Source organism: Cupressus sempervirens, chromosome 7 (assembly GCF_028749045.1).
Source record: "Cupressus sempervirens isolate cs-2001-9-10 chromosome 7, ASM2874904v1, whole genome shotgun sequence".
NCBI lineage: Eukaryota > Viridiplantae > Streptophyta > Pinopsida > Cupressales > Cupressaceae > Cupressus > Cupressus sempervirens.
Window position 1 is genome coordinate 71693103 of NC_143124.1, and position 61444 is coordinate 71754546.

Below are 61444 nucleotides of genomic sequence, written 5' to 3' on the forward strand. Positions count from 1 at the left end.
CTCAAATGCCTCCACATGTCAGATTGTTGTCTAAAAGGACCTTTTAACTGTTTCATTGTCAGATCATGATTAAGAGAACATTGTGCCTTTTAATTATTTCATACAGTCACATCATAAAAATGTTAAGAGCTTAACCACGTAAAGACCATGTGATCACCTTGGTCGCGCGGTCACACCTTAAAAATTTCAAAGGTCTTTTAAAAGTGCAAAAACACATTTCAAAATAAGGAGGGTTTCTAATGGAAAGAAAGATATAGGTGATGAAACTAGGGTATTTCTAGTGTAAGTTTGCACATGAAAAATTTAAACCCTAATTGCACATAATGAATAAACTAGATTTTCATAGCAATATTTTCAAGATTCAAATAATGTGAAAAATACAGGCCAACAAAATCTGTTGCGACCAAATCTTTACACAACCCCTCAATCTAGCCTTCACAAACTTGATCTTACTAGGACCCTTGATATCTTCATACTCAAAATATTATTCTAATTCATTGATCCACTCAATCAATTCCTTTGGGTTAAGATTTACTAAAAATGTGGGGCTCCAATCTTAGGTATTTTTCCAATTTTGGAAATGGCCTTGAAATGCCTTTCTTCCTCTTGGTTCAGAACTTGAACTTCTCCTTCTTGATTGACATTTCCTTTTTTTAAAAATTTTATCCTCACTTTCATCTTTTATGAAAAGAGTCATCCCTCTATGGATCTTTTCTTGCAAAACTCACACTTATCTCTAGAGGGCTCTAACCTCATCTGGTACACCTTTGACTCTTCCACCATGTTCCCTTCATGAAGATGTCTTTTTGCTTATCATTGAAACCCTAAACCATAGTCCTATTGCAAACTATTTCAAAATCAATGATCTATCTACACACTAAGAAACTCCTTCTCTAATACCACTTTATGAAGGGTACTCCCCTTAATACCACAAAAAAATGACAAAATTTGAGAAACAACAATAATTTGTAAGATAAGAAAATAGGATTCTTATTATCTCCAAAAGTGTGGAACTACTAATTTTAGAAATACAATATGCAAAGCCACACAAAAACTTTCCTTATAATGACCTTCAAGACAGAGATACAAACCACTATCCAAAATTTCCCTATACATCCCTACGAGCCTTCCTTATATAGACAATTTTCCACCACACAAGAATGTTGTAGACATTTTACCCTAGGTCGACCAACTCTAAAGTTATATTATTTTTCACATTTTATTACATAGAATCATCTCAAGACAATTACAAATTATATTTTTATGTAGCCCAAATTCTAGAGGCCACAACTATTTAATCGTAGACACAATTAGCTATTATAACCACTTTTTAGAAATGATAGTTCCCGTTTTACACTACCAAACTTGTGCAAGCTCTATTTAGTTGAGGTTTCACCCCTTTTTGGATCCTCAAATGCCTTAAAAATTGAGTTCAAAGTTTTTATACCAAAAAACTATACCAAATCCTTAATAACTTGACCAATACATACAATATGACAATTAAACTCATCTAGTAGGCTGATATATCTAGGATGAATCTCCACCTATAAAATTTGAACATTTTGAGCTTATCTGACCAAATTAAAAAAAAATAGTAAGCTTCCACAAATAGAAACTTTTCACTAAAAAACCCTTATTAAAAAGAAATAAAAGAAAAATGTTTTGGGTAATGTAGTATTGCCTTTACACCTAGGATTCTCTTACTCCATTCTTTGTTAGAGAATAGGTATTTACATAACCATCATGTACATTGTGCTTATAAAAGTGCCACAACCTAATCAACAACATATGACATGCACCCATGGGTATGATATCACATAGAAACTCATCATGGTCTCCCGATCTTGAACTTTACTAGGAACTATTCATTTACCATAACCTTGTGGTAATCCTACACCCAGGGAATCCAATATGGATGTAGATGTTTCTACCTCTTGAACTCTATCTTTATAAGTTTCTCCTCTAAAACCAAATTTTTATTTCTTCCACTATTGATAATCACATCACAACACTTGTCCTCACACTTGCATCTGGTGTGAAACAAGGTCCACCTTTGCTCAGGTCTATTCTCACCACTTAGCAATACTCTTATATTAACTAAAAGTTCTCCTCTTTCAACTTCTTTAGAATGTGATGACTTGGCATCTTCATCCACATGTGCAACTATGGTCTGGTCTTCAATTCTCCTATATGTCCTTCCTTGGTGTTGAGGACATCCATAAGCCCTTTGGTCTTCTTCTCCATAGTGAAAACGTGTTCCATGAAAGCCTTCTCTTCCATGTCCTTGTCCTTGTCATCTTTCTCTTTGATCCCTATTAATGAAAACCATGGAGATGATTGAAATTATTTTCCCTAATTTTGATTACTACTAACCGCATCCTTTATTTTCCAATCTCCATTTTGGCCTCCATAAGACCCTCTACTAGATCTTCCACCACAACATCTTCCACTTTCCCTTATCGAAAACTTCTTGTTCAACATTTCCTCTACTCTTCAGACAAACTGGTATGCCTCTTCAATATTGTTCAGGCTGATGAAAATCCACTCCTAAATACTTTTCCTTAGCCCATTAAGCTAACATATAACTTTTTCTTTTTCAGTCTTCTCATGGCCTCTTTTGATGAGGAGTCTACAGAAATCTACCAAATACTCTTGAAAAAATCTTGTTGCTTGCTTCAAACTTTGCATTTTCTTTAGTAGATCAAGATCATAATTGACATGAATGAATTATCATTTTAATTTATCTACCAGCCAATCCCATATTTTGATTTTCTCCTTTCCTTTTTTATTTTTCTCTAATTGAATCTCCTATCACTGAATCTTCATATGACCCTTCAATCTAGCCTTCACAAACCTAACTATATTAGGATCTTTGATATGTTCATACTTAAAATATTTTTTTTAATTCATTGATCTAGTCAATCAAATCCTTTGGCTTAAGATTTCTCGAAAATGTAGGCTCTTCAATCTTGGGTCTCTTCCTAATCTCAAAAATTGCCTTGAAAAGCCTTTCCTCCTCAAGGTTCTTAGCTTCATCTTCTCCTTCCTAATTAAAAATTAATTCTTCTTTGAATTCTTCCTCACTTTCATCTCTTACCACAATATTCATCCCTTGATGAATCTCTCTTCTTGTAATGCTTGCACTTATCTTTGGAGGGCTCTAAAACCTTGAAGTGTCATACCTCCAACTCTTTTTCCATGTTCCTTTTGTTGAGGCATTTTCATCCTACTAAAATACTAAACCACAGTCCTAGTGCAAATTGCCTCACAACTGATGATCTACCTACACACTCAGGAAAATTTTCCTTGACACCTCTTGATGAAGGGTGGTCCATTAATTGTAAAAACACATAACAGAAATAGAGAAACAACAACAATTTTCAATAATAGAAAATGGGCTTCTTAATATCTCCAAGCATAAGAAATTATAGATTTTAGAAACACAATATGAAAAGCCATGTGTGTTTTCCTTACAATATTTTGTACAACAAAGCCATGAATAATCACCCAGAACTTCCCTAAACAACCTTACATTTCTTTCGTATATACATAATTTTCCACCACTTGAGAAGATTCTAGATCACTTTACCCCTAGCCCTTGAGGTTGACCAACCCTAAATTATTTAATTTTTCACATTTTATTACATCAGAGTCAGCTCAAAGTATTTTCAAATTATAATTTTATGTAGTCTAACTTCTAGAGGTCATAACTTATTAATTGTAGCTCATATTGAATAGTATAACCATTGTTCAAAAATGATAACTCCTAATCTATAATGCCATGACTGTGTAAGCACCATCAATTAGGGTTTGACCTCATTTTGGAGCCTCTAAGGGCTTTGAAATTAAGCTTGGATATTTTGTACCAAAAATCCTCAATAACTTCACCAATACAGATGGTATGGCAATGAAACTCAACTAGTAGACTGATATATCTAAGGTGAACCTCCACTTGTGAAATCAGAACCTTGTGAGCTCATCTGACTAGCTTACTAAAAATAGTAAGTTTCCACAAATAGTAACTTTGTGCTCAAACAACCCTTACTGAAAAATTCAAACAAAAATATTCTTGGGTGACATAAGATTACCCTTACACCCAGGATGTTGTTGCATCAAATTCCTTAATGGTACCTAAATTTTTGCCTTGGGATGGTGCCTCCTCTAGTGAATACTCTATCTCTACATGGCACCGCGAGCTTACTAGGTAACTATTTAGAGATATTATGGTGCCTTAGTGGAAGAAAGTTTGGAATAATTTTTTATGGTCTGAAAATTTAATTTCATGTGTTTGGTGGTTCACAATCGAAGTCTTACCTGGCACAATCTTTTTAAGGAAAGATCTCAAGGTCCTCCATTTTGTATTTTATGCGGCAATAGTGAGGAGTCTATTGCCTATTGTTTTTCAAAGTTCTTTTTTTGATAAGGGATAACACCTTCAGTTGAATTCTTGGGGGTGCCCCTCCTACCATGCTCTTCTTTGTCTAAATTTTGGGATCATATGCAATGTTCCTTTTGTAATGCTCCTCTTCTTCAAGTTACTTGGGCTATTAGTCCTTCTTTAATATTTGACATATATTTTTGGAGAGGAACAAGAGAGTATTTAAGGATGTTTTGATTTGGGTTATGCATCTATGGTGTTTAGAAGATTACCCTTCTCTTCATGAGATAGTTTTGGCTAAGTGTGAGCTGAATGGAAGTACTGGTCTTGAAAATGTTATATGTAATCATCCTAATTTTTCTCTTCCTAGAGGGGTCCCAATGTGTATAGGTCAGAGGTATTTTAGTAAGCCCATAAAATCTTTGCACAATGTTATTTGTGAGGGGTGGTGGATTCCTCCTTTGCATTGTGTTTTCAAATTCAACACTAATGGTTCTTGGGGGAATCACCTTGCAAGCATTGGGGATTTTTGCATAGTAGTTTTGGTGAAGTCAAATATTTTTTCTCTGTGTTTAAGAGATTTGATACTAATAATTATATGGAGACTTTGGTAATCTTTCTTTCTATGAAGCAATATTGTGTGTGTGGTTGACACAAGATAATGTTTTGGGACTAATTGTCATGAGGTGGCTGTGAATTTGCTCACTATGTAGAAGCTTGATGACATGGTTTGATACTCAATTATACTTAGATTTTCCAGTTATGTACGTCTTTTGAATATGTTCATTTTATTAATATTCCCTAAGAGTGGAATTGGTGTTGTTGATTGCTTCACTAAACGATCTTTAGAATTTTGATGAACTTTTTCATTGGCATAGGGTTCTCTAGAGAGTTTTGTTAAGCTGGGTAAGTGCACTGAGTTGTGGTTTTTTTTTTTTTCATTTTTCAATAGTGCGTACACACTATGGCTTGGGTAACCCAAGCCATAGTGCATATCAGATTTAAAAAAAGAAAAATGTTATAAATGGGTTGCATACCCACAACCCATTTATTTTAACTTTGTTTTAAAACCTTCCTCAATAGCAGTGCATACGCAAATTGGAGAAAATCAAGCTTTTCACCACCCGCCTTGCCAATATGCCTCCTCACCAGTGAAATTCGAGATCACGAGCATGTTGTATGTGATCTAAATTTCATTTTGCATTGTTTGATATGTTTTTAATATTGTTTTGTAGGGTTTTTACAATTTTCCTTTAGATTTGTTTATTTATTTAGATTTCAATTGATTTTTTTATGAGGAAATGTCAATAATCAATTGACAAATCCCCAAGAAGCTCAAAACCATCAAGAAAATCAAAACCAAAACCCTCCCGAAGAAGAACAACAAATTTTGCTACTTGAACCAATTGCAAGACCTCCGCTTGGCACACAAGAAAATATAATAAATGAAATAGAAAGAGGCAAAATTGAATTAGAAGGGCTCACTAGTCAGTTGAAAGAATCTGGACAAACCAATCCAATGAGGGCTGAATTGGCATCATCCCTCAAATCCATTAAGACCCAAATAGCCTCAGCTAGTGGTCAGTTAGATGTTTGGCGGGTTAAGAGGGATGAACAAAAAAGATTTTATGCAAATAAATTGTCATATCAAGATGTTAAAAAAAATGATATACCAAAAGGTACAATATGTGTTTTATTTAGAAAACTTGGTGAGAAAAATACTATTAGAGAGGGTACTAAATGGTTCCTCATCCATTGGTGCATACACAATGATATTAGAAATAATTTTTGGGATAGATGGTGGTTTTTAATGCCCCTCCTTGAAAAAATCACGAGGTCCCCATTTATTTTTTAAATAAATTGTATTGTGATTTTGTCCTTGGGGAGATTCCCAATTATTTTGATATATTAGACTCCTAGGGTAGAGGTGGGGGGTCATCATTTAAGAGGTCGGGAGCATGTCATGACCCTAATGTAGTTAGGGCACCTGTGGTCAAGCCACAGGGTGAGCATGTGACTATTCCTTCAATTGTGAAGGAAATGTAGAGGCTAGCACTCTAGGGACCATTAATGCTCTAACGTAGACCGTCATCCATTCCACAAGCCCATTAGTTGAGGGGGAGCCTTCTGTGTGTCACGGTCACATGTGCACATCATGCAGATCCTTATGCACATTTGGCACTCATGCTGGAGATGCTATAGATGATGGGCTCGTCATTGATCAATTCTAAATGACACATTTGGCATTGACACATAGGTAAAATAAAATTATAATTTACTAATTTGATCACATTTCATATGTATATTGAATGATTAATTAATTAGCATCTATTGACATTGTTCAAAATTTAGGGTTAGAGTGTTGGCGGGCCTAGTGGCGATCCTCTAGCCCCATTTTTTGTCCCGTCCACAAGTCCAAAGGTATGTATATATTTAATCATTTAAATTAATACATATATTTATTAAGTAATCATATTAAGGATTGAGAAAAAAAATTATGCATGTGCATCAGTTCTCTACAGGACCGTCAAAATTTACTACAGACTCAGAGCATAGACATCATACAAGCTACAAAAAGGTACATTTATTTCATGTTAATTTGATTCCATTGATTATATTTTTTTCATGTTTCATGTTAAATGTAACGTGTATTGTATGACATGTAGCTCATGACATCGAACACTCCTCATCTCTGACAGTCCATCGATCATGGAGTCGCCGCAACTATGGCTAGCTCACAGCCATTGACTGAGGTATGAAACAATTTTCTTGGTTTTAGTTTTTGTTTATAATAGTTAGGATCACAATTTATAATGTTATTTATAAGTGATTATATTGATTGAATTTTTGTAGGGTCTTGTTATGCTTGATCGTCCACGAGCCTTTGAGGTGGACTTACAAAGCGACTATTTGATGGCAGTAAGAAAATAATTAATTTTGTGTGTACATATATTTGATTTCAATGTATAATAATTATTGATTCATATCTAATTTGTTTGTATTAGCGAAAGTTAGAGAAGAGCCTCAACAAGAGGACGAGTGAGTGTGTTAGGAGGACCCCATCATCGCCACTGTCTCCCTCCACACGAAGATAAAAGACCTTAAGAGATTTGTTTCCTTGCCCTCATGGGAAGGAAAATATATAGTTGATAGACATGTATATATATAGGCATCGGTAGATATATTCGATATACATTTGATGTATATATGACATTTTATATTGATGTATAACATTTATTTGATGCATGACATTATTCGACTTATGACATTATTGGTTAATATATGATATGTTTGTTCATGTATGACATTATTGGTTATCATAATATATTATGTGTTTGTTAATGTACATGACATTATTGGTTATCATTTTATATTATATGTTTGTTCATGTATGACATTAAATTAGATATGTTCGTGTATGACATTAAATTAGATATGTTCATGTATGATATTAAATTAGATATGTTCATGTATGACATTAAATTCAATACCTAATTAGTTCAAAACTTTGATAGAATATTGATTAACAATAAACTTTGTCACCATTTAAGCATAAGTTAATCATTTCCAATATGTCATCGTCATATGATTTATGATCTTGTTCATGTTTAAAGTTTTCCTTCTCTATCATTTGTTTATCAAGTTTAATTCAATACCTAATCAGTTTGAATTTTTGATACAATATTGATCAACAATAAACTTTATCAATCAAGATCAATCTCACAAATTTTAAGAGGCACTGCTTGATAGTTTGACTTGTTTCAGAGGCAGTCACAAAAGGATCAAATGCCTCAGAAAGAAATCCATTACTATAATATACCTAACACTTCCCTTAACAAAAATAATATTTGCTACCAGTTTATTCCAAATCCAAGCAATCAAATTCAAAATACACTAAGCATTCGATAAAACAATTGATAATATAATGTAGACCCCAATAAGCACAGTAACAATGCAAGATCTATAATGGTATTACCTACAAATCAACATTGCACCAATCCTACCCTTTATAGTATTAACCCAATGCACAAAGTGATATAACTATGCTCCTACCCTCTATTTCACCCATATATTTTATGTCTTAAGTTTTTTGTGAGGATTAGTGGTATGGAAGATACCTTGGGAGGGATCACTAGATCAAAAGAGTTGTGTTATCTTGTGTTATCTAAGGTCAAATTCTTCAACTGCACCAACTTTGTATTCATACAAACAATAATCAACCATGCAGGTGTCCTAGATTAATGTGTAGATTAGATTCATTTTAGTACAATGCAATGGACATAAATGATTCTTTCTATGTAAAAAAATTGTAAATTTAATTATTCAGGTTAATCTTAAATATTATCAAATTAATATATTGTATTACCAACATATAACAAATTATTGCACAAACATGCATTGAATCAACTCTAAAATTGCTATGAGAGAGAAGAGTGTTAATCAAAAATTTAAATATTTAAAAAAATTAGAATTGGACTATGTAAGATTTCCCTTGCATGTCATAGAAAGGACTCAAGATGGGGGATGATGCAGAGTATGCACAAGGAAGCACCAAACAAATCAACCTACTACCCAAATTCTCCTAGCTCCACAACGACTAAACAAGGGTTATGACTCACTTCCAAATGAATATAGCATAGATAATAAAACTTTCCAATAGGTTACAAACTTCACTCACCCAAGGGAGACAAGAATCTAACTTCCCCTTATTGGATCAGCAATGACCTTCTTCCCACAAGGTTAAAAAGTGGGTTTTGATGTTCCAAAACCTCCCAACACCAAAAGTGGTTTGGGGAAACTTCAATACAACCAAAATAAGGTAAAACACTGATTGGAACCCCTGTTAACAACCTACAATGCAAATTGTTGTAATAGACCTAGTAAGCTATTAGGTCTCTTATCACTGTTTTCCACCAATAACACAAAACTATTTCAAAGGACTTGGCAAGCCAAAGAAAGTTTTAGATACGCTTTTTGAAGTATTAAAGGACTCCAAAGTTACAAGACCTTACTCCCTTCCAACATGTCTTAATCGCAACCATGCACTTAGGCCTAATTAGCAAGTTTAGGCGTGGTCTTCAAGGCAATGATCAAGACATGGGTTCATGGGATCAATCTTCCAACTCCAAAGTGTTCTCCTAATCCAAATGAAGGTGTTTCACTATTTCACCAAGTCCTTAACTTATTTTCTTCATATTTCTCCATCAAATTGCACAAACAAGGTCTAATACATGGGTAATATTAGACCTAGGGCTTGCCTTCATAAACCTCTGCTAGAACCTCTTGTCTCCAGGCCTTTGAAATATGATAATACACTGCCCTAGCGTGCTCCATTCAAAATTGGAAGAATTTCCAATGGTGGAGTTTCAAACTAGGGCCATTTCTTTGGCCAAACCCTTGTTTTGATGGTTTCTAAGATAGTGACCAAAAAAATTCTATAACTTGAACTCCTGGATTGATGGAACCCTAAAACCAACTCCAAAACTCTACAAATAAAAAGTACTATCTAACCAATGCAAAAAAATTCTTCCTCCAGTCCTTTCAGGCCATATTGTATGGAAAAACCAGTTACAATAACTCAAAAACAACATATTTTATTAATTCAAAAGGCAAGTACAATGTTATATCTCATCCATTAGATGCTTAGAGCCTTTATAAGCCTTTACTTTGTAGGTAGAACCACCCCATGGTAGTTTTAGCCATTAGGAGTGGTTTTTGAAAAAAGTTGTCAATTTGTTGCAAAAAGTTGCTAATGCAACTTTTGCACTTTTTGACATATGAACTAATTTCAATCCTAAACTGATTCCAATCATTCCTAAGTGTTATTCTAAGGCTAAAAACCTCTAAACCAACCTAGAAAACACAAGACAAACCAAAATTCCACCTTTTGGACCAATTAATGCCTAGGTTCATATTAACACCTTGGGGTCTTGTATCCATTATAGTGGTGGATGGCCTTAAGGAGATTTTTCATCAATCCTAAGGCCTTATTACATTGAATAAAACAAGTCATTTGATTAGGTGCTTTGCACCAAGGGAATGCAGACTTGTGATCAAGAATTAATGGGTGGAAGTATGGGATGATTTTATGAAAACGGTTTATCAATAATGCAAAGTCATAGCCAATGTATGAATACATATGAAGGTAGTGGTCATAAAAGGATTGGATAGGGATCAAAGGAGAAGAAAAATATAGAAAAAAGTGTGTTGCATGTTTATGTGAAATTGTGTTAAGATATCATATAAAAATGGACCCGAAATAAATAGAAACTGGAATGAATATGCAACTTCCGTCATTACATTTTTCCTTGAGTTAATCCTAAATGAACATTTATTTTAAAATAAGAGGGCACCCATGCAAATGCACCCAACTAGATAGCTTCATGTGTTCCTCCTTCTTGAAATGAAAAATGTAAATTAAAAATTGATATGCCATGAGTGTCTTATCTCATACAAGTAAAGATAAATCAATTGCATATGATCTTATAATCTTAAAAAATGAGAGGGATGGGAAGGAGATCATGGTTATAAAGTTTTCCTCATACATAAAATTGTAAGACTATGTTCTACATAGTACAAAAATAATAGATGGTATGACATATATCAATTTATGTCATATGATATGATGAACATAGGTTTGCATATGATGATAAGTTCTTATGTAGGAACCTATCGTTATTTACAATTTTAATCTAGAGGAATGTTATTAAAATAACAAGCTCCCTTTAATTGTTTACATACACTAGGTGTAATGAATTAGAAGAAAGAGAACAATTTCATGTGAAATGCATATGTAGTCATAGACCAATATATAAACACATAAATCTATAGAAAATATCAAGTGTCATGAATGTATTGTGTGAAAAATAAGTTATCACAAACATGATAAAAATAAAAATAAACATCTAAACTAGGGATAAGCTTCAAGGTACTTTTTTTTCCCTACCATATGAAAAGGAGAAAAATGAGGTGGCTCTAATATAGATTATAATATACAAGGAGAATGAGAAGCAAAGGTGCAACTAATATAGCACAATCAAATGGGTGAATAAGAAAGTAGTGTCATAGTATAAATGACATAAGAAATGGAGTTAATAATAATATAAAGCACAAGAAAGAAGTGAAATGAACAAAAAGATACATATCAAAGTCACTTATCTAAATATGAACCATCAAATTTGTATTTTCATAATCCACATGGTAACAATGAACATGGAAACATGAAGTTCAAAAAGAAAAAGTATATCAAAAGGTTTCTCTTTTTAATGTCATGTGCAATGTCAAAATATGGTATATGATAGTTAGCAAGATTTATATCTTTATGTGCATGCATATATTATATATTATCTACGTCATCAAATGACAGAGTTTGTGTATTTTGATTATGGTCAATGATTTATCTTCTCTTTATCTATAGTTTCTTGTATTATATTGCCATGTTTGGCTTATTGGTAACATTATGACAACTTCACATATTTTGGCAATTACATTGACTTTCTTGCATTTACTATGCAACTTATGACTTAATGACCTCATATAACCTTCCTAGGACCCAAATACACCCCATGGACTATTGCATTACATGAAATGACTTCCTTATCCCATATTTTAACCTTTTAGCCATTTAGGCCTCTTTATGGCAATTTATTACATTATTTGTACTTTTTAACATTCCAAGTACATTTCAATGGCTCAAAGGCCATGATACAACATTAAATGCTTTTATGGATCCTTATTAGGTATTCATTCCTCCTCTGTATGCATATGTCACCTCCTTGGGTCTTGGTAGGGACCTTCTGTCCTTCATCCTCATGGATGCCCCTACATCAACACCTAATTCATGAACCCATTCTTTTGGTCCTCCTTTGAAAACCAAGCCTTTTAGGGCCCTATTAGGTCTGTGTACTTTGGTGGATCCTTGGAGTGCTGGAGTGGATCAAGTTTTGGTATTGGGATATGTTATTAGGAGTATTAAACTCTCATGATCCAAAATTAATAATAGCAATAGATACTTTGTACTAGCCAACACTACAAGTTTCAGCATCACCCGAGACGGCGTCGCAAAATAAAAATGGAGTAAGATCTCTAAAAAGTGAGAGAGGCTACTATAGGTCTCTACAACACAGTCCTATAGGAACTAGAATTGCATGCATACCTTGCACGAGCTTCGAGATATGCCCCATCAAAGATCACAACCCTATGGTATTTAGTGACCCTTAGGGATGTTCTGGTTGGGCATGCCTAAGAACACTTAAGCACTGAACATGACATGACAAGGTTGGGGATAGGGTTTACCCAGCCACTCGGAGCTAATGGAGCAGAAAATTCGATCCCATGACGAAAGGTGAGAGAGATTTGGCAGTTGGCAACTTTGTACTGGCCAACACTACAAGTTTAAGCATCACCCAAGATGACATCGTAAAATTAAAATGGAGTGTGATCTCCAAAAAGAGAGAGAATTTATTGTAGGTCTCCACAACATGGTCCTATAGGAACTTGAATTGCATCCATACCTTGCACGAGCTCCGAGATATGCCCCATCAAAGATCACAATCCTATGGCATTTAGTGACCCTGAGGGACATTCCATTTCAGTGTGCCTGAGAATGTTTGAGTGCTGAAGGGGATAGGACGAGGTTGGGGAGAGGGTTTACCCAACCACCTAGAGCTAATAGAGTAGACAGTTCAATCCCACAACAAAAGGTGAGAGAGAGATTTGGCAGTTGGAAACTTTGTACTGGTCAACATTACAAGTTTTAGCATCACCCGAGATGGCATCATAAAATTAAAATAGAGTGTGATCTCCAAAAAGTGAGATAGATTATTGTAGGTCTCTACAACACAGTCCTATAGGAACTAAAATCACATCCATATGTCACATGAGCTCTGAGATATGCCTCGTCAAAGATCACAGCCCTATGGCATTTAGTGACCCTTAGGGACATTCCAGTTTGGTGTGCCCGAGAACATTTGAGCATTGAAGGGGATAGGACGAGGTTGGGGATAGGGTTTACTTGGCCACCTAGAGCTAATGGAGTAGACAGTTTGATCTCACGATGAAAGGTGAGAGAGATTTGGCAGTTGGCAACTTTGTATTGGCCAATACTATAAGTTTCAACATCACCTGAGATGGCATCGTAAAATTAAAATGGATACCCTTTTGGATTTTATACACCATACTAAAGCCTTGGGATCTCAAGAGAAGCATGCAACAACTGATTTTTTTAAGGCTCACTTAGGAATGTAAGCAATTAGGCATCCATTAACAAAGGAAGTACCCTACCCCTTGAGAAAAAATTAAATCCAAAAATTGGACCATGAGGGGGATCATGTAAGATGATCACATACCAATTTTCAAGCCTTGAAACCTTCTTTATAGCGAGTTATGGAAGATGTTGCTACGAATTTCTAGCATGCACATGGATCTTGCATGCCTAGGGCATCAAGTTTTTCTCTCTAGCCTCATTCTTTTGACCTAAAACCAAAAGGACCATAAAAAACATTATCATAACTTGAATTTCACCAAGGGTCATTAATTTCCCATGGTGGAATCTCAAGATATGAGGGAAAATAGATGAAACCCTAGGTAATGGCACAAAATGGGGACAACAGTTAGTAAAATGGGAGTATATTGAAATTTAGAGCAAACTAAAACCTCATTCCAAGTGAAACAGAAAGAAGATTCACAAAGCTATCCAACCATACTAGATATCCATACTTATATGTGATCAACTTGACCAATGAGTAGCAAACATTGAATAAAACTTAGAATTTTTGCCTTTTTCTTTGTTGTCTCAATTTTGTATGGCCACAGATTGGTAGTAGTGAAATTTTGGTATGGTTGGATAGAGGATTGAGTTATTGTTCCATTTCATTTGGTTTGAAGTCTTTATCTTATCTACAACAAAAGTTACATTAGTTTTTGTAGAGGTTGGTTAGATTTACCCTAAATTTGAGGGTTTCTTCAAGATGGCCTCCTAACTTGCAATTCCACTGTGGGATTTCAATGCCACTTTGAGGAATGAAATTTAGGAGAGGGTACTTCAATATGGCAAAGATTTAGAACTGTAGGTGTAGGTTACCTATTTTTAGAAGCAAGCCCTTAACTAAACATTGTATTATGTCTAGTCTAGATTTGAAGAAGAAATAAGGTTTAGGCTCCCAAAATGATTGATTTAACCTAGGTGAAGGGTGTAGGAGGATTAATTTGATGTGAAGAAGAGTTCCAAGGGGTGGAGTCAGGTTTGTGAACCCATTTACTCATACTTCCTTTGTAACCCAGCCTAATCTAGCCAATTAGGTCTGTGACTCAAAGTGGGTGTTAGTTGGTGCTAGAACAGAGTTAGAGTTTGATCTTTTGGAATCTCTAAGAGGTGGTTAAAGGGTGTCTAAAGAGGTGAAAATATAGTGTGGCCCTTTGCAAATTTTGGGATTTTGACCGAGAAAGCTAGGATTATCCCCATGAGAAAGCTAGGATTAGCCCTATCATACCAAAAAACCCTTTAACTTTGCAAGAAATCATAATTTTTTTATTCAATTTGCTATAGGAGTCCCTACCATGGATTCTCTACTCGTACAATGGATTTCTAAAACATTTAATGTAAATTTTGAATTTTTGAAATTGCTAAGTGATGAAACTTTACGAAATTATTTAAATGGACTTATTAACCTATTAAAAAGACTAGTTTATCCTAAGGACCCTAGGACCTAAATTATCCTTATTTAAGGTATTTCTACCTATTTCCCTAGATACTAAATTCCCTATAGGTCTTAAGGACTCAAGGTTTATAGAAACACCAATGAGTCTCAATCCTTTACAAATGGGTTGATATAAACTTGAAACTAGTCCTAACATTCTAAAACATTATAACCTCCATCATGAGGCTCTTAGGAAGGTAGTGCTATGAAGGATCACTGCAATGTCTTGTGAAATGCCTTGTATTGTCTTTGTAGAAACTATTTTAAAAGGTGACAGGTATCTTAAGCAATCTGAGAAGTTTCCAATACCTATGCATGTTCTTCATATATTTTTGAAGTGAAGCCCGACTCCCAAAGTCTACTAATCAGTGCGTGCACGTGATCTCCATGCATTCTACATTTTTAGGACAAATAAGTCAAATGCATACTCAAGTTTAGTTTAAAACCAATAATGTTATTTTGGAGTTTACATACCAAAGGTTTGTCATTTGAACTCCTTGCACCTGTATCTGATGATATCCCTATTCAGTCCTGATCTATTATTGTTTTAACTTCCTTAGCTAAATAGCTTAAACTTTATCCAATGCACTTGACATGATAATTGCACTTGGACTTATTCACATCACAATTTGACTAGCTGTGGAAATCATCTCCTACTTATCAATTGATGAGCTTAAGGGGCTTTCTAATGAATGGTTCATAAGGCACAACACTTGGTGAAGGTTTTGCAAATGGGGTTGCAAGCTTTGGGTTTAACTGTGGAGGAAACTCCGCAGTTAAGCGCGCTCAGGCTGGAGTAGTACTGGGATGGGTGACCTCCCGGGAAGTCCCGGTGCTTCACCCCTGTGAGCATCACCTAGATCCAATGAGTGCTAAGTGTTCCATTTATTCTCATGAGAGATGGATTCATGTTGAATCACTACTCATGAAACATGGGTCATCGAGTTTGACTCAAAAATCACACAGTTAAATCCTGATATTCACATCACAATTTGACTAGCTATGGAAATCATATCCTACTTATCAATTGATGAGCTTAAGGGGCTTTCTAATGAATGGTTCAACTGTGGAGGAAACTTCGCAGTTAAGCGTGCTCAGGCTGGAGTAGTACTGGGATGGGTGACCTCCCGGGAAGTCCCGGTGCTTCACCCCTGTGAGCATCACCTAGATCCAATGAGTGCTAAGTGTTCCATTTATTCTCATGAGAGATGGATTCATGTTGAATCACTACTCATGAAACATGGGTCATCGAGTTTGACTCAAAAATCACACAGTTAAATCCTGATATTCACATCACAATTTGACTAGCTGTGGAAATCATCTCCTACTTATCAATTGATGAGCTTAAGGGGCTTTCTAATGAATGCTTCATAAGGCACAACACTTGGTGAAGGTTTTGCAAATGGAGTTGCAAGCTTTGGGTTTAACTGTGGAGGAAACTCCGTAGTTAAGCGCGCTCAGGCTGGAGTAGTACTGGGATGGGTGACCTCCCGGGAAGTCCCGGTGCTGCACCCCTGTGAGCATCACCTAGATCCAATGAGTGCTAAGTGTTCCATTTATTCTCATGAGAGATGGATTCATGTTGAATCACTACTCATGAAACATGGGTCATCGAGTTTGACTCAAAAATCACACAGTTAAATCCTGATATTCACATCACAATTTGACTAGCTGTGGAAATCATCTCCTACTTATCAATTGATGAGCTTAAGGGGCTTTCTAATGAATGGTTCATAAGGCACAACACTTGGTGAAGGTTTTGCAAATGGAGTTGCAAGCTTTGGGTTTAACTGTGGAGGAAACTCCGCAGTTAAGCGCGCTCAGGCTGGAGTAGTACTGGGATGGGTGACCTCCCGGGAAGTCCCGGTGCTGCACCCCTGTGAGCATCACCTAGATCCAATGAGTGCTAAGTGTTCCATTTATTCTCATGAGAGATGGATTCATGTTGAATCACTACTCATGAAACATGGGTCATCGAGTTTGACTCAAAAATCACACAGTTAAATCCTAATATTCACATCACAATTTGACTAGCTGTGGAAATCATCTCCTACTTATCAATTGATGAGCTTAAGGGGCTTTCTAATGAATGGTTCATAAGGCACAACACTTGGTGAAGGTTTTGCAAATGGGGTTGCAAGCTTTGGGTTTAACTGTGGAGGAAACTCCGTAGTTAAGCGCGCTCAGGCTGGAGTAGTACTAGGATGGGTGACCTCCCGGGAAGTCCTGGTGCTTCACCCCTGTGAGCATCACCTAGATCCAATGAGTGCTAAGTGTTCCATTTATTCTCATGAGAGATGGATTCATATTGAATCACTACTCATGAAACATGGGTCATCGAGTTTGACTCAAAAATCACACAGTTAAATCCTGATATTCACATCACAATTTGACTAGCTGTGGAAATCATCTCCTACTTATCAATTGATGAGCTTAAGGGGCTTTCTAATGAATGGTTCATAAGGCACAACACTTGGTGAAGGTTTTGCAAATGGGGTTGCAAGCTTTGGGTTTAACTGTGGAGGAAACTCCGCAGTTAAGCGCGCTCAGGCTGGAGTAGTACTGGGATGGGTGACCTCCTGGGAAGTCCCGGTGCTTCACCCCTGTGAGCATCACCTAGATCCAATGAGTGCTAAGTGTTCCATTTATTCTCATGAGAGATGGATTCATGTTGAATCACTACTCATGAAACATGGGTCATCGAGTTTGACTCAAAAATCACACAGTTAAATCCTAATATTCACATCACAATTTGACTAGCTCTGGAAATCATCTCCTACTTATCAATTGATGAGCTTAAGGGGCTTTCTAATGAATGGTTCATAAGGCACAACACTTGGTGAAGGTTTTGCAAATGGGGTTGCAAGCTTTGGGTTTAACTGTGGAGGAAACTCCGCAGTTAAGTGTGCTCAGGCTGGAGTAGTACTGGGATGGGTGACCTCCCGGGAAGTCCCGGTGCTTCACCCCTGTGAGCATCACCTAGATCCAATGAGTGCTAAGTGTTCCATTTATTCTCATGAGAGATGGATTCATGTTGAATCACTACTCATGAAACATGGGTCATCGAGTTTGACTCAAAAATCACACAGTTAAATCCTGATATTCACATTACAATTTGACTAGCTGTGGAAATCATCTCCTACTTATCAATTGATGAGCTTAAGGGGCTTTCTAATGAATGGTTCATAAGGCACAACACTTGGTGAAGGTTTTGCAAATGGGGTTGCAAGCTTTGGGTTTAACTGTGGAGGAAACTCCGCAGTTAAGCGCGCTCAGGCTGGAGTAGTACTGGGATGGGTGACCTCCTGGGAAGTCTCAGTGCTTCACCCCTGTGAGCATTACCTAGATCCAATGAGTGCTAAGTGTTCCATTTATTCTCATGAGAGATGGATTCATGTTGAATCACTACTCATGAAACATGGGTCATCGAGTTTGACTCAAAAATCACATAGTTAAATCCTGATATTCACATCACAATGATAATTACATTTCTAGACACCCTTTTCAAAGTACTAAAACATATCAAAATCTTTCATATGGTCATATTTTGTGCAGGGAACTCAAGGTCATCATGGGGCATTCCACAAGGATCCTGCACTACACCACCTTCCTAAAGGATTAATGAGTAAGACAATAAGGTTTTAGGATGTTAGGCATAATTTCATGACATTATAAGCCCATTTGTAAAGGCTTGAGGCTCATTTGGTAATTCTATAAACCATGAGTTCCCAAGGCCTATAGGGCATTAAGTAATTAGGTAATAGGTGGAAACACCTTAGATGAGGTTAATAAGGGTCCTAGAATAGTTTAGAGGTCGTAGGTAGTCAATTTCAATAAAAAATGCAAATGCAATAAAAAGTTGCTATGCAACTTTCAAAAGTTGCTAAGCAATTTTTGCTTAAAAGTTGCATATTGCTAATGAAGGAGTTTGAACCAATTATAATTTTTCCCTAGGTAGTTGATCAATAAAACATGCTTATAAATGTATGATCCAACCTTCCTAGCAGAATAGGTTGGTTGATGTACAAATTTTTGCTGATTTCAATAAAATTTACTGGTTTTTTGGCTCAAAACTGTTGCATTTTCATTTTCCCATATGCTGTATGGATTGGGAAGGGTGGTTGAATGGTCTAAGGAGTAACTTGGTTGAGTTTCCTATCCAATGCACTTTGTTTGAACTTGATTGGTGATCTTTATCAAAAGTTACAACATTTTCTTTCAAAACTGCCTAGAGACCCTAGGTTTAACAAAGTTTTGTACAAATGGATGTATAGATCATGACTGTATAGTTAAAATGGCACAAAAACCAATGAAAACGGAAGCCCCAGGAGTGCACTTTCATATCCAAAAAGTAGGAGTTGAAAAACCAAAGGGATTTAATTTTGCTTGCAAGCCCTAGGCCAAATATTTGTATGTATTTGGTCTAAAATTGAAGGAATTTGATTGTTGGAGTTGTATGTGAAGGAAAGTAACCAAATAAAAGGTGAATTGGTAGTGTCCTAATTACACCTTGGAGTTATAAAGACCTATCTCTTGTCTATGCACCCATTTCATTAGTCTTCCTTTGAAAACCAAGCCTAAAGTGGCCCATTTAGGTATGTGTACTTAGGCAGATTAGTGGAGTGCTGGAATAAATTGGAATTTGATCTTTTGGGATATTGTTGGGGTTGTCAAAAAATTCTTATTTCCACCCTTATAACATGTATTGGATGTGTGGTTATATCAAATGTAGCAATTTCTCACCTTTAGCCCTTGTAGCCCTATTTGTGAATAGGTTGGTGGAACTTGCATGAAAGTTGAAAAAGTGAGTTTAGGGATTGGATTCTTGTTCTTGAGGTTGATATAGCTGTGTTCCAGTTATTAAAGGGTGTTTGAAACACTTTGGAGTCATATTTTCATACTTGGTGATTTGAGAGCATTGTCCTTAGACCAAGCCTTCCACTGTTGCACTCTGCATCAATTTTGGATCAACACCCTTGTTTCTGACTGATGCCCTATTTTTGAGCATGAAAATGGCTAATTTAACAAAGAAACTCCCACTATAATGGACTCCTAGACCTTGTAACTTTCAAAAGTCATAATTCATGGCATAAAATCCCCAATTCCATAAGCAATCTATCTCAGACCTACTGGAACCCCAAAATCCCAAATTACCTTCTTTCAAACCCTCAAATCTAGGGTATCACTAATATCACCCTTCCCCAAACTTCTAGATCAAATTGCTTGATCATAAACCTTTACATTGGTCATATAAGATTCAATCCAAATCACAAAATACTACTTTCACTTGGCTAGAACTCCCGCTGTTGTACCTAACCACCATTTCCATGTTGATTTCTTCACTATTTTAGACTGTGATCACATTCCCATCCATTTCTCTGCATATAAAATGTTAGATTTATATAATACAAGGCTAATCATTTCCATTTCATGGTCTCAGGGCCCTTTATCCCATGAAATGGATCTTCTACATTAAAGAGATCAGTATAACTATTAGGTAAAAGTATTGAAAACTGTGACTATTATGTGGATGTGCAAAACAATGAATTTGATTAAGTTTTAAAATATTCAAAAGGAATTGGAAATTTCTGCTAGGTCTTACTCAATCTATTTGAAATGCTTCTCAACTTAGAATATTTGAAAAGACCCCCAAGAAGTAATGCACTTACTAGTGAACACACTAGGCTCTCTTCCACTAGACCTTCCTCCACCATTGGATCTTTTGTGCCTAAATGTCCCTCTATTAGCAGACTCACTCTCAGCATTTGAACCATTAGATTCCTCCTAATTTTTATTAAAAGATAAAAGCATGTTAGTCATAATATCATTATTGGTAACAATGTTCCAAATGCAAATAATTATTTGTTTGAGCTTTTAGCAATGATCAAGCAGCTTATTGAACATGGCTTGATGAGTCTTGGAAACTTCTCCCATTGTATCCTTGCCTTCGCCAGTTTGAAGTTTTTGGTTACATGCACACAATCATAACTTTACATCACAAAGCTTTCACATTCTAACAATTTTCATGTTCTTTCATTACATTTTGATCTAAACAACAAATTCTAAACTTTCACTTATTCAAATGACTAATCTGAAAATGGGTCCTATTAAAGAATCTAATATAAATTTAAATAATGTATCTAGAATCTAAACAAATCAAAACATAAAATCTATGATTTAAACTTATCTCATCACTTACACATCATAACAATATGGTCCACCTTAGTCATGTGGACAATCTTGGGGAAGAGGTTGCAACATTGTATTTGGATCCAAATGATCACTATTTCTCTCTCTCTCCCTCTCTCCCTATTCAATCTAATGAGTCAACTGGATCTGCTCTACATTTTAATGTCTCAAGTATTGCCTCGTGGTCTGACTCATGAACTTTTCAAAGAATCTTATTATGTGATTTTCCACCATATTTTATCAAGTGGACATTTGATGCAACAACAAGGTTGAAATAATGAAGAATCTTCCTCTCTGTTTAACAATCCTCGAATAACCACAAGTTAGGGTTCTTCATAGAATATCGTCTAAGCCATGTGCCAATTACAACCATCACACCGACATGGTACTCTAAACCTTCACCATCTATAACCGAGTGATCCAATTTTTGTTTGGCTTGGACACAATGACACAAATAATAATCTATCCGTTCTTCATTGTCTTCAGGTGCAATAATAGTAAAAACATGGCTTGTAGTGACAAATGTACAAAATGTGGTCATTAATTCAAAAAATACTTAGGTAAAAGTTATAAAGTTACATATTGAAATTACACAGATATATAAATATATATATATTACTAGGTTGCACTAGATCTGACAAGCAATCAAAGTTAATAGATGAATCCATATCTACCATTTCCAGTGCTTGTGGGGCATAATAGGTGTAAATTGGGTCCAAAACTCGTATATCCCATTTGTCCACCCATTCAGTTGACTCATAGTCATCCCAATTTTCCTTTGCACATGATCGACAATAGTATGCCATTTTTCGTGTGTGGATACTCCATGAACTTGCATCCAAGCTTCTAAAAGAGTGTAACTCACTATATCCTATTAGTGTGCAATAAATTATGATATGGTGCAATGTTAGTATTATCTGTTAACCAAAAAAATCTACGAACCGTAGACTCACCTTCCTTACCTAGACCCATTGTAGCATTACACCACTGAATGATGGATTTTGCATCTATCAATATTGCTCCATCTTTGTACTTTAGTTCTTCATGAGCCAAGGCTTTTTTGATGCATGCACCTGCACCATCGTGCTCTCCCTTTCCATGACTAGCCTCTGTGAAATTCTACATATATTGAATTCTACACAACCTGTGCATCCTGTTCAACCAATAGAACATCTGTGCATTCTTGAATTGGGATGCCCAATTGTCTGACCAAATAATGTGATGACAATATGTTATCCCCTGTTATCCAAATCTCCATAAAATAGTTGAAAACAACCATGTATGAACTCTGTAGAATGTGATTGATCATCGCTAATGTAAAAATGGTACTCCCTCAAAATCTTCCTATCATCCTCTATACTTGTAGTTGAATGCATGAATGTTATGTGAACAAATATGGAAACCTGTTGAGAAGTATAATACTTTTCTTGCACCTCATTTTGTGGTTATAGTGTGTAGTTCTCTGTGAAATCTACAACTAAAACAATGGTATCTAGTGGAAACGTATCCTTGCACAACTTGAATTGCAAATCCAGCCATCGAGCTCTATGGGTATGCCTTGCATACTTGTAAATAATCTTTTCATGAAAAATCTTCATGAAATTATATACTAGAATCTTTTCAATGACTAAATCACATCTTTTACCATGTATCCCATCTTTTAGAGAATATGTCACTATCTTAAATTTTCTATAATCTACTATTTCATTTCCACTTGCATGTGTACTATCCATATGTTGACAAGTTGATAAAAGTTGCAAAGAACCACAAAATAAGCACGTACCATCCAAGCATGATGTCTTGTAAAATTTTTGGCCATCCCATATTTCACATAAAATGTTGGATATTCATTCCCTTGAAGATCTTGGTGGCTCATTCATGTCACAATCTTGCAAAACAAAGTGAGAATGCAAAAACACGCATATATGCCTAAAAACATCAAAATGGTTAAAAAATTCAATATGTATCCTACAACAACAAGTTGTGCATGTGTGATTTATCTTCAAATAAAAAGGTTTACCTATCTCAAAAAATCATTGACTTATTCGAATTTGAGGATACATACCAATAAATTTTGAAAAAAATTGTTAGTGAGTTGAGTCCAAAAAATGTTTCGCATGTGGGTCGCAATTTTGGCTACCAATCCTCCTTCTTACAACATCTCTTTAATTAGGGGAAACACATGTGTTATTTTTCTAATAATCTTTGATCAATGATTTCAAAGCTTCACTAATTTCCTTATCCTTTCGTGGTAGTCGACCACTAAATGTCCATAACTCATTTTTTGTTGGATCTTCCAATCTCTCACGTCTTAGCATGGCTCTCCTTAGAGTACCTCTAACAATTTTTAATATTTTTCTTTTCTTTATCATGATTCAAGCTTTCTTCATTTGGCTACTTACTATTGTTGATGTAAGTACTTGTCTTGTGATATTAATATCTTTGGTGCATGATTTAGAACCCACTTTGTCATAAGTACTCATTAGATTCTTTACAATGCTTTTTAATTTGAATCATCCATCATTCTTAGCCCAATAATCTTCATGATAGGCCTAAATTTCATATTCTTCATCATTTCAACAACTAATTGGCATTTACCTATAATATTTAATTCTTCAAAAAATAATCTCCACATACGGTTAACTTTTCTTTGACAAGTATGCTTGCTAATCTTGTCAGGCATTGATTTCAAAATGTTAGTATGAATATCAATCAAATATTTTGGTCTTCTAAAATGAATTCTAGAAGGTGTTATAATCTCTTCAATTCTCTCAATATTTTGAACATCAACATAAGGTTGAGTGTATTGCGTAGCTTGAACCAAAGATGATGTGCCTTGGCAATAAGATGCAAAAGATGAAATATCACCTACTTGATGTGCTGATGTTGTGCCTTCAACATGACATGATAGAGTGTGTACATCATCGGATTTAAAAATTAGTGTCTCTTCAACATGAGAGGATGATATGACTCCAACATTGGAAGATGGAGGTGTAGCTTCACAATTCAATTGTCTTTTTGAGCGTAACAATCTCATTTGTTCTCTTTGTCTTTCCAATTCTTCCTCTTTGTTTCTTTGTATCGGTGGTTCTTGATCCTCTTCAAAAGTCAATTCTTCATTATTGCTTTGCAATTTTCTTTCTTCACATAGTAGTTTCATTTTATCTCTTTTAATTGCTAAATCTCTCTCCCTATCTTCATTTGTTTGAGTTTTTGGTTTCTTCCTTGGCATGATGATGATTTCTACATGTCAAATTATTCAAACATCTGAATTACTTACAATGTGTAAATTACAAATTATTCAAATACATCTAAAAATTATAATTATTTGAATGAATACACAATATATATCAAATAATTTGTCAAATTTCTAACCATTTCGAAATAGCATTTCATTCAAACATACAAATTTCAATGAATGCTCTATATATTAAACATGTCAAATTATAATAAAATTTGTATCCATATATCAACAAACAATATTTAAAATGGATTGCACTAACCTTTTCTAAACAACGAATATTAAAAAAGTCTTCAAATCGCATATCCAATGATCGAATTTGGTGTTTGCTAGCTTGAAAAAGTCTTGAAATAGTGTTTGCTATGTTGAAACCCATGATTTCTATCAGAATAATAGAATGCACAATAGACCAAAAGTAGAGAATGGATGAAATGGGCCCCAAAGTTTATTTTTGACCATTTTTGGGTGATTTCACATAGTGTGTACGCATTGTAGTGCGTACGCACTATAAAGCACATATGCACTATAGTGCGTACACACTATGTCAAAACACACTACTCTCTATCTTCCCTACTCTCTCTCTCCCTACTCTCTCTCTCCTCTCCTATCCCCTACTCTCTCTCAGTCTCTCTCTCCTCTCCCATCCCCTACTCTCTCTCACTCTCCCTCTCCCATTGCCTACTCTCTCTCACTCTCCCTCTCCCATCGCCTACTCTTTCCCATCCCCTACTCTTTCTCTCTCTCACTCTCCCTCTCCCATTGCCTACTCTCTCCCATCCCCTACTCTCTCTCTCACTCTCCCTCTCCCATCGCCTACTCTCTCTCTCCCTACTCTCTCTCTCACTCTCCCTCTCCCATCGCCTACTCTCTCTCACTCTCCCTCTCCTACTCCCTCTCCCATTGCCTACTCTCTCCCATCCCCTACTCTCTCTCTCTCTCTCTCTCTCTCTCTCCCTACTCTCTCTTCCCTCTCGCATCCCCTACTCTCTCTCCTCTCCCATCCCCTATTCTCTCTCTCCCCTCTCCCATCCCCTACTCTCTCTCTCTCGCTCACTCACTCTCTCTCTCCCATCACCTACTCTTTCTCTCTCTCCCTCTCTCATCCTCTCTCCTCTCCCATCCCCTACTATTTAGATCTCTAAAACACACTCCCATCCTCCCTCTCCCACTACCCACTATCTCTCTCTCTCTCCCCCATCCTCCTACTCTCTCACACACTCTCTCCCATCCCCTACTCTCACTCTCTCCCATCCCGTTCTCTCTCTCTGCCACCTTCTACTCTCTGTCACACTCTCTCCCATCCCCTACTCTCTATTACACACACTTCTATCCCTCCCTCTCTCTCCCTCTCTCACCACCTAGTCTTTCTCTTCCATTTGCTTCTCTCTCTCTTGGGTTACTCTCTCTCCCCGTTCCCATCCCCTAAAGTCTCTCTTTTACACTCCCATCCCCCCCCCTCTCTCTCTCCTCTCATATCCCCTATGCTCTAGATCTCTCACACACACTCCCATCCCCCCTCTTTCTCCCCCTCTCTCACTCCCTCTCCCACTGCCTACTATCTCTCTCTCTCAAGTTCTCTTTCTCCCTCTCTATTCTCTCTCTACCATCCCCTACTCTTACTCTCTCTCCCATCCCCAACTCTCTCTCATTCCCTATTCTCTCTCACACTCTCTCCCATCCTTTCACTCTGTCTCTCCCATTTCGTACTCTCTCTCTACCACCCCCTAGTCTCTCTCACACTCTCACACTCTCTCCCATCCCCTACTCTCTCTCTTTCATAAATACACACACACACACACACACACTCCCATCCCCCTCTCTCTATCTCCCTCTCCCTACTCTCTCTCACACTCTCTCCCATCCCCTACTCCCACTCTCTCTCTCCCATCTCATTCTCTCTCTTTTCCACCTCCTACTCTCTCTCACACTCTCTCCCATCCCCTACTCTCTCTTACACACACTCCCATCTCCCCTCTCTCTCCCTCTCCCACTCCCTTTCCCACCACCTAGTCTCTCTCCCCCATCCGCTTCTCTCTCTCTCTCTCTCTCTCTCTCTCTCTCTCTCTCTCTCTCTCTCTCTCTCTCTCTCGGGCTACTCTCTCTCTCTCCCTTCTTCCATCCCATAAACTCTCTCTTTTACAAATACACACTCCCATCCCCCCCTCTCTCTCTCCCCTCCCATCCTCTACTCTCTAGATCTCTCACACACACTCCCATCCCCCCTCTCTCTTCTCCTCTTCCACTCCCTCTCCCACCGCCTACTATCTCTCTCTCTCAAGTTCTCTCCCTCCCTCTCTACTCTCTCTCTCCCCCATCCCCTACTCTTACTCTCTCTCTCTCTCTCCCATCCCCAACTCTCTCTTACACTCTCTCCCATCCCCTACTCTCTCTCACACTCTCTCCCATCCTTTCACTCTATCTCTCCCATCTCGTACTCTTTTTCTACCACCCCTACTCTCTCTCTCACTCTCTCCCATCCTTTCACTCTATCTTTCCCATCTTGTACTCTCTCTACCACCCCCTACTCTTTCTCTCTCTCTCTCTCTCCCACCCTTTCACTTTGTCTCTCCCTCTCCCACTCCCTCTCCCTCTCCCACCGCCTACTCTCTCTCTCTCCCATCCCCTACTCTCTCTCTCTCCCCTCTCCCATCCCCTACTCTCTCTCTTTCACAAACAAACACACTCCCATCTCCCCTCTCTCTCTCCTCTCCCATCCCCTATTCTCTAGATTTGTCACACACACTCCCATCCCCCCCCTCTCTCTCTCTCCCTCTCCCACTCCCTTCTGCACTACCTACTATCTCTCTCGTTCTCTCTCAAGTACTCTCTCTCCCTCTCTACTTTCTCTCTCCCATCCCCTACTCTCTCTCACACTCTCTTCCATCCCCTACTCTCTCTCTCTCTCCTATCTCGTACAAGCTCTCTTTACCACCCCCTACTCTCTCTCAATCTCTCACACTCTCTCCCATCCCCTACTCTATCTCTCTTACACACATTCCCATTCCCCCCTCTCTCTCTTGAACTCCCTCTCCCACTACCTACTCTCAACATCCTCTACTCTGTCTCTCTTACACACTCCCATTCCCCCTCTCTCTCCCTCCCATTCCCTCTCCCACTGCCTACTATCTCTCTCTCTCTCTCTCTCTCTCTCTCTCTCTCCCTCTCCCTCCCATCTCCTATTCCCACTCTCTCTCTGCCACCCCTACTCTCTCTCACACTCTCTCCTATCCCTTACTCTCTCTCTTACACACACTCCCATCCCCCCTCTCTCTCTCCCTCTCCCACTCCCTCTCCCATTGCCTACTCTCTTTCTCTCCCATCCCCTACTCTCTCTCTATCTCTCTCTCCCCTCTCATTCCCTATTCTCTCTCTTTCACACACACACACACCCATCCCCCCTCTCTCCTCTCCCATTCCCTACTTTGTCTCTCACTTGCTCTCCCTCTCCCACTCCCTCTCCCACCACCTACTCTCTCTCTCTCTCTCTCTCTACTCTCTCTTTGCTACCCTCTACTCCCTCTCACATTTTCAGACTCTCTCCTATCCCCTACTCTCTCTCTCTCTCTCTCACACACACACACACACACACACACACACACACACACACACACATTTCCATCCCCCCTTTCTCTCCCTCTCCCACTCCCTCTCCCATCGGTTACTCTCTCTCCCATCCCCTACTCTCTCTTGAGCTACTCTATCTCCCCCCTCTCCCATTCCTTACTCTCTCTCTTTCACACACATGCAATCCTATCCTCCTCTCTCTTGCTCTCCCTCTCCCACTCCATCTCCCACCACCTACTCTCTCTCTCTCTCTCTCTCTCTCTCTCCCCCCCCCATCCCCTACTCTCAATCTCTCTCTCCCCATCCCCTACTCTTAATCTCTCTCTCCCACCTTGTACTCTCTCTCTGCCACCCCTACTCTCTCTTACACTTCCTCTCTCTCCCATCCCCTACTTTCTATCTCTCTCCCCCATCCTGTACTCTCTCTTTGCCACCCCTACTCTCTCTCTCTCTCTCTCTCCCCCATCCCATACTCTCTCTTCCACCCCTACTCTCTCTCACACTTCCTCTCTCTCCCATCCTGTACTCTCTTTGCCACCCCTACTCTTTCTCACTTCCTCTCTCTCTCCCATCCCCTACTCTCTCCCCTCTCCCATCCCCTACTTTCTCTCTCTCTCTCTCTCTCTCTCACTCTCTCTCTCTCACACACACACACACACATCCATTCCCCCTAGCTCTCTTTTGCTCTTGCTTTGCATCTCTTCTATGCACTATTTAGGTTTGAATAGTGCATGTGCACTATAGCACGCATGTGCTATTAAAATTTCAAATGCTTTAAATAGCGCATGTGCACTATTGAAAGATTTGCATTAAAACCAAGCCTAAGGCTTGGTTTTTCCTTGGAGATCCAACCCAAAGGTTTGGAGTTTATAAATAGTTCTAAGATGTGTTTTCTAGCAAACATACAAAAAATGATTGATTTTTCTCATGTGCTCTCCTTCAAGATTCCTCGTGGTTGGGCATCGATAAGATCAGGTTACATGAAATTGTAGATCTCTATGTTAGCTATATAACCATATAATTTATTTTTAATTTGAACTATTTCAACCCTTTCATCTATAATTTTTTTTGAATGTATGTTCATTTTTTGTCAAAAACCACCATGTACTAATTTGGTTGTAGATTTTAGCTCATTCATCAAATTTTGCAACAACTTAGTTTTTTTAGAAACTAGACTCCATTCTACACACTTTGAAAAAAAAGAGGTTTTGAATTTAGATTAGTTTTCAATTATTTCTAGGGGGAGCACACAGATATTTCACATTTTTGGGATGTGTCTAGTTAAAAATTTTATTAAAAAAAAATACACATTATAAAATTACCCAAAAAATCTAAGATAAACTACATAGTGTTAAGTAACTTTTGACCAGAGTGATTAAAGAATTTAAAAAAAAAAAGTAAAAATTTTAGGGAGCCACACTTTGTACTGTGTTATGTTTTTTTGGAATAAACAATGCCACTTTTTGTGGCCCCCTTTTTTGAGGACCTAAAACTAAACCATTTTGAAAAAAAATTAGTAGTTTAGAAACTAGATTCAAAGGACTACAACTTTTGTTTTTGTCATATCTTAAAATTTTGAGTGTAACTATCTTCAAATTCTTGTTGAAGTTCAGAAATTGCTGATTTCAGGAAAAAGGTGTCCACTTATACTCCCCTTTTGGCACAACAACTTGGTGCACTTACCCAACTCTTCTTTTCGTATCTCTTTGTGTTTCAATAAATTTAACCTATCATTTAGTAAAAAAAACACTCTATACATATCTAATGATAATACTTTTACCTTGGAGAAAAATAGAGAAAGTTGTAATGAGAGGAATCTAGACTATTATTTCCACAACCATTGGTAATTGTGTGAGTGTTTATGTTCATAGAATGAATGTTTTATTTAGAGGAAAATTGGGATTCCTCTTGTTCAAGGGTAAACCATTTCCATATGCTCTAAAGTCTTTCCAGTTCTTTGGTTTCCATTTTAAAAGTTATTGTAAGTATAAATAACCACCACGATGGCTTCAAGAATCTTTTTCTACTTTGAGAAATAAAATAGAATATAAATTTTTTACTTTAGGGGAGGAGGATAAGTAGCAAAGAACATTGTAACAATATTATTGCAAGTTTTGGTTCCTTTGTCCCTTCATTGCATCTCTAATGGATTTGCACACTCTTTGCCCTATCAAGCTTTTTATGTGTTGATAGATATATCATTTTTTAGCTGTTTTAATAAGGAAAACTAATGATTTCCCTTGGCTTTTCATGATCTATTTAATTTTTTGGTGGTCATGATTTTATTGCTATCATGTCATGATTCTTGTCCAACATTCATTGTTGTCTTTATATGCTTTATGCCTCTTGGTGGGTTGTGAGTGGATTTCTTTTCTTTAATCAAGCTTTTCACTTCTTGTAGCCTTCAATCGGATTTCCCCCAATTTAACATTCACAGATATTGACAACACTATTTCTTTCTTTATCTGGGTTGATATATTTACTCATCTCTATCATAGGATTCAATTAAACATCTGACATCATTCCTCTATCCTTTATGCTTTAACCAATACCCATGTCCTATTCTAAAACTCCCATTTTGGCATAGACAGGGATATGCTAGAAGAGATAATAAAATATGGCCTTACACCTTCTGATTGCATTTTCTTGACTAGTTTTAAAGGTATTTAACAAATCCATTTTGTACATATCCTATAATCATTGCATCTCATGAGACCACTTATGGACTTGAGGCATTTTGTCAAAATAGTTAACCTACCTTCTCCACGCTCCCACATTTTACAATGCCTACTAAAGTTATATTTCTATACCCTATTTGAAAGCTCCCATTTTGGCATATGCAATGAGTATTTTTGCAAAGGTTGTGAAGTCCAACTTAACACCTACCAAGTATATTTTCTTGAATGTTTGTAAAGCGTTAAATATTTGTATATATCCTGCAACAATTGCAATCCATTACAAGAAACTTCTTTTAGGCATTTAGTCGAATAGGTCATGGGCACAAACAAATTCAATGAAATATACAAAGAAACCCTAGAAGGCGACACAAATAAGAGAGAAAAATAGTAATATTTTATTTCAATATAGGCTAAAATTTTAACACTAATTCAAATTTAAATAAATTTGCATCAAAATAGAATTTATTATTCATTTTTATTATTAGTAGGCATATTGATACTCATTTTAAAATATTCATCAATTAAAATTAAAATCATAATAAATTTGATTAAATTTATTTTTTGATAAGTATTACAAATTTTTTAGATGCAAGTACTATATTATTTTAATTTTACAAGTTACAATTAATAAATTATTTTTTTGCATTTTATTTGTTTTAATCATTAAATAGAATAATTATATAACTAATACAATTTTAATTGAATAAAGTAAATTTTTACTTAAATTAATAAATTATATTTAAGTAAAGACATTGTTAATCTTAATTTGGTAAAAAAATGATTATTCTTTTAATTTAACCTAATTATAATGAACTTTATATAAAAATTCAATTTACATATTTCTAAATTTCTGTAAGAAACCTATGAGAATGAATGGATGAAGATATTTTAACATAGACAAGATGAAACAATCTATGGGACCATGATGAAAAACTTATATTTTTTTCATAATCATTTACATATCATTTTGAATTAGAAAAATACGGGTTTCAGGTGTAGTATTGCTTCGTCAAAATTTGGTGTAAGAAACCTCCTTGAACACCATCTACCTATCTATCTATCTCACATGACAGATGATATGGTGTTGATTTGACCAAGGGTTTTCTTTTCTCTGCCTCACAATTGTGTGTGGAAGGTTGTGTTAAGGGGTGAAGTTTGGAATAACTTTTATTAGTTCATGTCAACATGCAAGATACTATAACATCTGTGACATGCTTATTTTGAAGTTTTATATAGCCAATATAAATTTTCACATGTTCCTAATATTTTTTACTTCATATAAATTTTGTTATTCATTTTCATTTAAAATTATTTATCTTAACTTTATTTGTTCATACATTGAATAATCAATCTTCCATTTTAAAAAGAAACTTTTAGTTTATCAAAGAATGCAATATTTCATTGTGCACATGTATAGAACTCTAATATGTATTATTGTCAAATCTTAAAGAACCAGAAGAGATTTAGAAATTTACAAATTTTTACTAAATGCTCAGATATTTGATGTGTTGAGGAGTGGTCAATGTTAACATTTAATATAGTTTTTGAAGAAAGTTATTCAAATTCAATGCGCATCATCCATTGGGATTGTGAATTACAAAAAGTCCAGAATCTTGAATCTGAAATCTCTTCTAAATGAAGTTGTAGAGCAGATGTATGAAGCTTTCAATATTAAATGTTACCTCCATTTTTGTAACAAATATTGATGTAAGAAATTTGTCCCCCTTCAAGTTCTACTTTCTTTTTTCGCTCATCTCCTTATTTTTATTTCTAACTTGTGGATGTTTTGTTCATTCTTTTGTACATGGTATTTTTTATTATTTTCTCATTTTTCTTCTAGCTAGTTTACACTATTCTCTATAGATTCCCCTCTGAAATATTTGGGATTCGTATAGTTTTCAAGTCTTGTGAGGGAAGCCAAAAAGTTAAAAATTGTTGTTATCATTAGCAATAGTTGCTAGGGATTTAAAAAATAAATAAATTGTTATATGTTGCTTTGTAAATGAGCATCCGATATTCTTGTACATAATCTGCTAATTTGCACTACCTTCAAGTAGATCTAATCTTTGTCTTGAACATCAAACCCTACAATACAGTCACCGTTGATGTATTTGACCATATTTCTTTTTTACTATTTTAGTTGTATCGATGGATTTCTTCCAAATTTTTGATTTTGAGTCTTGTTGTTTGTACATTTTATTTCTTGTTGCTATGTGGTGAATTTGAGGATCAATTTATTTAATTGCCTACCTTGCTCTAAAAATAGTTTTCCATTGATAGCTTTGAACATACTTCAAGGTGTACAATGAGAGCATTTTTCATTGAGGTGTCATTGTAGAGTTCAAATTTTTAAATTTCCAAGTTTTTTCTATTTTTTTTTTCCAAATGCTATATAAAATATATTGCATTTACATGGTTTCAAAAGATTCAGGAAAATTTTACTGAGCAGAGTTATTTGGACTTTTTTTTGTTTTTAGATTAAAAAAAATTGAAATGGATTGATCTTAGGGAGTAAGGGGGGCAGAAAGCTATTTTCCTTTATGGATTTGTATACCTAGTGGTCAACAAATGAACTTAGGTAGTGGATGTTTTGATGAATTAATATTGACCAATGAGAGAGCTTTATTTAAATTATAGAGACCTATTTGATGATTTTTTTAAAATTTCTAATGGTTTTTCATATTTCATTGAAGTTTGTTTAATATCATTTTTCTATTGGTTCATACTCCAAATAGTAGGGATTACAAGATTTTTTGATTCATCTCAAATAATGTACAATCCAAATTTTAATGTGTATAAAAGAGAAACAATGTGGTGTCATTAATTTCAACTACGTAGTTCCTATAAAATAAGTACATTGGATTTATTGAAACCTTTGGAGTTTTGAAGTATATTCAATGTTCCTTTGTTTAGATAGTGCCTATAGGTATAGTTGGTACAACAATTATCCTTAATTTAGTTGATCATTTTAGCTCTTACACTTTGTGCATTTGAAATGCAACAAATTTTGGGGAGATGAGTGATTTTATCACATTTTAGCATATCTTTTAACATGTTTCACTTTCATCTTATTTACTTGCCATTGAGTTGATCTACATTGGCCACTTCCAATTTTCTATAGGCCATTTGTTGAATTGAATTCTTGCAACATTCACAAGCATTAACAACCCTACACTTGTTGATGCTGGCTTTTTGATTTCAAATTTCAGCTCCACCAAGTTGTACTTAATTTAGATGAAGAATGCCCAAATCTTGTAGTTCTCCATTTTTTTAGCAAACTGCAGCAATTTTTGATCTCCTCACTAAAACTTGTATAGCCTGAGTTGGCCTTGTGGTGGAGAACTTGTACTTTTGAAAGAGAGGTCACAATTTCAAATCCCATTCGGGGGTAGGATATGTACGCCTCATTTGTAGTGCCAAGCGCCTCTCAAAAAAGAGTACAAGGTAGTCCCATATCACTGTCACCATACACAAACCTAGAAACTATGGCATAGAGTCGTGGACTATAAAAACCCCCTTTCCTTTCCATTCCTAATAGATTGAAGTATTAATCTCATTATCCACTGAACAAAAAATTAAAAATGATATTGTCTAATTAAACACCACCTATCACACACACAAATTGTTTAGTCAAAAAATACAGTACTGGCACATGAGCTGAACAAAGATCATACATACAAATTGAAGTTGAATGAATCATTAATATCTACAAGTGATCATACAAAAATAATGAAACTGATTAAAAATCTATTACAATAAATGGAGAAACAAAAATTAAAAAACTAATAGCACGAAAGATTGTATCTATTACACATCTATAAAAATAAAAATTAGAAAAAAACCTAAACTATGGATGTTAATATCAAATCATTACATGATTAGTAGTTTCTATTATAGCATTCATTCATGCTAATATGTTTTATTCTTTTTCACCATTCTTCCCTCTAGCTTTTGGTAGTTCGGCCAGAATTTGGGTGACCAAGGCTCGCCAAATATCCCCGAGTTATTGTTGCCCTTCGTTTACTGGATTCATAGCCATGAAAAGAGGGTGGCATCACGATTTGCACAATGCTCATACTAGAGGTGTTTCAACTTGTTTTTCCTCTTCTAAATTTAAAAGAGTTTGATAAGTAGGAGATAATTTCCAGAGCAAGTCAAATTGTGATATTGCTATCAAGATTTAAATGTGCGATTTTGAGTCAAACTCATTGACCCATGTTTCATGAGTAGTAATTCAACATGAATGTACCTCTCATGAGAATAAATCGAACACTTAGCACTCATTGGATCTAGGTGATGCTCACAGGGGTGAAACACCGAGACTTTCCGAGAGGTCACCCATCCCAGTACTACTCCAGCCTGAGTGCACTTGACTATGAAGTTTCCTCCATGGTTAAACCCAAAGCTTGCAGCCCCATTTGCAAAACCTTCACCAAGTGTTGTGCCTTATGAATCATTCATTAGAAAGCCCCTTAAGCTCATCAATTGATAAGTAGGAGATAATTCCCACAACAAGTCAAATTGTGATATTGATATTACGATTTAACTATGTGATTTTGAGTCAAACTCGTTGAACCATGTTTCATGAGTAGTGATTCAACATGAATCCATCTCTCATGAGAATAAATAGAACACTTAGCACTCATTGGATCTAGGTGATGCTTACAGGGGTGAAACATTGGGAATTCTTGGGAGGTCACTCATTGGATCGTAGTTAAGCGCGCTAAAACTGGAGTAGTACTTAGAGGGGACCTCCCAGGAAGTCTCGACGTTTCACCCTTGTGAGCATCACCTATATTCAATGAGTTGCTAAGTGTTCCATTTATTCTATTGAGAGATGGATTCATGTTGAATCACTACTCATGAAACGTGGGTAAATGAATTTGACTCAAAACTACATATAAATCCTGATAGCAATATCACAATTAAAAGAATTTGTTTAATTTCTATCTTTTTGATTTAACAAATTATATAATTTTTACCCTGCATATATAATTTTCACCAAACTTTTAGATTAGAACAATGAAAAGTCAATGTGAACAATTTCCATTGTAGAATATTTTTATCACTACGATAGGAACTGAACTATGCGTCCTTGTTTTGAATTAGAACTTCTCTTTCCCCGAAAAATTCTTTTCAAATTTTCACGACACTTCATTCAATTATTTAATAGAATCGGCTCAGGTAATTTCCCAAACCGAAATATGCAGAATATACTTACATAAAACTCTCATATTTTACTGAAACGCGCTTTCTTTTTCAAATAAGGACAAGAGTTAATTGACATGCACTTCCGACAAAATTTGATAGCTGTACAAGCACATGAATCAGCGGTGATGATCAGTTTGATTGTCTCTCGAAGGCTATGAGCAAGAGCTACACTGTAGATTGGAAAATTTAGCTTGACCTCTTTCACATTGAGAACGCCTAGGGCCTAACAAGTGGCCGGCACTCATTACTTAAAAATTCAGACTTTGACTCATTAAATGGAATCTAATTTACTCTTCATGGTGGTGTAAGTGGTGCCTACTTTCTAAGCGTTTTCCATGGTTTTTCTTGGTACTTTCCGGAAGGAAAATTTACGCCTTAGGTCGTTTGCATCTAGAGTTTTTATATGATCCTCTGCTTATGCTTCTGTCCAATTCCCTCTGTCCTTCCCCTGCACCAGAAATACACACCCGCTTTCTTATTTAGCATTAATCAATGGCATCCGCATCATCGTCTCACCCATGGACTATGCAGCATGACGCTTTCTCTGGAATTGAGCCTCACGGTACAAGGAGGAGAGTAGATGAATCTTCAAGATTGTTTGAAGTGTTCATCAACCACAGAGGCCCTGATGTCAAACAAACTCTTGCCCTTCAGCTTTACAACTCTCTTATAGATTTAGGAATACATGCATTTCTTGATTCAAAAGAGAAAGAACTCGGTGACTCATTTCCTTCAACCATTGAGAATGCCATCCACTCTGCTTCAGCTCATATTGCAATCTTTTCCGAAGGATATGCAGAGTCTCCATGGTGTTTGGCGGAGCTCGTTCTCATGTTACAAAGTAGTGCTAAGATCATTCCGTTGTTCTACGGTGTGGAGCCTTCGGCTCTTCGCTACATAGAAAAGGGTAAGTATGGCAAGGCGTTTGCTAAATACGAAGAGAAGGGGAGGTATATGGAGAAGCTTAAGGACTGGAAGGAAGCACTCCAAACTGTTTCATATATCACAGGCTATGAAATCAGCAGCCATTTCAAGTAAGATCTCCACGTTTCCCTTATACTCTGTTGGTGTACATTCTTCTGGCTTTTATTCCATGAAATTTGTAGATTTTAGGCAGCCAAATTCTGTCGGAATTTATCAGGATTATAATTTGACTATCGCTGTTGCTTAAGTAAATAGAATAAACAGATGGGTGCGGCAAAAATGCTTTCCACCATTGAATATTCAGAAAGGGGAATGCAACTTACAGCGCAACATATTCAGTATAAACATCTTTTTTTTTCATAGACAGCTTAAAAAAGTTAATTTGTCGTAAAGCAAAACTAGGAACTCTATTGTCCTCCCACTGATTGTTCAAATAGCAAATGGAAATTCTTTCTGTAAATTGTTGTTTTTAGAAAAATCAATTTCACTTATTTGAAATCAGTATCAATTTAAGTTCCTTACTTAGAATTAAGGTTATAGTGTTACATTATCAAATATAATGTGGGTATATCAAAAAGACTAAAAAATGTAAGCCTCATAAATATGTACTAAGTCAAGTTTTTTTGATACAATGAAGTGCTTTCGCATATTGAACTACTTTTTAAAATATAATACCTATCAAACCAACGAATGTTATAAAAATTATTGAAATGCCCACAACAATTAGGTCCTTCCCCTTCTAGTAGATTTTTTGTGCAAAACATATTAGTTGAAATATAATTTTAAATGTAACACTTTGTTTTAAAAATTAGTGATTGATCTATAATAACTAATTTAAGGTTGTACATGGCAAATCTGAAAAGTTTGTTTAAACAATTGTACTTGCATTCAAAATCCTTATAAGTTGCATGGCAATATATGTGGACATCATTATCAACCTACCCTTGTTGATGTTAACTAGATTTTGAAATTGTGATATTGCTATCAGGATTCAACTATGTAGTTTCTTGAGTCAAACTCATTGACCCATATTTCATGAGTAATGGTTCACATGAACCCATCTCTCATAGAATAGATGAAACACTCAACACTCACTGGATCTAGGTGATACTCATTGAGGTGAAGTATCTAGACTTCCCAGGAGGTCACCCATCCCAATACTACTCCATCTTGAGCATGCTTAACCACAAAGTTTCCTCTATGGTTAAACCCACTCTGCTTGTAACCCCATTTGCAAAACCTTCACCAAGTGTTGTGCCTTATGAACCATTCATTAGAAAACCCCTCAAGCTCATCAATTGATAACTAGGTGATATTTTCCACAACAAGTCCAAACTATGATATTGCTATAAGGATTCAACTATGTAGTTTCTTGAGTCAATTGAGTGACATCCAGAGAAGTCACAATGCTTCACTGAGCTGTGAGCATCACCTCGACCCAATGAGTGTCGAGTGTTCCATTCATTATCATGAGAGATGGGTTAATGTGAACAACTACTCATGAAATATGGATCAGTGAGTTTGACTCAAAAAACTAGATAGTTGAATCCCAATAGAAAATCACAAATTGACTTTCCATGGAAAATATCACCTACTTATCAATTGTTTCATTATGTGAAAAATGAAACTTTGTAACTACTTTTTAAAAGATATTTGTAATATGTATTCAAGTTGATAAATACTTAAGTTCTACCTCTTTCCTTTTAGTCAAAATTCAAATGGATGGGTATTTCAAAATTGAGTTTTTTTTCCTATGAGGGACAAGATGTTTGAAGTCAAATTATGGCCGATTAAATTTGTTCCATTCTAATTAAACCTTGTGTGTTTATGGAAGTGAAAACAATATGCTCTTCTTTTATGAATGAAAGAGCAACTAAACATTGTTTCTTTATAGTCCATGTAACTATGTTCAAACAAGTGGAAAATAATTTTTTGATGTGCAATTTTAATAATTTCTGATCATGACTTAGACTCATGAATAATTAAATACTTTCACTTATTTAATTAAATTTTATTTTTCTTCTAATTTCTATTAAACATGTTTGCATCATTTAACTAATTTATCACCCTTTCATATTAATTAAATATGGATTTTAGACCTCTAATAGTTTACATTTCTTAGAAATATCTTTACTCAATATGAGATGTATTGTACTATTAAATTTGTAAAGTGTGATCTACATTTTGGCCTTAGCATATATTTTCTTAGAAAAGTGTCAAATATATATGTTTGTTGCCTTTTTATGTTGGTTATCATTGTGTTATGTGCTATAAATGTATTTATATGGTCCTATTTACTAATATTAATCTCTTATCTTTTATCTATTTGAGTGAATTGTGAATCATAAGCTTTTTAGTCTTCTATTTTTCTCTAAAATAAAAGATGAATAGTAACATTCTTAATAGAAATCCTAGAATGGGTAATTATTGTGATACTAGGGATGTATGTATCTTCATTAGACTCTTGAAAATGCTACCCATCATGAGGATTTGAATGCAACACTTTTTCTTTTCACTAAATGTACTTTGTTCCCCTTCCCAACAATAAAAGGTTTAATGTTTTTCTATTGGAAAATGATGTTTCCCTAGATTGGAAGGTATAAAGTGTGTTAAGTGCTTTGTCAATTTTGTTCATTTTCTTACTTAATTTTTTTACTTGAGTGAACCCCTTTCCCTTTCAAAATACCCATAATAGAGAGAAAACTTCTAAATCTTAGAGGTTAAATTACAAGGTGCAACGGGTCCCATACTCGTGATTTTTTTTTATTGCTCTTATTTAAATATAAATTTCTCGGGGATCAAAAATATTCTCTAGCATACCTAATGATAGCTTCTCGGATTCTCATCTTCAAATATATATATATATATATAGTGCATTTTTTTATATTTTAGCTTTGAAGAAAGAAATTAGAACGCTATCCAACTAGACTTAGATGACTTTGCTAGCATTCCACTATGGAATACAATAATTACTCATCCTATATTTTTACAACCTCACATCTTCCCTCTAAAAGACCCAACTATGAAAATGCATGAGAGATCTTGCATGAATTTCAATGCTAAATAGAGGTAAAAGGGTCAACATTGCAAGAATAATTTTTTAATCAAGCTTAGATATAGTGGCAAGATGCATATATTAGAAGAACAAATAGAGACAAGCTCCTTTCTTTACTTTCAATAATTATTAGTAGTGGTGGATACCAATTTTTTTTCTCACTATCATCCATGAAGAGTTGTTTAAAAAAAATCCAATACATAAGGAACCCACTTCATATTATCTTTGTCCATTGCCGCTCTCTACTTGGCTGCCTATTCTAACTCAATTGTGCCCAATTGTCATATGCAACTCTATTGAAAATTCTATGTGAACTTGTATAGTCCTCCTTCCTAATGCTTCATGAGATGCCTTTTCATTTAGGCTTTGAATGGTTGACAGTGAATTCACTTTCTTTTATCGACCAATTTATTAATTTCTCTAGCTCCACAGGATTGACCCATTTGCCCATGGTGTTGTCATTTGTATGTGCGTATTAGCTTTTCCTGCCTTTTATCATTTTCCCATTTGATCATTGAAGAGGCAAGGATTGTGTTATTCCAATGAAGAAGTCATCGGGGAAACTTTTTTTTTTGTCACTAGGGGTTCTATTTTTAATTTTGGTGGTCTTTACTACCTACAATCTCCTCCATGTTCAAATGTCTCTTTGTTGCCATTCTCCCCAATCTTCCCATCTCCTTGTATTTGCTGATTAGATCCTCCTTCATTGAATGTGATTCTCTATCAAATGTCTTCCCCATATATATATAAAAGAACTTTGGATATTGACGAAGAAATCCAAGTAAACTATGACAAATCTATTTATTTTAGTCTATGTGATTTTTCCATTTGTATATTCATGATGCCTTGTATGAAAGTTTTTACATGGTATCAGAGTTGTAAGGCCCCACATCCTCGTGAATTTGGGAAAAGTTTTTTGGGTGTTTGACATTCTTGTGCAACAGACATGGCTGGAGATGTATGAAAGACATGACAACAACCACCATCCTTTAATGGAAAAAATTATGACACTTGGGCAAAGAAAATGAGAACCATTATATTTGCAAATGACTTATGGGAGTTTGTGGTGAATGGTTTCAATGATGCAATTGACCTAGAACAACATGCTACCCTCACCAACCATCAAAATACTCAGTTGAAGGATTCAAGAAGGGATGCAAAAATATTAAGCTTGATTGAGGCAACCATTATAGAAACACTTTTTCCTAAGATAACAACAACTAACTATTCAAAGAAAGCATGGGATATTCTTGAGACAAACTTCAAAGGGACTAATAAAGTACAAGTAGTGAAGCTACAAATGATTAGAAGGGAGTTTGAGAACTTTCAAGTGAAAGATAATTAACCTATTGCATATTTCAGCTCAAGGATATATAGTTTGATAAACCAACTCAAATCAAATGGAGAAGAGTGTGTGTTAGGATTAATCATAAACAAAAGTAGTACAATTACATTCAAATATAACCAATATCAGAAAAAAAAAAAATCACATAGAAGAGAACACAAGACACCAAGATTTAACGTGGTTCACCCAAACCCTGAGCTATGTCCACCAAACAACAAGTCCAATATTATTATGATCCAGTGATTACAACTTGATTACAATCTGTAATCTCTTACAACTCAATACTGCCACAAGAAGTAATTTTCACATAACACATCATGAAATTCCTAACCCTAAGCCTTTTTAGACAAGATTTTTGCTGCTTTAGGCTTATATTTAATTATAACATGTTGGCCCAAAATTCCCAATAAAATAGGGCCCAAAATGTTTTTCCAAAGAATTATGAAGTATATGCAGTACTTCCTTGATCAATCACCGCAAACTAACAGTATGAAGAGAAAAGGATAGTGGATAAGATACTGAGGAGTATGCCTCATAAGTATGATAATCTTGTGATGACTATTGAGGAAGCAAAGGACCTCACCACATTGACAATGAATGAATTGATGGGTACTTTTCAAACCCATGATCACCGTATTAACAAGTCAACTACATCTTCCCAAGAACAAGCTTTCAAAGCTCAAAAAAATTCAAGAGGCAGGGGAAGAGGAAGAAATGACTTCGGTAGAAGCTCAAGAAGTAGATGTCATGGAAGAAATGGTTAGAGGAATTTTGGAGGAGAAAGCTTAGGATGAGAAGACAATCAAGAGGGACCAAGAAACTCTCAAAATGGCTCTAGACGAGGTAAGAAAAACTACAACTCCAACAAGAGTAATGTAGAATGCTATTATTGTCATAAATTTGGGCATTATGCAAGTGAATGCTGGAAGAAGCATGGTGATCAGTCAAGGTAGAGTGCAAATGTGGCTGATGTGAATATGAGAAATGCAAACAATCCCCAAACCTTCATCATGTGTAACATTGGTAAAGAAGATTATTTTCTCATAGTGTCATTATACTCTATCATACTACCTTGAGCTTTCAGCCACTTAGTCTTAGTATGATGTTGTACTTGACAATCTAGTTTGGAGTATGGAGTCCACCACCATCAGTAATTTGGAATATGTGTGTACCATCTGAACCATTTTGAACCCAGTTCAAGATGGCTCAAATAGTTCAAAGAGGTTCAAAGGTTTAAAGCCTTCAAAAAGATAACTCAAAATACTAAGGACTTGGTATGAAAGAAAAAAGATGACTCAAAGGGAAGGTTCAATAACAAAAGAGGAATACCAATCAACCTGAAGGGTACTTGACATCAGGGATCAGTTGAGTGGTTCCAACCCATGAGTTCGACTAAGACTATGAAAGAAATAAAAAACTATGGTATATTTGAGTAAACTCATTGATTCATGTTTAATAAAAAGTGGTTCACAATAACCTCTCCTATGAAAATGAATAATATACTTTAACATTCATTACGCCTAGATCAAACTATCTTTTTCATACATTTAACAAGCATAACATATATCAATTGAAATAAAGTTCTTATCGAAATCTTTGAGGAGAAAAATCAATAGATTTATAAAATTAATATTTAAAACTACTAAATTAATATCTTAAAGAAAAAGAAAAGAAAAATGAAGTGCTTACGTAATCGTTGTTGTATTCAATTTGTTTGCTCAAATTCTTTCTAAACAGTAAGTTGCATGGCAATGAATGTAAGCACAGCTTATTAACAGGATCTCGGCGTTTCCATCACGCTTGGCTATTATATACTCTTATTTATCATTAAAAAATTACTAATATTTTAGCGAGCTAAATTGTTTTCTTATCGAGATCTTCTTTCCCTTTGTGAAGTATCAGTGACAGCCAAAATATAGTGTCAGCTGTCCAAAAGGAAGTTGAAAGGAAAAGATCTTTGCATGTCGCCAAATATCCAGTGGGACTTCAGAGGCTTGTGAAAGATTTTGAAAGGGTGTGCCTTGATCAGCTTGTCGAAGATTTCGAGAGGCTTTGCCAGACGAATGAAGGCAACAAAGACAAGGTTCAGATCGTCGGCATTTTTGGAATGGGTGGGGTCGGCAAAACAACTCTGGCCAAAGAGTTGTTTAACCGGAAACGCTCCCAATATGAGCGAACCTGTTTTCTGTTCGATGTGAGGGAAGCGTATGCAAATAGAAGTTTTTCTTCTTTACAAATGAAATTCATCAAAGATCTATTCCAGATCGATCAATTCAATTTTCAATCTACAGAGGAAGGAAAAACTCATATAGCGAATTGCGTAGAAAGGAGCAACAGGCTGAGTTTCCTAATTGTTCTGGATGATATTGATCATCTACAGCAGTTAGATTCTCTACTTATTATGGAGATGCTAAAGAAGTCGGTACATAGCCTTGTAATTGTTACAACCCGTGATGTGGGGGTGCTTATAAACGCTGAAATTAGTGCTGCTTATAATCTTAAAGGGATGGATATAGACAATGCCAGAGAGCTGTTCTGTTGGCATGCCTTCGGCCAACCCTATCCGGCCGAGGATTATGAGAATCTGGTTAATTATTTCCTCAATGTATGCGGAGGATTACCTCTATCACTTCAAGTTCTTGGTAGTCATGCTCGTGGCAGAGATCAGAATTATTGGAGGTTAGAATTAGAAAAAGTCAGCAAGACACTGCATAGGGATGTACATCAAAGGCTCAAAATAAGCTTTGATGCACTGGACTACGAGGAACAGCAGATTTTAATGGATATAGCATGTTTTTTTGTTGACAAATCCAAGAACGAAGCCATGGAAGTATGGGAGGCATCAGGATGGAGCGCTCAGCATGCCCTGGAAACACTTAAAAATAAGTGTCTTGTTCAAGAAATGGAAGGGCATTCTAAATATTTGAGAATGCATGACCATCTGCGGGACATGGGAAGGGAAATTGCAAATAGCTCGAGCCCACCTCGGTTGTGGCGCCGAGGAGACCTTGAATATCTGGTATGGTTGTGTCTCCTCCCAGTTTCTGCTTCATACCATGAGATACTTTACGTATTTGACCTTCTTAATTCAAGTCTATGATGGTTCTGTGATTGTAGGGATCAAAGGGATTCAAAAACATTCTAGTCCGGCAAACCAAAGCTAGATGCTTCCATTCATTTTATGACGAGTCCATGAAATGTGATGTTACATATCTTCTTGGAGAATCAGATGTCAGTACGGAAAGGTCAACGGTTTTATTGAGGCTTAAGCTCTCCTACGACCATTTTCGGAATCTGAGTCAGTCAGAGGCATGCATTCCATCGTGGATTCCTCTTCAAAAGTTGCGATGTTTGAGCGTCGACGGTTTTAGTCTCAAAACATTGTGGAGCAGCCATGGACAGGTATTACATTGTCGATGAAAACTACATTTCAATCAACGGAACTGTCTTTGTTATCGCTAGCCAATAAAGATTGGTTAAAAATAATAATTTGTTTTTAGTTTGGGGCGGCCATCCGTGGAATATTACCAAGTGCTTGAATCGTAATAGAATATTTATCTAAATTATACAACTGAGGACTATTCTTAGGAAGCGGTTTTAAGAACTCACTGTACAAACACATTCATCTTAGACGTATTTTTAAAAATTACATCCAAATATATTAATTGCAGCGAAGTAATCCTTCGACTTCAAGGACTCCTCTCCAAATTTTGGGAAGCTCGATAGTCCATAATTTATGCCTCAAAATATTGTGGCAGAGCAGCGTAAAGGTATTATGCTCTGAAATGAAAATTAAATTGCCATTAACGATATTTACTCTCTCTACTATTACTAGCAATTGAATGTTATTTTGAATTTCAGGTGCCCAACCGGTTGAAAGAGCTGCATTTGCGTAGGGTTTCCATAAAAGAATTTTCAGATTTATCAGTACTCTCAAATAGTTTGGAAAAAATTACAATTGATGATTGCGATCGGCTGAAGACCATGCCGGGATTATCTAATCTTAAGAAGCTGATGGAATTGAACATTTCTAGGTGCAGTGACCTTGAGGAGTTGAGTGTTATAAGTTTGTACAGCTTGGAGAAACTTGTACTTCGCCAGTGTCGTAGTCTGAAAATCGTGGCAGGAATATCCGATCTTAAGAAGCTGGTAGAATTGGTCATTTTAAGGTGTCCGATATTAGAGCAGCTGCGTGTAGTAGGTCAGAGCAACTTGAAGTGGATTAATGTAGATGACTCTTTCAAGCCAGCATGTTTTGAGTTCGACGATTGCAGAAATTTGGAAACGATATCAGGAATGTTAAATATTGAAAAGGTTGCAAGCATTAACATTCGTGCCTGTCCAAAGCTTGAAGTGTTGCCACTTATTCAGGGTCCAGGTAACTTGGAGACTGTCACAATTGATGGATGTGAGAAGCTCAAGAGTCTTATCTTTTCCGAATGTGAAAATTTGAAAAGAGTGATGGGTAAATTTGATGTTTCAAAATTATTCATAAGGATTTGTCCAGAGCTCGAGGCATTGCCTTTTGTTCAAGATGAATGTGGGAAGCTCAATGGCCATAAGATTCTCCGATGTCAAAATCTGAAAGAGTTATGCATATCAGATTGTTGGAAGCTTGAAGATCTGACATGTTCTGCACATCAAACATGCCTCAAGTACATAAGCATTGTCAGATGTGAGAAGTTGCAGAACATAACTTTGGCAACAAAACATGTAGCTGGACTCCAAATAGAAAAATGTAGAAACCTGAAAAGAGAGGAATTGAATTTTGATCATAGGCAATGTCTGGAGCTACAAGAGTTCTCAAATGTTACCCGACTGAGCTGTTTGAAGTGGATTAATATTCAGAGTTGTGCCAAATTAAATAATATTCAAGGCACTGATGAGCTGCATGAATTGGAAAGTATTACCATTTACAACTGTCCAGAGCTTCAAGAGCTGTCATTTTCTTCACTTGAAACGTGCCTTGAGAAAATTACAATTGTCAGATGTGGGAAGCTGCAGAACATAGCATTGCCAACAAAGCTTGTGGAACTCGAAATAATTGACTGCAGGGAAATAGAAACAGTGGCAGCAATTTGTAACCATAGTGAATATGAGGAGCAAACTGACTTCTCAAGTTTTGCTCCCCTGAGCTGTCCGAAGTCGACTAAAAGTCATACATGTGACCAGCTGCAGACCATACAAGGCAATGATGGATGTGGGAAGATTACAGTTGATGGATGTGGGAATCTTATCGTTGAAAGATGTGGAAAGCTCAAAAGTCTCCAGTTGCTCAGATGCCAAAATTTGAAACAGGTATCCATATCAGATTGCGGGGAGCTTGAAGATCTGCCATGTTGTGCAAGTCAAGCATGCCTTGAGAAGATCAGCATTGCCAGATGTGGGAAGCTGCAGAACATAACTTTGCCAACAAATCTTGTGGATCTCAGAATAAAAGAATACTGTGAACTGACAACAGTGGCTGCAATTTGGGACCTTAAGTAACGACTGGAACTACAATATGACTCATCAAATGTTGTCCGACTGAGCTGTTTGAAGCGGATTATAATTCAGAACTGTGACAAGCTGCAGATCATAGAAGGATTTGATAATCTTCATGCATTGGAAAGGATGCAAATTGTTTCTTGCTGCAAGGAAGCAGTGGGAAATTTTATTTTCATGTTGAAGGTACCGATTTGAAGTCTCCGGCCTTAAACAATCAGGCCTATTTCTTGCTTTGAAAGGAGATCGAGAGAGTAAAATGTTTATCTATTAAGTTTAAACCTTATGTTTTGTTTTACCTTATTTTCCTTGAATAATCTGATACGTCATTGATAAATGAAAATGGATCTTTTTCTTCCTGTTTTTTGATTGCAGTCCTTGCCTCCAGACCTGCTTGTTGTTGTTGTCACTCTGGAAATTAAATAAAAGTGTCTTTTCTGACATCGATTCCCATATATCAAATATTTGTAATCCAATACAGTATACAATGGGGGAAATCAGGCGCAGTCATCTATTGCGCTCTTGTTGTGACTAAATATAGTTATCTTGAAAGCTGCCTCTTGAGGTCAAACGTGAGAGCGCAAGGAGGAGAAATGATAGGAGCAAATTATAACAATTATAATATGGAGTGATATGAGTGGTTGTTGGTAGATAATTAATTTCTACCAACCAAACTGTTGCAAGTCAAAGAATGCATTTAAAAAGAAAATTATTCCACCGTTCATCATAGACATTGGTCATTTCAATATATGACTGCTTCATTTCAATTTTGAACACATGTTTTGACTGTAAAAAAAGGGTTTTGGGTTCTTCTAAGCCCTCTATAAAGACACATTTGTAATCTGATTTTTCACTAGGCAATACAAGTTGAGTTTCTTGTGCAACAATATAATTGTAAGTAGATTTTGTTTTATCTCCTTGTCTTTTCCCACAAATATTTTGGTATCAAAGCTGGTTGAAGGAGACTCTTGGAAATTGCTTATAGGAGAAGTTGCAACTTGAGGAGTGATCCACATTGCTAAGTCTAGGTAGTCATTCTACTGGTAGTGTTCAAGGCGAATTAATTATTGAAGTGATTGTAGCTGCAAGGGTGAATAGAAATAAAATAGGGTCAATCCTCAACCTGAATTCTCAATAGGAATGATCCAAATTGATTAACCACAAGAAAGTGATTAATACAAAAATGGATCGGTGATGGAGAATAGGTAGAACGGAGGTCTTATGACCTTTTCTATTTGAAAAGTATGTGCTTAAATCCTGAAATAGATAAAAGAAAAATACTAACCTTAAATCTAGAAAATGCTGATTTTTGACATCTGTGTATTGTTTTGGGGAATTCTTCAACCTGTTCCATTTCAGACTAGAAATGTTGAGATGAAGAAAACCCATAAAACTTTTGTGCTTTTGAGGGGAGGTCAACCTTGACCTAGATAGAGAGGCACAATCTTACCCTAGGGCACAATTGTACCCCAAAAAGTTGACCTTGACTCGCATTGCTCTGACAAAATTTTTGTTTGTGGATCCCGCAAGTTCGACAAGAAGGGTATCAAAATCTTTTCTTCAATTCTCTGTTCCACACCTGTATTTGCAAGAAAAATGGTTTTTGTTTGGACGGGGGGTTTGCCTTGGTCAAACCCCAGTTTGGAATCAACCTTGAAATGTAATTAAAATTGCAATAAGTATAAACAAAGTAAATGAAATAATTCACCTTGCTTATATTGAAATCCTTGCGGAGGATTTGAATCCTTGAATCCACAAGTACAGATGCTCCAAATGAATGTAGGATGTTTCAAATCAATGACATTAAATCTTTAACACCAATCTTAAGTGCATCTTTGCATAGGCAAAGACTTAGATGATTACAGATGGAGAAATCTTCAACAAGAGGGCTCCATAGAGATTGAATCCTTCAATGGCTAACAATGAACCTCCTTGATGAATCAAATCCTGAATGCTTGAATGCTTCATGAATAGTATAGAGATATTGATGTCAAAATGAGGGAAGAAGGCTTCCTTATATAGAGATCTAGGGCACAAAATCCTAGAGAAGGCCTACACGGGAGCATGAAATCCCAATTAACCTTAAACCCTAGAAATGGACCTAGATTAAATGTAATTTAAGAGTCTACTATTCTGAAACTTGAAACAACCAAGAAAAGAGAAAATGAAACTTTTTGAAAACTCCTAAAAATTGAAAAATGGACCTAGGGTTAGGGATGAGGTTAGCCCTGCCCTAGGTCAGGGTCAAGGTCATTCTAGACCCTTCAGGCTATCTTTGATCTAGAAAGTCAAAGTCCTGAGTTTCACAGAGAAAGTTGTCAGAAATAGGCTAAAAATAGAGAGAGAAGCAGAATAGGGGGAAAATAGCCAAATCCATGTAAAGACCCATTCAAGGTGCTTGAGATGACCCTAGACCACTTACTCAGAGGGCTAAACACTCTTAACACAGAGGTGCTTCCATTTTAAGACGATACATTTAGCCCCCACTTTAGCAAGAGTATGGACTCGATGCAAACTCTTGGTAAAGTAGATCGTAATGAATAGATAATCTTATTAAAATCATAGAGACAAAGAGATCCTCAAGCCACAAGAGACTCAAGTCTTCATCAACTTCAAGATCACAATAAGAGAGACATCTCTAGAAAAAGAGAAAAGGAAAAAGAGTGATTATCTCGCCGAATGAGAACTTATGTCCCATTGTGAACCACACAAGGAAACTGCACAACTGGAAAGATGAAATTAAACTGCCTAGTGAATGTGGCTACTCACTAGTCAACCCGTTAAGGATTTAGCCTCAATAATATTCTATTCTATAAGAGAAACCAAAAAGAAAAAAGAGATCCAATATTAAGGACACCTTCAACCTTAAGGGATTAAAAACATTTAAAACTGGAGGGATCAAGAGATCCTAAAATATAAATACTTGCTTTAAGGATTAGTCACTAATCCAAAAAGGGAAAAAAGGTATCTTGAAAAATAAAATATATAAATTTTAAAAAGTGTGTGTGTGCAATAAGTGAGCAGAGCATATGCCCCCATGTTAAAGTCATTGCTAACACTTTAACATGAGCAATGATTTTGATGGAAACATAAACAACTCTAATGATTATATTCCCACTACTAGATGCCCCCAAATGAAGATAAAGCAAGGGAAATACTACATAAACATATAGAGAACACATAAGGGATCTATCTACTATAGGGTGAGTATAATCATAAGATTCTATATATATATATATATATATATATATATATAAAAGAACACATAAGGGATCTATCTACTGTAGGGTGAGTATAATCATAAGATTATATATATATTTTATATATAAAAGAACACATAAGGGATCTATCTACTGCAGGGTGAGTATAATCATAAGATTATATATATATGATATGATATTATTGCAAATGAATTGACATCATTCCCCAAAGAAAGTAGAACTACAAACATAAAGGAGGAAAGATCACATAAGAGATACGAATAAGAATCTTTTCGGACCATGACCTGGAGACCAAAAAGAATCAGTGCTACCAAATCACAAATCCAAGTAGATTACACAAGGAAACATGTATGAACAATAGCACAAGTAAAACATATGGAAGAATAGAATTATATATAGAGGAATAATACAATAGGTTTGATTCTTTTATCACCTTGCACTAACAAAGTAATAATGATCACATAAAAAAATCTAACAACATTTAGGAAACACCTCATGGGAAAAGCATAGTACAAACGAGAAACACACAACAAAGGCTACCATGAAGGACAAGCCAATCAAGCGTGCCGCCTACTCTTCCCATCTCCTTGTATGTCATTTAGGAAAGGTGGGTAAATCCCAAGAGGGACTATATCCAACATAGTAGAAATGATAACCAATTCCAAACAAGGATCCTCTTGAGAATCACAATGTTTAATACTAGGTGTAAGTGTCAATTGTGATGAAATAATATTAGGTAAATCAATGTCAATGTCAATAGTTTCATATTCATCATTAAAATCATTAGTATCATCAAGAGTATCTTCTTCATCTAGATTAATCAAAATAGGATCTAAGATACAAATAAAATCATCAGAATTATGCATCTTAACATCATTATTAGCAACAACTTCTAACACATCATGCATATTTGTATCCAAAGAAGGTAATTTTTTTTAAAGAATAGAATTATGAGCTTTATCTTGAGCATGACACTTCTTATGACATTCGTTAGCAGATCGATTATGTTTTTGTCTTGCTTGAAATATGCAGAGAACTATGGGGGTTAATTACTGGATCCTTCACAAGTTTTAAAGGAGGATCAATAGTATTATTAGGAGAATGACAAACAATATGAGAAACTCAATTAATGGATGTAGAAGCCATAGATAAAGGAGGTATGGAAGGTGTAGTTAAAAAACCAAGGTTAAGATCTGTAGAAGGTAAACTTAAGTTGAGAATCTTACAATGCTTACAGACTTGATATGAATGGAAAAGATGATCAGGTTGAGAAGGACATGGATTAGGTAATGAAGGCCAAAAGAAATCAATGGTAGCAGAATCCTTTGACCTAGAAGTGTGATATTTAAACTATGATTAACCATCTTCACTTCATCATCGTAAAAAAACTTAAGACATTTATGAATAGGTGAAGCAAAAACATGCATGGAATTTAACCATGACAAACTTAGCTTAACTTGAAACTGATCAGAAGTAAGAACAAAAACAAAGTTAGTGTTCACAATCTTTCCAAAAAGTTCAATCAGTAAATCAATAGAACCAAATGATGGATAAAGAAAACCATTACAAGTTTGAATCCACACATTCAATTTATCATAAAAATCATGTTGCAAACTTTTCATAAAAAGATTTTCTTCTGTAATAACATTGACTAAGGAGGTAGGATCAACAAGACAACTACGAGTGGGTATCTGAGAAATCTTAACATAAATATAAAGGGAACCATCAAGAGCTTTAATAATTTCAAATTCATCAAAGGTAATCAAAAGTTGTCGAGGTCATATTTTCTTAGTTTGTTGTCGAGTTTTAGGTTGAGGCTTCAATTTAGGCTTAGGTTTTAGTTGGGGTGGAGCTAAAACTTGAGATTGAAGTAGAGTTTGAAATTGAGGTGGAGATATGGATTGAACCACATGCTCCACTTGATTAACAATATGATTAAGATCATCCATCTTTGAATCATACACAATATCCATAGAAGATGGCTGAGCAATGGTATTAGTATCATGTGTAGGTAAAGGATTCGTATAAATTTGCAAATTTTGATTAGGAGGAGAAACTCATTTATTTCCACTACCATGAAAATTATCAATAGATAAAGCATTAGAATCGATTAAGTCCAGAACCTTATGTTTTAAAGAATAGCATTTCTTAGTATCATGACCATTCTGGCGACGATATTGACAAAAAGCTTTTGGATCAAAAGATTTAGATGCCATTGTAGCAGGTAAAAGAGGTTGAATAGGAGGTAAAGTAATCATATTAGTAGTTAACAACCTATTAGTTATAGATTGTAAAGATTTAGAAATATGAGTAAACATACGATTTAATCGAAAAGCAATGAATGCAAAAGTGGCATTGTAAGACGCAACAACTTGATCAACAACTGCATTTGCTTGTTTATTTATCTTGACATAGTTGTTGAATTTTTGAACTTTATTTGGATTAGGAGTAGGATCACTTTTATCAACAAGAACATGAGCCATTAGTGTGGTGCTCTCAAATTGACATACTTGTAATTGATAATGGTGAAGTGTTGCACAAAGTTGTTGAAAAGAAGTAAATTTAGTAAGCGAAATCTTATCTCTAATATCCTTTTGCAAGTTTGAAATAAATTTACATTGAATATCAATACTAGGAGTAGGATAGGAAATTTGAGCATGAAAATGCTTAAATATACCAATAAATTTAGTCAATTTTTCTTTAGAATTTTGTTTACAATGCATCAAATCAGTCAAAGACACTTCCAAGCCAATTTGTTTTTAAAATTGTTGAATAAAAGCATTAACAAGTTAAAGGAAATGAAATAATAGAATAAGGAGTCAAAAAAAAAAACCATTGTTAAGATTTGTCACAAAAATTTTGAGTAAACAACTTGGCTAAAATCCTATGATCATGAGCATAATCACTACAAAGGATTTGAAATGTTTTAACAAGATAAATAGGGTCTCCCTTACCATTATAATACTCAAGGCGAGGCATATCAGCTTGCTGAGGAATGGGAGTACGAATGATATCCTAAGACAAAGGACTTTCCACATCATAGATAGGAATACTAAACTTGTTTTGAGTTAAGGATGAAAGTTGTTGTTGTAAAGAGGATTCAATTTGAGCCAAATTGATAATTGTTGAATCATTATAAGAAATAGGAAAACTAGCAACATTAGAAACACTAGGTAAAGTGTATGAAGCTATGGGAATAGAAGACACAACTGAAGGAATATTAGGAACTATAGTTGGCATAGGAGTAGAATAAGTAAAAGGAACATTATGATAAGAAGGTTGTGATGTAGGAAGGGACACATAAGGAACACTCATAGGGATAAAGGGGACCATCATAGTCATCAAAGAAGGAGTATAGATAGGAGTACTAGGAAAAGGAACAAAAGAATGTTCTACACTAGTGACAGGAGGAATCAACCCTAAATATTGAGCTTCTTGAGCTAAAGGTTTAACATTGGAATGCACAAGGTAAGTAATACTATGCAAGAGATTAACACCATGGTCACTATCATGCTGAACTTTCTTAAGAGCCTCTATAGCTTGAATATAATCTTAATTATGGATTTCTTGAATAAGCCAATTACCCATTTTATCAAGTTCAATTGAAAGTTTTTGGACTTGTTCAGGAGGAACTCTTAAAACATCATCCTCATCATGAAATGAGGAAGAAGATTTTTTCTCCATAAGAGGATTAGAATTAGGGAGAATCAAAGTCTCATCTGGAATCCTAAGGAAAGAAGAAGAAGACTCAGGTTCAAAGGTACCCATAAGTCTATGACTGCATCTAATCCTAATATTAGAAGTAGGAATAGAAGAAATAAAGCTTATAAACAATGCAATGTAAATGAACTAAACTAAGAAAACATAAAGCAGCAATAATTTGTATTTTGAAAGAAAATTTGCAATTTTTTTTTGTATTTTTGAATTTTAAAATGTGAGAGCATAAAATAAATCTAATCTTAATGCAGGAAAAGACCTATCAAATATGAAACACTATAATACATCTAATTCCATAAAAGATAGGGGGTAAGTGTGTCGAGTTCACCAAAATAAATAGAAAGAAAATAGGGCCAATCCTCAACCCGAATTCCTAATAGGAATGATCCAATTTGATTAACCACAAGAAAGTGATCAATGCAAAAATGGATCAAGTAATGGAGAATAGGGAGAAAGGAGGTCCTATGATATTTTTATTCAAAAAGTATGTGCTTAAATCTTGAAATAGATAAAAGACAAATACTAACCTTGAATCTAGAAAATGTTGATTTCTAATGTCTGTGTACAGTTTCGGGGAATTCTGAATCTTGAACCAGATTGGAAATTTTGAGACAGAGAAAACCCAAAAAAAATTGTCCTTTTGAGGGGCATAATCTTAGCTCGGGGCACAATTGTAACTTGAAAAGTTGACCTTGACCTACACTACTTTGACAAAATTTTTATTCGTGGATCTTGCAAGTTTGATGAAAAGGCTATCCAAATCTGCTCTTCAATTCACTATTCCACACCTGTATCTACAAGAACAATGGTTTCAATGTTTAGCTGGGTGGTTTGCTTTGGTCAAACCCCAGTTTGGAATCAACCTTGAAATGTAATTGAAATTGCAATATGTATAAACAAAGTAAATGGAATAATTCAGCTTGCTTATATTGAAATCCTTGTGGAGATTCAAATCGTTGAATCCACAAGTATGGATGCTCCAAATGAATGTAGAAATGTATGTAGGATGTCTCAAATCAATGACATTATATCTTCAACACCAATCTTGAATGTATCTTTGAATAGGAGAAGGCTTGGATGAATATGGATGGAGAAATTTTCAACAAGAGGGCTCCATAAAGATTGAATCCTTCAATGAGTAACAATGGACCTCCTTGATGAATCAAACATTGAATTCTTGAATGCTTGATGAATAGTATATCTTCACTTCAAGTAGGTGGATGCTCATTCATAGACAATAGATTCGCTCATAGTAAGTGGATGTCAAAATGAGGGAAGAGGGCTTCCTTATATAGAGATCTAGGGCACAGACTCTTAGAGAAGGCTGACATGGGAGCATTAAATCCCAATCAACCGTAAACCTTATAAATGGACCTAGGTTAAATTTTATTTAAGACTCTACCATTTCAAAACCTGAAACAACTGACCTGGAAGCATTTTAATGAAAATTTTTGAAGCTTGATATCTCAAAACTCCCAAAAATTGAAAAATGGACCTAGGGTCAGGGAAAAAGTCAACCCTACCCTAGGTTAAGGTCAAGGTTATCCTTGACCTAGGTCGGGATTGAGGTCAACCTTGATCGAGAAAGTCAAAGTCTTCAGTTTCATAGAGAAAGTTGTCACAAATAGGTTAGAAATAGAGAGAGAGAGAGAGAGAGAGAGAGAGAGAGAGAGAGAGAGAGAGAGAGAGAGAGAGAGAGAGAGAGAGAGAGAGAGAGAGAAGTAGAATAGGGGGAAAATAGCTAGATCCATGCAAGGACCCATTCAAGGAGCTTGACATGACCTCAAACCACTTAATTAGAGGGTTAAACACTCTTAACATGGAAGTGCTTCTATTTTAAGGTGATACAAAGGGAGATCATGAAACCAATCAAGGATTTGCATATATGAACCAAGGAAGGTATCAATATTAGTTTCATTGTGTCTTAAATGGTTGTAAAAAATTTATTTTCATTGAACATCTAAGAGAAAGGGATTTAATATTAACTTATGTGCAACATTTGAATGAGAAGAAAATAATATATTTTATGGGCGAGTTTTAAGAAGTTATGTTAAGAAAACCATAGTGAGAAGTGAAGTATAAAGGATTTTGAATTATTTTGATAGTAAAAGTACAAGGTGAATTAGTAATTAAAAAATTTAATTGAAGGTATGGTCTCTAATGTATCTCATGTGCAACCTCAAATTCTACTTCTCACTAGTAAAAATTATGATACTTGGGAAATTAAAATGGATACATATCTCAATGGTTAAAAAACATTATTGAGAAAGGTTTTGAAGAGCCAGGAGATGAATCTGATCTAAATAATCACCAAAAAGGGGATTTGTAAATAAAGAAAGAAAAGGATGGGAAAGCTATGAAGTTCATATAAACAGGTATGAAAGAATTAAGTTTTTAAAGAATTTGAAATGTAAGTTCAACTAAACAAGCTTGGGAGATTTTGGAAAATACATATCAAAGTACATCTAAGGTTAAGATAGCCAAATTCAAATTACAAGCACTTAAAAGAAGATATGAAAACCTACAAATGAAAGAATTAGAGTCAGCAGGTCATTTTTTTTAGCTAATGTTATGAATATTGTCAATCAAATTGGATTAAATGGTGAAGATTTATTTGAAAAAAAAGTTATAGAAAATATATTAAGGAGTTTTCTAAGTAAGTTTCATATTGTTGTGGTTATGATTGAGGAAACTAAATATCTATCATTATTGTCTTTAGATGATTTGTTTGGACCATTCATTGCACATGAATCCAGGGTGAATAAGAATACTAACACAACTTTGGAGAATGCTTTCAAGATGCTTATGAAATTTGACAAAGGAAAAGGAAGAGGAAAATTTGGATTTAGAGGAAGAAAAGGGACATAAACAACTATCAAAGAGAAGAAAGAAAGAGTCCAGAACCTGTAAAATGGAGAAACCAAAGTCTAAATTCAAGGGGACACAATAACAATAAGACATCACAAAGGTATGCAAAAATAAATCTTCAATGTTATTATTGCAAAAGTTTGAAATTTTTTCAAAGGAATGTAGAAAGAAACAAGGAGATACAGGGAAGCAAAATACAATTCATTACATGCCATGTAGCTCAAGAGAGCTCAAGTGATGTATGGTTTCTAGAGAGTGGCTATAGTAATCATATGATAGGAAATAGAGATAAATTTGAAAGGATGGATACTTTAGCCAAATAAAAAGTGAGATTGGGAAAAGATAACATAATAGAAGTCAAAGAAAAAGATACAATTGAAGTGGTGAGAAACTTTGGTAAGAAATCTATTTATGATGTGTATTTTGTACCTGGTTTGAAGCATAATCTTGTAAGTATGGGACAACTTACACAAAAAGGTTATAAAGTTGTTTTTGAAAATAATGTGTGCACTATATTTGTTATTTCTCCTTGTAACATGATGATTGTAAGAGTTGAAATGAAAGTGAATAGAATGTTTCCACTTCACATGGTATGAGGTTTACTACCCACTAAAGCACCATTGAGTCCATGCCAATGTTGTATTTTTGCAAAGAAACATATAGAAAGTCTTTCAAAAGAAATGTTATATAGAGCTTGGAGACCTTTAGAAATCATGCATACAAACTTGTGTGGTTCAATGCAAAAACCACCATTAGGGGAGAACATTTATTTTCTAACGTTAATTGATGATTATAATAGGAAAACGTGGCTTTAATTTCTCAAATATAAATCTAAGACATTTGTGAAATTCAAGGAGTTTAAGGCATTGGTTAAAAACAAAGTAGTTCTATCCATCAAGATTTTGAGATAAGATAGAGGAAGTGTTTACAATTCAAGTGAGTTTTTGGATTATTGTCAATAGCATGGAATAAGGAAGTAGTTCACTACAAATTATGCACATTAGCAAAATGGTGCTGCAGAAAGAAATGATCAAACAATAATGGAGATGGCAAGGAGCATGTTGATAGGTGAGAATTTACCAAATGAATATTGGGCTGAAACAAAAGCTTGTGCTATTTATATCTTGAATAGAAATCTAACCAAAATTGTAAAGAACATGATTCTACAACAACCATGGAGTGGTAAGCATTAATTTGTCTCTCATTTAAGAGCATTTAGTTGTATTGTAGACGTACATGTTCCTAAATAAGTAAGAAGTAAATTAGATGATAAAAGTGAAAAATGCATATTTATTGGTTATGATGAACAATCTAAGGCTTACAAGTTGTTTAATCATATAGCTAAGAAATTAATTGTAAGTCTTGAGCTATTATATTAAAAGAAGAAGAATCTTGGGGTGGAAGTATAGATAGGACAATTGCAGGTACTCCAACAATATCATGTGATGAAAAATAAGAAAAAAATCAAGAATATCTAGAAGATCAATCAAATGAGAAAAGTGAGAGTTCATCAAGACACCTACAAGGAGAAAACATACAAATGGGAGATAAGAAAGGAGAAATCTCAAGTCCACAAGTAAGTAATGAGTCCAATCCTACAATTGCACAATTGAGATCAAGACATAGAAGCAATAAGACTAGAAGTTTGCAAGATATTTATGATCAAGAGGATATGATAAATTCACAATCAAATTTCTCCCTATTTTCTCATTAAGATACTATATATCTTGAAGATGCAATTAAAGAAGAACAATGAACTAATGCAATGAATGATGAAATAGAATCTATGAGAAGAATTTACATGAGAACTAGTTGATTTACCTAAGGATAGAGAATACATAGGTGTAAAATGGATTTATAAATTTAAGTATAAGGAAAATGGAGAAGTTGACAAATATAAGGCAAGATTAGTAGCTAAAGTGTTTGCATAATAATGTGGAGTTTATTTTAATGAAACTTTTGAACCAATAGCTAGACTAGATTCTATTAGAATGATACTAGTTATTGCAGCTCAAAAAAAATGAATGATGTATCAAATGGATGTAAAATCAACCTTCTTAAATGAGTATTTGGAAGAAGAAGTTTATGTGAAACAACCACTAGGTTATGCAATAAAAGGACATGAAGACAAGGTTTACAAATTGAAGGAGGACCTCTATGGGTTGAAACAAGAACCAAGGGCATGGTATGACAGAATTGGTTCATACATGTTAGAGAATAGGTTGAATATAAGTACTAGTGAGCCAACTCCATGCACCAAGATCAATAAGCAAGGAAAAAAGTTAATTGTTTTCTTGTGTGTTGATGATTTGATCTTTATAGGAAATCCTTCTATTGAAATGTTTAAATCAACAATGGAGAAGGAATTTGAGATGACATATTTGGGTTTGATGAAATATTTTCTTGGTATTGAAGTTACACAAAATGATAAAGGTATTTTTATTTGTAAGTATGCAAAAGATGTTTTGAGAAGGTTTGAATGGTAAATTGCAGTCTAGTTTCTACACCTATGGAAATAGGCATAAAACTAAGTAGATAAGATGATGATATGAATTTTGAGATGACTATATTTATAAACTTTTTGGCAGTTTGATGTATATCACAACAACTAGGCCGAATATTATGTGTGTAGTGAGTGTAATTCTTAGATTTATGGATTAACCTAAGAAATCACCTTGGTGGGAAGGAATTTAGAGAATATTGAGGTACATTATAGGGACTATGAATTATGGTATAATGCATTCTACTTCAAATGAATTTCATTTGGTTAGATATACAAATAGTAATTTTGTAGGGAATATTGATGATAGAAAAAGTATATCTAGATATGCATTTAATCTTGGAATGAGTGTTGTTACTTGGACATCAAAGAAGAAATCTATAGTAGAAATCTTATTAGTGAAAGTAGAATATATACCATGTACATCAACATCATGTCAAGTAGTATATATGCGAAGAGTCTTGAAAGATCTAATACACACGCAAGAGGAGTCTACTAAAATCTATTGTGATAACAAGTCTTCCATTGCATTGTCAAAGATTCATGTTTTTAACAAGAGGAAAAACCATATTGATACTAGATATCACTTCATTCGAGAGTTGGCTAATAGTGGAGAAATTGGCTTGGAGCATTGCGTATCTAAACATCAATTGGCATATATATTTAAAAAGGCATTAGTACAAGAATAACTTGAATTTTTAATAGATAAAATTAATATTGTAAATTATGGTGTAATTAGAGGTAGAAATTAGGGGGAAGTGTTGGTAAATAACTAATTTCTACCAACCAAACTGTTGCAAGTCAAGGAATTCATTTAAAAGAAAAATTATACCACTATCCATCACAAACATTGGTAATTTCAATATATTACTATTTCATTATGAACCTGCCAACCACCATCCATTGCCACCTCAATCATTTCAATTTAAGCTGCTTCTTTTCAATTTTGAACACTTATTTTGACTGTAAAATAAAGGGTTCTGGATTGTTCTAATCCCTCTATAAAGAGGCATTTGTAATCAATTTTTTTACAAGGCAATACAAGTTGAGTTTCTTGTGCAACAATTTAAATGTGAGTTTATTTTGTTTTATCTTCTTCCTTGTCTTTTCCCACCAATAGTTGTCCACTCAAACAAATAATTTTGGTCATGAAGACTAACATTTGACACATATCATATATGACAAGTTGTCATAGAAAGGCCCATTTTTGAAATGACATGTTTGTGGGCATGTCAGCTGAACATATTAGCATGGAAACATGTGTTTCTATGCATATATACATAATGTGTATTTATATATATTTAAACTTTCCACCAAATCTTGTAGAGCTAATTATAGAAGGTTGCAGAGAACTGAAAATAGTGGGAGTGATTTGTGACCATAATAAATATATGGAGCTACAAGAATTGTCAAATGTTGCATGACTTTTACATTTGAGAGTTGTGACAAGCTAAAAAATATATATATAACTTTGCCATCGAAATTTGTCGACGTAGTAAAATAAAATTGCAAAGAATTCAAAATAGTGGTTGTGATTTGTGATTGTAGTTAATGTCTGGAGTTGCATGAATTAAGAGTTTTAAGAATTTTGACTTGCGACAAGATATAGAGCATAAACGACACTTATGAGTTGCAAGTATTGACAATGTAAATTCTATATAGAAGCAGTGTTGTAATGCAAAACTGCATTTCCACATTGAAGGTAATGATCTAAGTACTCTATTCAACATTTAAAAAAAAAATAACATAGGATATTGGCAAATGAGAATGAAATTTTTTCTCCTCCTCTTTTCATTACAGAACATGCCATCAGATTTTCTCGTTGTGATGAGAAGAGTTGTAGATGTCGTGTTGTCAACTTTAAATCCAAATCTCCTTTCCGATGTTGATTCTATCATTCTAATTATTCCAAGAATTGGCGCTGATGCGAGTGATGAACAAATACTACTAATGTCAGAAGTGTTGTGGTTGAGGATGGCCGCCTGGTGGAGATGATTAACCAATCCCTTGCATAATGTTCTTGTTCAAATTATAAAGCGCAGCAAGGAGAATGGGTATTCACCATTGTGTTTACTGACCAACATAAGATAAGCCTTCACAATCATCGTCACCAACATCAAAATGCTCTCGTGAACCATAGAGTCTTGAAGAAGGGGTATAACTATAAGCTAGTCCTCAAGAATGGTGACTGGTGGAAAACTCAACATTTATTAATAAAAAATATTGAGAAGGTGTCACATGTAAATAAGTATAAGCTGCAGTAGTCAGTTTGATTATAAATTATAAAAAATGTTATGTAATGGAATACTTCTTTTGTAGTAAGTATAAGCTGCAGTAGTCAGTTTGATTATAAATTATAAAAAATGTTATGT

At 35.2% G+C, this 61444-nt stretch overlaps 1 protein-coding gene across 1 annotated transcript; it reads left to right on the top strand.

The window, feature by feature from the left end:
- Positions 1-36262: 36262 nt before the first annotated feature.
- LOC149545546 (disease resistance protein Roq1-like) lies at positions 36263-47125 on the top strand. Its single transcript, XM_089790709.1, has 5 exons — positions 36263-36992; positions 43179-44301; positions 44400-44684; positions 44954-45052; positions 45144-47125. The coding sequence occupies exons 1-5, from the start codon at positions 36451-36453 to the stop codon at positions 46767-46769; spliced, it is 3675 nt and encodes a 1224-aa protein (XP_089646835.1). The 5' UTR covers positions 36263-36450; the 3' UTR covers positions 46770-47125.
- Positions 47126-61444: the final 14319 nt, after the last annotated feature.

What these genes read in the sequence shown, in the direction of transcription:
- LOC149545546 (XM_089790709.1), top strand. Translation starts at nt 36,451, where the DNA reads ATGGCATCCGCATCATCGTCTCACCCATGGACTATGCAGCATGACGCT. An exon ending in GAAATCAGCAGCCATTTCAA is followed by an intron (nt 36,993 to 43,178) that starts GTAAGATCTCCA and finishes CCCTTTGTGAAG; the next exon opens with TATCAGTGACAGCCAAAATA. An exon ending in TGTGGAGCAGCCATGGACAG is followed by an intron (nt 44,685 to 44,953) that starts GTATTACATTGT and finishes TATTAATTGCAG; the next exon opens with CGAAGTAATCCTTCGACTTC.